The 72,089-nt window shown below is 45.6% G+C and overlaps 1 protein-coding gene and 1 long non-coding RNA gene across 2 annotated transcripts; one reads left to right on the plus strand and one right to left on the minus strand.

Annotated features, from left to right (window-relative positions):
- Positions 1 to 4,923: 4,923 nt before the first annotated feature.
- Positions 4,924 to 9,544, minus strand: DPH3 (diphthamide biosynthesis 3). The gene is made up of 3 exons (XM_073550666.1): positions 9,332 to 9,544; positions 6,247 to 6,321; positions 4,924 to 5,362 (listed from the first exon to the last, which is right to left on the minus strand). Exons 1-3 carry the CDS (start codon positions 9,437 to 9,439, stop codon positions 5,294 to 5,296), a joined length of 252 nt encoding a protein of 83 aa, XP_073406767.1. The 5' UTR covers positions 9,440 to 9,544; the 3' UTR covers positions 4,924 to 5,293.
- Positions 9,545 to 9,647: 103 nt separating this feature from the next.
- Positions 9,648 to 55,961, plus strand: LOC141053651 (uncharacterized). Its single transcript, XR_012221248.1, has 2 exons — positions 9,648 to 9,937; positions 55,515 to 55,961. It is a non-coding gene; the product is annotated as an uncharacterized lncRNA (long non-coding RNA).
- The last annotated feature ends 16,128 nt before the right edge of the window (positions 55,962 to 72,089 follow it).

Below are 72,089 nucleotides of genomic sequence, written 5' to 3' on the forward strand. Positions count from 1 at the left end.
ATCGCAGCATGCTGCGATTTTCTCAGCCTGAAAAAAAAAAAAAAAAAAAAAAAAAAAAAAATCGGATGATGGGAGCTTCCCCATAGATTAACATTGGGACAAGTGCAATGCGATTTTTTATCGCATAGCAATCGTTCGTTTTTCTCGCTAGTGTGACTCCGGCCGAAGGGAAAGATGCTGGTTCTCAGGGAGGCTGTTATACCAGAAGGAGGGTCCCTAGGGGCAGCAAGAACAGTTGGGCTAGGGACAAGTCGGGCAGAATGGAGACGAAGTCTGACAGGCCTGGACACAAAGGGAACACCACTAAAATTGGACTCTGCCTTATTCTGTATGCTGCAGCCGTGTGTAATTGAATTGCACAGTAAAGCTGAACCTGTTCATCTGGACCCAAAGTCTCCTGTCCTTTCTGAAGAAACAACCGGACCCGATCCCATAGACGGGGAGGAAGACAGAACTCCTGAAGGAACATTGAGTAAAGAACATACTCCACAGAACACCCCACACCTGTCCAGTTCTGGCCCACAGCAAATCGGCCCTGTGCCCCCCTTCATGTACAGTACAGACCAAAAGTTTGGACACACCTTCTCATTCAAAGAGTTTTCTTTATTTTCATGACTATGAAAATTGTAGATTCACTCTGAAGGCATCAAAACAATGAATTAACACATGTGGAATCATATAATTAACAAAAAAGTGTGAAACAACTGAAAATGTCATATTCTAGGTTCTTCAAAGTAGCCACCTTTTGCTTTGATTACTGCTTTGGACACTCTTGGCATTCTCTTGATGAGCTTCAAGAGGTAGTCACCAGAAATGGTCTTCCAACAGTCTTGAAGGAGTTCCCAGAGATGCTTAGCACTTGTTGGCCCTTTTGCCTTCACTCTGCGGTCCAGCTCACCCCAAACCATCTCGATTGGGTTCAGGTCTGGTGACTGTGGAGGCCAGGTCATCTGGCGTAGCACCCCATCACTCTCCTTCTTGGTCAAATAGCCCATACACAGCCTGGAGGTGTGTTTGGGGTCATTGTTCTGTTGAAAAATAAAACATGGTCCAACTAAACGCAAACCGGATGGAATAGCATGCCGCTGCAAGATGCTGTGGTAGCCATGCTGGTTCAGTATGCCTTCAATTTTGAATAAATCCCCAACACTGTCACCAGAAAAGCACCCCCACACCTCTTCCTCCATGCTTCATGGTTTGAACCAGGCATGTAGAGTCCATCCGTTCACCTTTTCTGCGTCGCACAAAGACACGGTCGTTGGAACCAAAGATCTCAAATTTGGACTCATCAGACCAAAGCGCAGATTTCCACTGGTCTAATGTCCATTCCTTGGGTTCTTTAGCCCAAAAAAGTCTCTTCTGCTTGTTGCCTGTCATTAGCAGTGGTTTCCTAGCAGTTATTTTACCATGAAGGCCTGCTGCACAAAGTCTCCTCTTAACAGTTGTTGTAGAGATATGTCTGCTGCTAGAACTCTGTGTGGCATTGACCTGGTCTCTAATCTGAGCTGCTGTTAACCTGCGATTTCTGAGGCTGGTGACTCGGATGAACTTATCCTCCACAGCAGAGGTGACTCTTGGTCTTCCTTTCCTGGGGCGGTCCTCATGTGAGCCAGTTTCTTTGTAGCGCTTGATGGTTTTTTGGCCACTGCACTTGGGGACACTTTTAAAGTTTTCCCAATTTTTCAGACTGGCTGACCTTCATTTCTTAAAGTAATGATGGACACTCGTTTTTCTTTACTTAGAATTTGTATTATGGCAAGAAAAAAAGCAGCTAACAGTCTATTCAGTAGTACTATCAGCTGTGTGTCCACCAGACTTCTGCACAACACAACTGATGGTCCCAACTCCATTTATAAGGCAAGAAATCCCACATATTAAACCTGACAGGGCACACCTGTGAAGTGAGAACCATTTCCGGTGACTACCTGTTGAAGCTCATCAAGAGAATGCCAAGAGTGTGCAAAGCAGAAATCAAAGCATAAGGTGGCTACTTTGAAGAATGTAGAATATGACATTTTCAGTTGTTTCACACATTTTTGTTAATTATATAATACCACATGTGTTAATTCATAGTTTTGATGCCTTCAGAGTGAATCTACAATTTTCATAGTCATGAAAATAAAGAAAACTCTGAATGAGGTGTGTCCAAACTTTTGGTCTGTACTGTACATCAGAGAGGACTGGTTAAACTTAACAGGCCCCTGAACTGTGGTTAACGCATCACTGACTTTCTCATGGTGCTGATGTCACAACAACTCAGTTAGGCTGGGAACGCAGCCTCAGTGACCCATGGTAACCTCGAAGCGGTCACATGTCTTCAACAGGGTGGAAGAAAAACCTCCAGTGCAGTCATAATCTCTTTAACAACATGAAACTTTAATAAATTGAGGTAAAAAACACCCCCCTAGTGCCATAACACAATTAAACTATATACAATAACCTACGATAGCCCTACACTAGCCTGCTATCCCTTCCTGACAGTGGAGGTTGGCACTCTAAAAGATACGATTTGGCGCCCCCTCCTCCGCGGCGGCTGCAGAAAACAGATTCCATATGCATTATCAAATAAGGCCCCCCCCCAAAAAAAAAAATCTCTGCAGTAAAATCAAACAAGCGGTAAAAAAAATAGCGTGGTTCAATAAAGGAACATCAGAATTACATCCATATTGGTTCCCATGGAAGGCAATGGATTTGCCTCTTTCTGGACACCTCACATGAATGGGCTGGTTCCTTATTGTGCCTCCTGATGAACCGTGTGGACGGGGAAAACGCGTTGAGGCTGGAAGCTAAGTTTGGGTTAACCCCCAGCTGCTTTGATTTTTTTTCTGGCAATAGAGCTCATCCATTGCCTTCTATGGGATCCAATATGGATGCAATTCTGATGTTCCTTTATTGAACCACGTTATTTTTTTACTTCTTGTCTGTGCTTGTCTGATTTTACTGCAGAGAGATTTTTTTTAGGGGGCTTTATTTGATAATGCATATGGAATCTGTGTTTTCTCTAGTCTATTAATACCCAAAAAGACAAGATTGCCACTATCTACCGGTAGCTTATGGAATCTTTATTTTCTGTGCTCTATTAATACCCAAAAAGACAAGACTTGCTACTATCTATTGGTTATACAAGAGGTTTCTCTATGTTTACATGCAATAGCCCGTATTTTATATATTTTACATTAATAGCCTGTGTATTATATTTAGCACTCTCTTTCATCTCTTATTTGCTTATTGTTTTCCCACCCGTAGTTTATAAGGGTCATTTAGGGCGAGTCTGGGACAGCCGCCGTGGAGTGGGGCGCCAAATCGCATCTTTTAGGGTGCCAACCTCCACTGTCAGGATGGGATAGCAGGCTAGTGTAGGGCTGTCGTAGGTTATTATATAGAGTTTGTTAATTGTGTTGTTGCACTGGTGGTGGTGGTGTTTTTTTACCTCAATTTATTAAAGTTTCATGTTTTTAAAGGGATTATATGATTGCACTTTTGATATTTCTTCCCTGGTCCTGTGGATATTTTTTTGATGGAAGAAAACCTCCAATGGAGAGAGGTACAATAGTAAAGCTGGATTACTAATGCTCCATACATGTAACACATTTAAGGATAACACTGATGGAAAAAACCTACTGCAGAGCTAAGTGAGCAGATGGGTGCAGTCAATAATGGTACATATGAGGGCTAGGAACACTGTCTCTATCTTAGTATAGTGAATTGCTTAGCGCCTACGTAATGAAGCAGTTTCCACCTGTACCTTTGTATCAAAATTTATCACAAACTGACTGGAAGAAGGGTGAGCAAAACGGCGTAGGGTCGGGAAGGTATGGCTGTCCATCTGACCATTGACACCAACCATTTGAGGTGATATACTTTTCTAACACTTTGACTACCGATATAGTAGTCCCTGAACAATTCTGGCAGGTATTGCCTTAAAGATCTATGCACATGGCACTTTATAGTTAATTCCTTTTCTTTACCTACATTTACTTTCAGGGGCTGTATACTTACTATGCTACTGTGGGCATTTACTGTCAGCTTATGATAAATTTTGATGCAAAGATATGGGTTAAAACTGCTTTATTACCTGTGGACTATGCACTTCACTATACTAAGATAGAGGCAGTGTTCCTAGCCCTCATATGTACCATTATTGACAGCACCTATCTGCTCAGTTAGCTCTGCACTGTTTTTCTTCCGTCAGTGTTATCCCTTAGGGTGTGTGCACGTTGCGGATTCTGCTGTGGATCCGCAGCAGATTTGGCCCTGCAGATCCACAGCAGTTTCTGCTGCGTTGTACAGTACCATTTTAGTCTATGTAAAAAGAAAAACGCTGTGAACAAGTTGTGGATTTGCTGTGGATTTAAATCCACAGCATGTCACTTCTTTGTGCGGATTCTGCAGTGGTTTGGCACCTGCTCCATGACAGGTGTCAAACCGCAGGTCATTTGACCTACGGATTTAGACAAATACGCGAGGAAAAATCCGCAGCAGAATCCACAACGTGTGCACACACCCCAAGTGTGTTACATGTACAGACCATAGGTAATCCAGCTTTACTATTGTACCTCTCCCCATTGGAGGTTTTCTCGCACTCTGTTGTGTATATTATGTGTACTATTAAATGTATTAATAAAAAAACATGGTTTTATCTAAGCTAGAATCTCTTATCCTGCGGCATTATTCGGAGCTGATAGGGATTGTGTATGTGTATAAATTAGAGAAATGCGCTTTTCTGTTCAGGAAATTTCTTTCTTGGGGTTTATCTGGTCAGTGGAAGGGTTTAAGATGCACTCAATAATGGATGGATGGATTTATGGTGGACCCGTTCAGATGAATAGGACAAGAAGAAATCTCTACATCAGATCTGTGGCATTGACAGTAAAGAAACGTAATATTTGTGCATCGTGGAAAACACAATTCAAGCCTCATGCATGCCAATAAAAAATATATTTTTTATTCAAATAAATAGTTGCATCTAATATTACAGTTTGTGCTCTATGTAAATCCAGACAAAGCAGAAGCAGCATTAAATGACGTCCCCGTATAGTGTACCATTCTGTAGGCATTCAACAAAAGGTAGAACCGACCTCTTATGTAAAGCATTGAAGCATTTCCATAATCACCCTCAAATGCAGTTAAAAGTTCAATTTTGTTTAAAAAAAAAAATCCCCACAAAACATCTTAGTAAAAAGTTGGAAAGAAATAAAGGAAGTCTCTGGAGTTGCGATCTGACTTTAAGCAGAAAGTGACGATATCGCCAAACAGTTAACATGGTTTCTGTAGAAATTGGCCTATGATGGGGTCAGCACTTTAAGAGCTCATTTGTGCTGGATGCAGGTTCTGGGACCACCTCTCCCTTCATAAATTCATCCTGGAATAAAAGAAATGGCCTTTAAAAAAATGATACCAGAAGAAAATTCTTATGTTGTTGTCAAATGGGTAGCATGTAACTAAACAAGAACAAGTTGTAAGTGGTCAGACATGGCTGCATTTATACCAATGCATACTGTGCAGAGGTTGTGCTTTGTGCTGCAGCTTGGCACTGTTCACACAGCTGTATTACCACACAAAACCCATGGACAATAGTAGTGCCAACTCAGGAAGAAAAGCAGCTAGGTTTTTTTCTAATCCTGGACAACCCCTTCCAAAATAAAGCACTAGGCTTGTCCATGGGTGGTGTGAGAAATTGCAGGTTACCCAATTAACCCATTCTTGCTTTGTGATACAATTATGCCCAGGCCTAAGGGCATTAAGAGCCAGCAGCAGTGGGTAAGTGGTTTGACAGAGGGAGAGGGCGCCTAATGATAAGTATTCTCTTACGAGCAGTTAATGTCATTCACAATTCTGGTATGTTGGTACATCAATCACACATTGGAAGGAAACAAATCCACAATAGATCAAAGGCAAGAATATATATGGCACTTCAGAATGCATTTATCTATATAGAAGACTCGGCTCAGACTTCAATTGTACATTGTATGGGGAAAGCAAAACGAACGTTTCAGCACGTCCCAGGCTTTGGTCACTTAAATGGGAATGACAACAGAGGTAGAAAGAAATGGCAGCAGGTGCATGTTCCTGTGAAGTCTCGCCATTTTACTGCCCTCCAGATACAGGTGCCAAGGCACAAGCTGGACTGAAGCATCTGCTATAATTATCCCTCAACAAAAATGTACAGTTGGTGTCTGAGACGCAAGAGATCACTCCACCGAGGATAGAGGGTCCCACCTCACTGCAGAAAGTGACCGAACTCACCTTGTCATAGATAACTCTCACAAGTAGCGAACAGCTCGGACAAGTTGCAACTTCTTCTCCATTTTCCAGATCTTCCTAAAATACCCAAAATAATAGACTCAAATGTCACCAATACATGCAGAAAAGGCACACGTTATACATGAAGTAACAAGCAGATAAACCACACAATCGCAGGATACCAAACATCACAGGTAACCAGGGGCCACAGATCAACAGCAGGGGTCAATTGAGGTCCCCAGCAAATAAAAAAAAAAAAGCCAAGGCACCTGCATGGAAATCCAGCAGCGGGCACTGGGTGGCTGATATTTCTTTCTTTGTTTTAATACCACCATAGGACCATTTTTATTATTAAAGAATAAAACAGATAAAGAGTACAGTGGACAATCTGTGTAAAAGAACCTCTCAGCAGCCCTAGCCCCCGTAAACCAACACCTTTTCCCTGCAGTCTAAAGCCCCCGTTACACACTGCGATATCGCTAGCAATATCGCTGTAAAGTCACTGATTTTGTGACGTAGCAGCGATATTGCTAGTGATATCGCTACATGTGATACCTCCGACCAGCTCCCCCGCTGGTCGCACGAGAAGGTCCTGGACCATTTCTCGTCGTCAGCTTCCTGCTGTGACGACAAGCGACGCGTGCGGGCGGATGTCAGGATCGCCTCGTCTGACAGGTAAGTAGCGACCCCGACCCCTACGATGTCGCTGGTGAGATCTGCCTGTGTGACAGCTCACTACCGACCACTTAGCGATGCACCAGCGATCCATATCGCCGTCGGGATCGCTGGTGCATCGCTATGTGTAACGGTACCCTAAGAGGCCCCTTTTTTGCTTCTTAGTGATTGCTGAATAAATATAAAAGTTAGCTGCAAACCCAGCAGGCGTGCTATGTAAATCAGAGTGACTAGTCAGGTGTGGGGCGTTTATTTTCCCAGACTAACTCCTACCTCTCATCATGTAAGCATGGGTGACGTGATAGAGCAATGTCACCATCAGCTCTTTGCAGATCTCACATCATGCCGAAATCCGCATCACTGCTGCCTACATGTGCAGTGGGGTGATGAAGCTGGGGAGCGTACATAGGACCCCATTACCCATTCCCAGGGAGGAGGGAGAGATTTACAAAGAACCAGCAGCAATGTTGCCCATGCCCATACGGTTGCGCATACTTGATGAGGGAAGATTAGGCCATGGAAAAAAAAAACAAAAAAAAAAAAAACCCTCACCTCTCCCTCCAACCCAACTAGTAGTTTACATAGAGCAAACTCAGGGTTTGCAGTTAGTTTTACACTTAGTCAGCAATTGCAGAGCAGCAAAAAGGAACTTGTTAGAATGCAAGAGAAGGGTGCAATAAAGGCTTGGTGGAGGTTTAGGGGTGTTCAGACAGCTGAAAGTGTCCCTTTAAAGTGATTGTCTTAGCTCCCCTGCCTTCTAGATTCAGGTCTACCTGGGTGGTGTGCTCCACAGTTCAGTGGCATGGTTGCACCGCTGTCCCACACTCTGCAGTTACACAGAAGCTGGCTGGAATGGGGAGCTAGCTGTGCACTCAGGCAATCCAGACACCTTCACAGCAGTGCTTACAAACTCTACAGGAAAGAGCTTGTAAGGGTATGTGCACACAGTCAGTAAACACTGCGGGTTGGGCGCTATGCACTTGTGCAGCGGTCAACCCGCAGCGTCCAGATATTACAGCATAGTGGATGGGATTTCAAGAGATCCCATGCCCGCTATGCGTCCAGAGACTCCCGCGGCTCACCCGCAGAGACGGACAAGCGGCACGTCTCTCCAGATGAGAGTCTCTGCAACATAAATTTCACCCACAGAATGTATTGGACGTGGTGAATCTGCACGTTCAGTGAACACATGCGGATCCACCTGCGTTCAGCAGACAGCAGCGGTTTGGAGGCAGCGAAAATGCCCAAAGCGCTGCCACTTCCGGATTGTGTGCACCCAGCCTAAGCACTACACTCCCAGCCTGAGAAAGCAGACACCTCTAGTAGACTGCAACAATAGCCGAGAACAAAAAAAAATTCCGCCATTTTTGATTATCAGAAGGATTACACTGTAAGTTGCTTGTTTTTACAACACTTCCCATTTAAGAGCTTGAGATTAACCCTTTAATATCTGTACTTTTTAGCTGGTTAAAATCAATATAATTTTTAATTTGCTATTGAAGGGATTTGGGACTTTTACCAGCGTTGCACACAATACTGCACAAGTATTTAAGGGTGTCAGTCTGTCCCAAAATACTTCTTAAACCTATAGGGCGTTTAAAGATCGAGCCCTTATACCAACCAGACTAGTACAGTGTTACCAGTACCTGAGAAGATTACTTCATATCTTACGCCAATGAGGCCGCTTTGGTGCCCTGTCTTGCCTCATTTGCATACTGGACCCTCACTCCCTTCCCAGAGTGGGCACTGGCTGAATGCTGCTGGCATGTGTGCGGTCGCCCCCGTTCTCGCTGTCTTCATTGGCATTTTCCCAGTGACAGGTTCAATGCTCATCTGGTTGTTATAGGGGCCAAGTCCCCTACTACACTGTCTAGCCCATTTAAATTGTGTTTTGGGCGGGGTGGGGGTGACAGACACCCTTTATTACACCATATTTCTGGAGCTAAAATGGCGCAGTGGTACAATGGTCTGTGGCAGCAGCGGCCACACACGCACGCTCCAGCTTCCATACGAGGTAGCCCAGCACCCCCACTCCATTCACATTGGAGGGAAACACAAGACCCCCTTTCTCCAAGTCAGTGGGGTCCCAGAAGCCCCCAGCATTTATACATTTCTCTCATCTAGATAAACGTCATCGGTGGGATCGCCCCTTTTCCCATTGTGAGTCGCTGGGCAGATAATCTATCCATAGTAGTCAGCACCGCGCCCTGGGATGCCATGGCTTATTGCCAGTATGGCGGACAGGCATGCCGCTGTCACACTGGGAAGATGGCACACGGAGGAGGAACCAGGTCACAGAGGAATGAGGAACACAACATGGCATAAGAGCAGCCCTGCACATGGAGGAGCCACTCACACGTTCCTATAGGGCTCTCCCACCATGCCATGTGGCCACACAGCGGCGCCACCGTACCTTAGTGATGGCGAACCTGTCACCACACGGACAAGGGTAGTAATAGGTCTCAGTGTCCTCGTCATACTCGAAGTCCTCGATCTCCACCTCGTCGTGGTACACCGCCATCCCTGCACTAGTCACACCAGGCACAAGCCTGTTCCCTGAATTCCCGCGTCACCGCCCGTCCCCGAATTAATACGTCTTCCCCTCATTTCCGACATAAGCGGTCAGCCATTTTTGATCCTGGCGTCTAAGCGCTATCTATACACCTTCCCTACCACTAGGTGGCGCTGACAGATCAGTAAGCTCCAGCTCCCTAATACAGGCCGCCCTAACAGCAGGGAACGAAAGACAAGACAGCGTGAGTGAAATCACGTGATCACGTTTCCTTCAAGGCCTTCTCACATTGGTAACACTATTTATTTTTTTCAGAAATGGTCTTGCTGGGAAAATGTAAGTTACAAGCAGACCAAGGAAATGATTGGCTGCCTGTGTGAGCGAGGCCTGAGTTGTGGAGCCCTGTATGCTCTGCTTCTATGGAGCAGGGTGGTCGTGTTACTAATGCTCGGGGTAATCTGGAGGACCCCATTACTGTCGGTGTGATGAGCTCTTCTTCGGTAACAGGTGGGCTGCTGACATCCCCTTGTACCCGTATCCTGTAGTATAGGCTGTGAGGGGATGTGTGCTATTCATGGGGAAATATAGGTTTCTTATAAAGATCTGTTTATTGACCCGAGTCATGGAGCAAGATCGCTCATACAAGTGTGTGGGTCTGTGAGAATCCCGGACAGCGGTGCCGTCACTTTGTGTGGGATCCATGTATACTGGAATGCAGCTATGAAAAAACAACTGATAAGTCTCCCGAGCAAATGCATAGGACTGAAGGGGTTCCGTCAGAATAAGGCTAGTTTCACACTTGTGTTAGGAGGCGCAGGGCACGGACGCCGTGAAGCTCCGTCCCCTGCCGCACCCCCTCTGGTCAGCTTCTCCTATGGGCGCATGCGACCTGCGTACCCTATCGTTAGCATTGGGTACGCAGGCCGTGCACTGGTATGGTTTTGGCAGTGCATGCACCCTTTTGACGGTGTGCAGAGCGCACCAAAATGCAACACGGTGCGTTTGGCGCACGGCGCACCGTCAAAAGGGTGCATGCACCGTCAAAAGCATACCAGCGCACGGCCTGCGTACCCAACGCTAACGATAGGGTACGCAGGTCGCATGCAGCGTAATGCGCCCATAGGAGGAGCTGATCGGAGGGGGCGTGGCCGGGGAGGAGCTGCACGGCGGCCGTGCCCTGCGCTTCCTAACGCAAGTGTGAAACTAGCCTAATGATGTCTGGGAGGCTTCAATATCCCTCCCCCGTGTATGTGAAATAAGAGGCTGATTTTCATGTGTTTGGATCAGTTATCACCATCAGCAATTTTCTATTTTGTTTAAAAAATATAAATAAAAAAAATCACTGGTGGTGAAAACTCTTCCAAAACACTGAAATCAGTTCTTTTTTTTTGTTTCATACATGAGGGATGGGGGTGATGTCTTAATGAGGCCTTACAGGCGCTGGCGCTATTATTCTGTTCTGACCTCTATATTCTTAAGGCAGGGGTGCACACAGACAGCTTGGGGCCCCTGTGTAAGAAATGTATCTGGGCCCCCCTCATTTTATGGCGACCAAGCTACAGATATATATAGATAGATGAAGAGCCCGGCGCTGCCCGGGCATAGTAACTAAATGTGGTTAGTTATAGCAAATTATAATTATCCTCCATCCCATAGTCCCGTGCCCATATACCCATCATACATATCCACGATCCCATAGGCCCGTGCCCATATACCCATCATACATATCCTCCATCCCATAGTCGAGTGCCCATATACCCATCACACATCCTCCATCCCATAGTCCCATGCCCATATACCCATCATACATATTCTCCATCCCATAGTCCCATGCCCAAATACCCGTCATACATATCCTCCATCCCATAGTCCAGTGCCCATATACCCATCACACATCCTCCATCCCATAGTCCCGTGCCCATATACATATCCGCCATCCCATAGTCCCGTGCCCATATACCCATCATACATATCCGCCATCCCATAGTCCCGTGCCCATATACCCATCATACATATCCGCCATCCCATAGTCCCGTGCCCATATACCCATCATACATATCCTCCTTCCCATAGGCCCGTGCCCATATACCCATCACATATCCTCCATCCTATAGGCCCGGGCCCATATTCCCATCATACATATCCTCCATCCCATAGTCCCGTGCCCATATACCCATCATACATATCCTCCATCCCATAGTCCCGTGTGTTACGAATGAGTCACCGGAGGAGGAGAAAACAAAAATACAAGCTAAGTCCAGAAAACCGGAGAGGTTGGTAGCTATCGGATTGCAGACCCCTGATCCTATACACCACAACTAACAGTAGCCGTGGGGGGTTCCTGCGGTGCCCTAGACCCCTCGTCACAGCCGGAGAACTACATAAGCCTAAAGAAGGAAAGGGGAAATCTAAACTGCCCCAGAGCAGACCCCAAAGCAATAGACAGCCCCCAACATGTATTGTCGGTGAAAAACAGATGAAAACACAAATACAAACAGAAAGACAGGCTGAGCAAACGATGGGGCCCAACTAACTAGATAGGACAGGACAGAAAAGATGCTGGCTGCAATCCGCAAAAAACCCTACCAAAAATGTCCCAACTGTCTGATAGGGAAAAAGGCCCTGAAGTCGCTAGACTTTAAAATCAATATATCAGCACTCAGGTATATTCTGAAAACAGAGCAAAGAGATCAACTGATCAGAGACAAAAATGGAATTCAGCCAGTCCCAACCAGGACTGGCTGAACACAAACACTAAGCAAACCAGACAAAATGTCATGGAACAACAGCAGGGCAAAAACTTAGCTTTTAGTAGACAGTAACCAAGCTGGATGCAAGAGCTCAGAGTAGAAAGGATCACCAGCAGCCCTGCAGGGCGTCGGCTGCCTTATATCCACTCAGAAATTCCAGATGTCCAATCACACTTCGCCTGTTCGGATGACAGGTTCTTCCCATCCCAATCAATTTCACTACCTCTCTTCACCAGCAGAGGGAGTTCATCAGACATCAAAGGTGAAGGGGAGAATGAACTCGCAACAGTACCTCCCCCTTGAGGAGGGGTCACCGAACCCTCATCCATGCCACCAGGGCGATCAGGATGGGCCCGATGAAAAGCACGAACCAATCTTTTGGCATGAATGTCGGATGCAGGGACCCAAGAATTATCCTCCTGGCCATAACCCTTCCATTTAACCAAATACTGGAGTCTCCGTCTAGCCAGACGAGAATCCAGTATCTTCTCAACCTCATATTCCACATTACCGTCAGCCAATACAGGGTCAGGAGGTGCCACCACAGGAACTACTGGCTCAACAAACCTCTTTAACAGAGACTTATGAAACACGTTATGGATCTTGAATGTAACAGGAAGAGCCAATCGAAAAGAGACTGGATTAAGAATCTCCAAAATCTTGTAAGGTCCAATAAATCTAGGTTTAAACTTTGGAGAAGCCACCTTCATAGAGATATTCTTTGATGACAACCAAACCATATCACCCACCTTAAACCGGGGACCAATGGTCCTATGCCGGTTGGAAAACCGCTGGGCCTTTTCCTGGGAGAGAGACAACTTATCCACCACTTGGTCCCAGAGCTGGTGCATTCTCTCCACCACAGTGTCAACACCTGGGCAGGCAGAAGACTCCACCTGCCCTGAAGAGAATCGAGGATGAAACCCAAAGTTACAAAAAAAAGGTGACATCAAAGTGGCAGAACTAGCTCTATTATTTAAAGCAAATTCGGCCAAGGGCAAAAATGAAACCCAATCATCCTGATCAGCAGAAATAAAACATCTCCAAAGTCTGGTTTGTTCTCTCCGTCTGCCCATTGGTCTGAGGGTGAAACGCAGAGGAGAAGGACAACTGAATTCCCAGCTTGGAACAGAAAGTCCTCCAAAATCTAGAAACAAACTGAACTCTTCTGTCAGATACAATGTTCTCAGGAATCCCGTGCAAGCGAACCACCTGTTGCAAAAACAAGGGCACTAACTCTGAGGAAGATGGCAACTTAGGGAGTGGTACAAGATGGACCATCTTAGAGAATCTATCACAAATCACCCAAATAACAGCCATTCTCTGAGAGACAGGCATATCAGAGATAAAATCCATTGAAATATGGGTCCATGGCCTCCTGGGCACCGGCAAAGGCATCAACAACCCACTAGAGCGAGAACAAGGTTTAGACCGGGAGCAAGTCCCACAGGACTGCACAAAATTCCTGACATCACGAGACAAGGCGGGCCACCAAAAAGACCGACTCACCAAATCTCTAGTACCAGAAATACCTGGATAACCAGCCAATGCGGAGCAATGAACCTCAGACATCACTCTCTTCCTCCACTGGTCAGGAACATACAATTTTCCAATGGGACAACGCTCAGGTTTGTCCTCCTGAAACTCTTCCAGAACACGTCTCAAATCGGGCGAAATGGCAGAAAGAACTACCCCCTCACCTAAGATGGTAGCAGGCTTAGTCACAATAGGAGAATCAGCAAAGAAACTCCTAGAGAGGGCGTCTGCCTTGACATTCTTAGTGCCCGGAAGAAAAGAGACCACAAAATCAAAACGTGTGAAAAACAAGGCCCACCTAGCCTGTCTAGGATTCAAGCGTTTGGCCGACTCCAGGTAAATCAAATTCTTGTGGTCAGTAAGGACCACGACTTGATGTTTAGCTCCCTCCAACCAATGTCTCCACTCCTCAAATGCCCATTTCATGGCTAACCGTTCCCAATTCCCCACATCATAGTTACGTTCGGATGGGGAGAACTTCCGGGAAAAGAAAGCACAGGGATTCATTTTAGATGTTACAGGATCCTTTTGGGACAAAACAGCTCCTGCACCAATCTCAGAAGCGTCCACCTCTACCTGAAACAGGAGTGAGACGTCAGGTTGCCGCAAAACCGGAGCAGAAGTGAACCTTCGCTTCAGCTCCTGAAAAGAAGAAACAGCCTCCGGAGACCAATTCAGCACATCAGCCCCCTTCTTAGTCAAATCAGTCAATGGTTTGGCAATACCAGAAAAATTAGCTATAAATTTCCGATAAAAATTAGCAAAACCCAAAAACTTCTGGAGGGCCTTCAAAGAAGTGGGCTGAACCCAATCATAAATGGCCTGTACCTTGGCCGGGTCCATTTCAATAGTTGACGGAGAAAAAATCCCAAAAATGAAATCCTCTGTACACCAAAAAGGCATTTCGATCCCTTGACATACAGGGAATTCTCCCTCAAAATCCGGAACACAGTCCGAACATGTTCCACATGAGAGTCCCAATCCTTGGAAAAGATCAAAATATCATCCAGATAAATGATCAAAAATTTATCCACAGAGTCTCGGAAAATATCATTCATGAAGCACTGGAAGACAGAAGGGGCATTAGTGAGCCCAAAAGGCATCACCAGGTACTCAAAATTTCCCTCCGGAGTATTAAACGCCGTCTTCCATTCATCCCCCTGCTTAATGCGAATAAGATTATACGCCCCCTGAGGTCAAGCTTGGTAAACCAGCAAGCACCTTTAACTCTGGAGAATAGATCAGACATCAGGGGTAACGGATACTGATATTTAACAGTAATTTTGTTGAGGGAACGATAGTCAATACAAGGCCTTCATGAACCATCTTTCTTGGCCACAAAAAAAAAAACAGCACATAAGGGTGAAGAGGATGGTCTAATATGACCCTTCTCCAATGACTCCTTAATATAGGATCGCATAGCCTCGTGCTCGGGTACAGATAAATTGAAAAGTCGACCCTTGGGAAATTTACACCCAGGGCTCAGCTGAATTGCACAGACATAACTCCTATGAGGAGGCAAAGACGCAGACTCATTCTCACTAAATACATCTGTGACGGACTCAGCTCCTGCTGAGCCCATTTTTTGAGTGGACCCTCTGGGTCATGGCACCCACCCGCCGAGGGCGAGCTTACCTTGTGAGAATCCACCCCCTGTACAGGGAGTGTCAGGGGCAAGACCAAGGGGGTGAGCCACCACGACTGCTGGGACCAGACGGCCGGCTCAGGGGACACTGGACGAGTGTCTGACGACAAGGACGAGCAGGAAGCAAGACGAGACAAGACGTAGGTGCAAGGTAACTTCATTAGGATAACATACAGTGTAAACAAGCAAACGTGCAAGGTGCGCGCGTGGGCACGCCAAGGTCCATAGAATGGTACGTGCCAGGTGGCACACCTAGGTACAGGTATCGGCACGATGGCATCGGACTCCGGACTGCTGGCAACGATCGACATCATCAAGGCATCAGGCTGCGGACATCAGCTCCGGACGTCAGGCCGCCGTCATCCAGCTCATGATCTCTGGCAGCGATCGGCAGGTTCCGGGCATCCGGCAGGCCAACCAGGTTCCAGGCAAGGAGGCACAACAGATATCCGGGCATGGTGCGTGATAGGGAACACTCCGAGGTCCAAGGCTAGATGCAAGGCAAGGTGCGTGTGTAGGGGACACGCCAGGGTTCAAAGCTAGGTGCAAGGCAAGGTGCGTGTGTAGGGGACACGCCAGGGTTCACAGACGAGACAGGGTGCGTGTGTGGAGACACGCCAAGGCATGAGACAGAGCGCGAGTGTAGACACACGCCAAGGCACAAGGCATGAGACAGAGTGCGTGTGTAGAGACACGCCAAGGCACAAGGTACGAGACAGAGTCCTGAGCGTGCAAAGGGCACGCCAGGGTCAGGCGAGGCAGAGTCCTGCGCGTGCAGAGAGGCACGCCAGGAACAGGGTTCAAGGACCAGTGCGTGCAAGAGGGCACGACAGGGTACATGGCCAAACCTGCGCGTACAATTATGGAAGCACGGGGAGGTATGCCATGGGCAAGCGAGGGCCTGCGCGTGCTTTAGAGAGCACGCAGAGCACAGTGCGGAAACAGCGTGAAGTGCAAGGGAGCACAGAGGGCACGGCTGGGGCACTGGCTAGCTGATCGGGCTGCGGCACAGACAGCCTGGCAAGACTCCAGCGAACCCGGCTGAGGCATGGCAGGCGACACAGCTGTCACTGACCGACGAGCACGGCTGAGGCACAAGCAGGCGGGCACGGCTAGGGCGCGCACGGCTGAGGCACAAACAGGAGGCTAGGAAGGCCAGGCGCATGCAAAGAGCATACGAAAAAACAGAGCAGGAGAAGACAAGACGAGAAACAAGGCAGGGCTTAAGCAGAGTACAGAACCAGGAACGGAAGCAGATCAGAGCAAGAACAGAGCTAGCAGCGGAGCGTAGGCCGAAGCCCAGAGCCGGGCCAAGGGAGAACCTTGGGACTAGCCTAGAAACGTGCAAGAGAGCATAATAGGAAAGAGTCTAGCAGCGGAGCGTAGGCGAAGCCCAGAGCCGGGCCAAGGGAGAACCTTGGGACTAGACATGGAAAAGAGAGGAGGAAGGGTGCGTGTGCCAGGGAGCATAACAGAGCACCATAGGAGAGAGCGAGGCAGAGCAAGCAAAGACCATAGGGAGGAACAAGGCAGAGCAAGGCAAGGTACGGAACAAGGCATAGCGAAAACAGGCAAGGCAGAGAAACAGAAGGACTACAAGTCCAAGCAGGACAAAGACGAACATGGCACAAGAGACTAACATAAGACAAGGCACGGGACAAGAGATGGAGTACGAGCACGGAGCGTGTGCAGAGAGGCACGACAGAGCAGAGTGCAAGGGCACAGAATAGAGGGAGCGCCCCACAGACCAAGCAGCCATGCAGGGACACCACACAATACTCAGGCCCTGAGCAAAGGAAGGGGCGGCCTGATATAGGGCATAGCACCTCCTCTTCCAGGTCAGGACCAGGGGAGCACTTCCGGGTTCAGATCCACAGGATAACAGAGCACAGTCACATGATCAGAGTTCCAGACATGATGAGACGACTGCAGATCCAATGCTGAAACCTAGACAGGTCACATGATCATAGTTCTAGACATGGCGAGATGATTACCGAACCAGACAGTGCAGGATCCAGGCAGGGACACATGATCAGGGACTCTAGACAAGACGAGAAGATCACAGAAGGCAGAGCAGAAATGCAGGCATCCTGCATCTCAGACATGAGGTGAGTGTGCACACTGCTCTAGTGAACATGCAGGACAGCAGAAAAGATATGTGCATGCACATCGCTCCAGGAGTTCTTGAGACAAAACAGACATGGCAGACATGACAAACATGGCGGACATGACAACATCATAAAAATCAGCCAAATAGTCAGGAACATCATGCGACTGGGGAGAGGTGGAGAAAATAGGAGCGTCACTAAGGGCACACCGACAACCCCAACTCACCACAGACACAGATTTCCAATCCAAAACTGGATTATGGATTTGCAACCAGGGAAACCCCAGAACGATGGTATCTTGCAAATTATGCAACACCAAAAATCTGCAATTTTCTTGATGGTCTGGGGCGACCTGCATTACCACCTGGGTCCAAAACTGAGGTTTATTCTTCGCCAAAGGAGTAGCATCAATACCCCTCAAAGGGATAGGCGTCCGCAGAGGTGTCATAGGAAACCCACAACGTTTAGCAAAATCCAAGTCCATCAGGTTCAGAACTGCTCCCGAATCCACAAAAGCCTTAGCGGAAAATGTGGACAGGGAGCAGATCAGAGTAATTGCCAGAAGAAACTTAGGTTGAACACGACCCACAGGAAATGTGTGTGCAAAACGTTTCTCTCGTTTAGGGCAGACAGAAATAATATGAGAGGCATCTCCACAGAAAAAACACAGCTTATTACGCCTTCTGAACTCCTGACGTTGCGCCCTAGACAAAACTCTTATCATATTGCATAGGTTCAGACATTTGTTCAACAGGTGGCAACACCTCTCGTGCAGTTTTGCGTTCACGCAGACGCCGATCAACCTGAATGGCTAAAGACATAGAATCGTCAAGACCAGAGGGAACAGGAAATCCCACCATAGTATCTTTTACGGTTTCTGACAAACCCTTCCGAAAGAGAGCTGCCAAGGCACCATCATTCCAGGTAGTAAGGACTGCCCACTTTCGGAATTTTTGACAGTACAACTCTACAGAATCCTGACCCTGGCTCAATGCCAACAGGGCCTTTTCAGCCTGATCAATAGCATTAGGTTCATCATACAACAACCCCAAGGCCTGAAAAAATGCGTTCACATCAGTCAGAATAGGATCATCAGGTTTCAAAGAAAACGCCCAATCCTGGGGATCGCCGCGCAGCAAAGAGATGACAATTTTAACCTGCTGAGCGTAGCTCCCCGATGAGTTAGGCTTCTAGGCAAAAAATAATTTACAATCTAATATATAAAGCTCAAAGTGTGTATGTATGTGTGTGTGTGTGTGTGTGTATGTGTGTATGTCCGGGATAGGCATCCGCACCGTCGCAGCTACAGCCACAAAATTTGGCACAGTCGCACATCTGGACCCCGAGAGCGTCCTAAGCTATGTTGTGAGGCGAAATTTTAACCCCGCGCGTTCCAATTCAAACAATTTTGCCCCTATCTACATACTGGGGGGAAAAGTGTGTGCGCGTCAAGCCCCGCCCCTCATTGTGATGTCATAATCCCCCTATTTGCATACTGGGGAAGCAGTGTGTGCGCGTCAAGCCCCGCCCCTCATTATGATGTCACAATGGTTGTCATGGCGACGCTGATGTCATCATAGGTTGCAAGCCCTGCCGCCGCTCATTATGATGTCATAATGGTTGACTATGGAATGGAGGATACTGGACTATGGAGGGCACTGGACTATGGGATGGAGGATATGTATGACGGGTATATGGGCACAGGACTATGGGATGGTGGATATGTATATGGGCACGGGACTATGGGATGGAGGATGTGTAATGGGTATATGGGCACTGGACTATGGGATGGAGGATATGTATGAAGGGTATATGGGCACAGGACTATGGGATGGAGGATGTGTGATGGGTATATGGACACTGGACTATGGGATGGAGGATATGTATGATGGGTATATGGGCACAGGACTATGGGATGGAGGATGTGTGATGGGTATATGGGCATGGGACTATGAGATGAAGGATGTGTGATGGGTATATGGGCACTCGACTATGGGATGGCGAATATGTATGATGGGTATATGGGCATGGGACTATGGGATGGAGGATGTGTGATGGGTATATGGGCACTCGACTATGGGATGGAGGATATGTATGATGGGTATATGGGCATGGGACTATGGGATGGAGGATGTGTGATGGGTATATGGGCACTCGACTATGGGATGGAGGATATGTATGATGGGTATATGGGCACGGGCCTATGGGATCGTGGATATGTTTGATGGGTATATGGGCACGGGACTATGGGATGGAGGATAATTATAATTTGTTATAACTAACCACAGTTAGTTACTATGCCCGGGCAGCGCCGGGCTCTTCAGCTAGTTATTCTTAAAATTCAGAAATTTAGACCGATCCCCAAAAAACACATCAGGAGTAGGGATCTTTGGTTCAGCAGCATGTGAATGAGCAAGATAGGTGGAAATTCCCCGCACTTCAGCAGTAAGCTGCTCCACACGATCAGACAATTGCTTAATCTCCATTGAGAAAAAATTCCCCCTACGGCCTCAGAGAAATAGAGGAAAAAATATACACAAAAAAAAAAATTCTGACACTTTTTTCTTTCTTTCTTTTTCTTTTTTCTTACAATTCTCTCCTGCTATTGAGCACCCTAGAATCTGCGGTATGGCTGGTGATTCTGTTATAAATGAGTCACCGGAGGAGGAGAAAACAAAAATACAAGCTAAGTCCAGAAAACCGGAGAGGTTGGTAGCTATCGGATTGCAGACCCCTGATCCTATACACCACAACTAACAGTAGCCGTGGGGGGTTCCTACGGTGCCCTAGACCCCTCGTCACAGCCGGAGAACTACATAAGCCTAAAGAAGGAAAGGGGAAATCTAAACTGCCCCAGAGCAGACCCCAAAGCAATAGACAGCCCCCAACATGTATTGTCGGTGAAAAACAGATGAAAACACAAATACAGACAGAAAGACAGGCTGAGCAAACGATGGGGCCCAACTAACTTGATAGGACAGGACAGAAAAGATGCTGGCTGCAATCCGCAAAAAACCCTACCAAAAATGTCCCAACTGTCTGATAGGGAAAAAGGCCCTGAAGTCGCTAGACTTTAAAATCAATATATCAGCACTCAGGTATATTCTGAAAACAGAGGAAAGAGATCAACTGATCAGAGACAAAAATGGAATTCAGCCAGTCCCAACCAGGACTGGCTGAACACAAACACTAAGCAAACCAGACAAAATCTCATGGAACAACAGCAGGGCAAAAACTTAGCTTTTAGTAGACAGTAACCAAGCTGGATGCAAGAGCTCAGAGTAGAAAGGATCACCAGCAGCCCTGCAGGGCGTCGGCTGCCTTATATCCACTCAGAAATTCCAGATGTCCAATCACACTTCGCCTGTTCGGATGACAGGTTCTTCCCATCCCAATCAATTTCACTACCTCTCTTCACCAGCAGAGGGAGTTCATCAGACATCAAAGGTGAAGGGGAGAATGAACTCACAACACCCGTGCCCATATACCCATCACACATACTCCATCCCATAGGCCCGTGCCCAAATACCCATCATACATATTCTCCATCCCATAGTCCCATGCCCATATACCCATCATATATATTCTCCATCCCATAGTCCCATGCCCATATACCCATCATACATATTCGCCATCCCATAGTCGAGTGCCCATATACCCATCAAACATCCTTCATCTCATAGTCCCATGCCCATATACCCATCATACATATTCTCCATCCCATAGTCCCATGCCCATATACCCATCATACATATTCTCCATCCCATAGGCCCGTGCCCATATACCCATCATAAATATCCTCCATCCCATAGGCCCGTGCCCATATACCCATCACACATCCTCCATCCCATAGGCCCGTGCCCATATACCCATCATACATATCCTCCATCCCATAGTCGAGTGCCCATATACCCATCATACATATTCTCCATCCCATAGTCCCATGCCCATATACCCATCACACATCCTCCATCCCATAGTCCCATGCACATATACCCATCATACATATTCGCCATCCCATAGTCGAGTGCCCTTATACCCATCACACATCCTCCATCCCATAGTCCCATGCCCATATACCCATCATACAAATCCTCCATCCCATAGTCCAGTGCCCATATACCCATCACACATCCTCCATCCCATAGTCCCATGCCCATATACCCATCACACATCCTCCATCCCATAGTCCCATGCCCATACACCCATCATACATATTCGCCATCCCATAGTCGAGTGCCCATATACCCATCATACATATCCTCCATCCCATAGGCCCATGCCCATATATAGAATCATAGAATCGTAGAGTTGGAAGGGACCTCCTGGGCCATCTGGTCCAACCCCCTGCTCAAAGCAGGATTCGCTAAATCATCCCAGTCAGATGTCTGTCCAGCCTCTGTTTGAAAACTTCCATTGAAGGAGAACTCACCACTTCTCGTGGCAGCCTGTTCCACTCATTGATCACTCTAACTGTCAAAAAGTTTTTTCTAATATCTAATCTGTGTCTCCTCCCATTCAGTTTCATCCCATTGCTTCTAGTCTTTCCTTGTGCAAATGAGAATAAAGTTGATCCTTCTACAATGTGACAGCCCGTTAGATATTTGTAGACAGCTATTAAGTCTCCTGTCAGTCTTCTCTTTTGAAAACTAAACATTCCCAAATCCTGCAACCTTTCCTCATAAGACAGGGTTTGCAGACCGATCACCATTCTGGTCGCTCTTTTCTGAACTTGCTCCAGTTTGTTGATGTCTTTTTTAAAATGTGGTGCCCAAAACTGGACACAATATTCCAGATGAGGTCTGACCAAAGAGGAGTAGAGGGAAATAATGACTTCACGTGATCTAGACTGTATGCTTCTGTTAATACATCCTAGAATTGCATTTGCCTTTTTTGCTGCTCTATCACACTGTTGACTCATATTCAGTCTGTGATCTATTAGTATACCCAAGTCTTTTTCACATGTGCTGTCACTTAGCCCTATTCCTCCCATTCTGTATATGCTTTTTTCATTTTTATTGCCCAGATGTAGTACTTTGCATTTCTCCCTGTTAAAAACCATTCTGTTAGTTGCTGCCCACTTCTCCAGTTTATTTAAATCTTTTTGAATCCTCTCTCTCTCTTCTCTAGTATTAGCTATCCCTCCTAGCTTTGTGTCATCAGCAAATTTAATCAGTTTACCCTCAATTCCTTCATCTAAATCGTTGATAAAGATGTTGAACAATACAGGGCCCAGGACAGAGCCCTGTGGTACCCCACTTGAGACATTCTTCAAACTGGATGTGCAGCCATTTACGACCACTCTTTGGGTCCGATCACTAAGCCAGTTATGAATCCACCTAACAGTTGCCTTGTCCATTCCATACTTAGTCATTTTTTCAATAAGGATTGTATGAGAGACTTTGTCAAATGCTTTGCTGAAGTCAAGATATACTATATCTACAGCATTTCCTTGATCCACCCAATCAGTAATACCATCATAGAAGGAAATTAAATTAGTCTGACATGACTTATTAGTTACAAACCCATGCTGACTCTGTTTAATCACTTCATTCTTATCCAGGTATTGACATACATGTTGTTTAATAATTTGTTCAAAGATCTTTCCTGGTATAGAAGTCAGACTCACCGGCCTATAGTTGCCTGGGTCCACCTTCTTCCCCTTTTTGAAGATAGGAACAACATTTGCTCTTCTCCAGTCTTCTGGCACTTCTCCTGTTCGCCAAGAATTTTCAAAGATTATGGAGAGGGGTTCAAAAATTTCTTCTGCTATCTCCTTCAGTACTCTGGGGTGTAATTCATCTGGACCTGGAGACTTGAATTAATTTAGGTTAGCTATGTGTTTCCTCACTATCTTTCTGTTTATAGATATCCTGGATTCTTCTATTCCCTTAATAGGACAGTGAAGAACAGTTGATGTTACATTTCCTTTCTGAGAGAAAACAGATGCAAAATAGGAATTTAAAAGTTCAGCCTTCTCAACATCCTGTCTTACCATTTCATCATTTTCATCCTGTAAAAATCCTATAGCATCTTTGACTTTTCTTTTACTTTTGACATATCCCCAAAATCCTTTATTATTGCTTTTGACATCTCTTGCAAGCCTCAATTCATTTTCAGCTTTAGATAATCTGATTTGTGCCCTGCAGGTTCTGCAGACAGCATTATATTCTTCTTTGGATATGCCTCCCTCTTTCCATTTTATAAACATTTTTTTCTTCCTTTTTAGCATGTGCTTAAGTTCTGTGTTCATCCATCCTGGTTTCCTTAAATGCTTCCTATTCTTCCCTCTTTTCGGAATTGTCAACAACTGTGCTTTGAGAATTTCATTTTTCAAGATTTCCCATCCTTCCTGGACATTTTTGTCTTTAAGGATATCCAGCCATTGGATCCCTCCAATTCTCTTTCTGAATCCCTTAAAATCTGCCTTTCTGAAATCTAACCTTGACGTCTGAGTCTTCACAGGTCTTCCGCCTCTAGTTATCCAAAATTCTAAAATAGCATGGTCGCTACCTCCTAGGGTCCCAGCCACTTTTACCTCCTCAACCATTTCCTCCCTGTTTATAAGGATTAGATCCAAGGTAGCAGTTCCCCTTGTTTTCTCCCTTACCTTTTGGAAGATAAAGTTGTCAGCAAGAGAGGATAAGAATTTCCTTGACCTGTTAGTTTTGCCTGAGAGAGATTCCCAACAAATGTCTGGATAGTTGAAATCTCCCATGACAACTATGCAGTGGCGTAGCAACTGTTTGTGGCGCCCGGGGCGGTCGAAAAATTTGCCGCCCCTTTGGTCGTTGAAAATCCGGAAGCATCCGAAGAGCCCACACTACACTCAAAGATCTCTGCTGTTATTATTTCTAAATTTCTAGACTTTCATCTTCTTGCAGTTCTCTATATATATGTATGTATTAGCTTGATGATGCTGGATGAAGACCTAATGGCTTTTTTTATAATAATTTTTAATAATGTGACAGAAAAAAAACAAAGTACAAATTATTTTCGAAACTTGGGTATAGTTGTTTTATTTCTAACAGTCACGTAACACTCACTAACAATTGTGATTCATTATTCAGGCCATGTTCAAAATAGCTAATTCGACTACAAAAAGAACTGCTGCAATGTATGAACTCAATGCAAAATTTACAAACAAACTCTTCGTGCTTTCCTTTCGGCAAAGTTTTTGATAACAGTATCAAAATTGAGACCATCAGCAAGCTCCCTCTCTATGGAGAGGATTGCCAAGTCTGTAAGCCTTGTTTGACTCATTGTAGATCGAAGATAGTTCTTTATGAGCTTCAATTTGGAAAAGGAGCGCTCGCAGCTGGCAACGCTAATAGCTCGGGTAAGGAAGATGCGCAGCAAGATAACAATATTAGGGACAGAATCTCCAAGGCGATATCTCTGTATGAAGCTCAAAACTTCTAAAGGTCCGTCGATTCCGTCGTTTCCTGAAGCTTCCACAAAATACTTCAATCTTCTCCTTTCGACCAAGAATTCCTCTTTTTCCACCTCGTCATCAACTTCGCTGAGCTGGCAATCGTAATTATCATCAAGCAGATTTGAGGGTGCAAGGACAGCGTATTTCTTTGCAAGATCATGAACTTGTTGAAATCTGCTGTATATTTCTTCAGTCAGCATGTCTATGACAGACAGCATTTCCCGTCTCAACTCAGCATCAAATGTCATCACTGCATCAGTCGATCCGTCACCATCCATTCGTTTCTTTTTCCGAATTCTACGCTCCATGCTTATCCCCATTTCAGAGCAGAGCTTCTTGGATTTGTGCATTGCACTGTCCACCATTGCTTCCCTATTCTGAAGGAGGTAATCTCTCAACGCTGTGAGCTTGACAGAACTTTGGTGCAGATCCAGCCCTTTTGTTTGAAGATACTTCTGCGCATCATTGATTTCTGGCAGAACAGATTTCCAAAGGCTCAGAAACGACAGAAACGGAAATGACAGTAATAAGGTGAGCATTAAAGATGCATCTGTTCTTGTCGTCACATTTTCTCCTTCTTCTGTGAGCTGTTCTAGGGCCGTGACGACTTCTGATAATTTGTTCGCCACAACATTTACAGCATCTGCTCGACTGCTCCATCTAGTCTCCACAAGCCGTTTGATGCTTAGACCAGTCACCTGAATCAAAACATCCCAGCGATGCGTAGATGCAGAAAAGAACGAAAACAACCGGTCCAGTGTGCCAAAACATGTCACAGAGTAAATCGACACAGAAGCTGCATGTACACAAGCCAGATTCAGGGAATGGTTTGAGCATGGCACAAACAGAGCTTTCGGGTTGATTTCGGAGATGCGCTTCTGGACACCTGATCGATGGCCTGCCATAACAGCAGCATTGTCATAAGCCTGGCCACGGCAATCATCTATCGGAAGCCCATCGTTCTCCAGTTCTGCCAATATCAGTCTGGAAATTTCCTCTGCGCTTTTACCCTTTGTCTCAATGAAGCGGAGAAATGATTCCTGCACCTTCACTTCATTTCCGTCCAGTTTCACGTAGCGCAACACCTCGCTCATCTGGTCCTTGTGAGATATATCCGGAGTGCTGTCAAAAATTATGCAAAAATACTTGCTTTCCTTTATCTGTGCGATGATTTTCTTTCTCACATGCTCTGCCAAAATGCTCACAAATTCATTTTGAACTTCTGGTGACAGATAAGAAGTAACGATTTTCTTTCCCAGCTTAACTTTTACCAAATGTTCGCGGAGCACAGGGTCATACTTGGCCAACAAATGAACCAATTCCAAAAAATTGCCTCTATTTTCCTGGCCTTCTTCATCTTTGTGGATGTCTTCCCGGTGACCCCGTAGTGCCAAATTCTGCTTGGAGAGAAATCTGACGATATCCAGTAATCTAGCTAGAATTTCTCGCCACTTCTTAGTCTCCTTCTCAATAACACCTTCCATAGCTTTGTTAATTGTCTTTCCTTCAGCAAGCCGGATCTCTAGCTCCTTCCAGTTGAGGAATGCCTGAGCATGTGATGTGCTAACTTCGTGTTCATGTACTTTAGGATTTAATTTCCACCAGTTCCTGAAGCCCTCAGCAGCAGAAAAACTGGACAGCCCAGTTGAAAAAAGTCTGCAGCAAAAGCAGAACAGGGCCTCTTTCAAAGGAGAATACACCATCTATGTTCTCAAACTTTTCTCTCCGTTCCGCAAATCACGAAAAAACCATGTCTTTGTAAGTTTCCTCGTGTCACCTTTTGTTTTAGTTCCTGGTCGCGTTACTTCCTTGAATTCACATTCGAGGTGCTGCACAGCAGCATATCCCTGCCGGACAATCATAGCGCGAATTTCATGGTCAATCTTAACAGGCCACATACCAACATCAGTAAAATCAGTTGGTATGTCCGTTTTCAGACCGACTAGTGGTTGCCCTTCCAGTGCTTCAACTTCACGCGCACCATCTTCCGCATCACCGACTGTTTCCGCATCATCGACATGCTCAATGGCGCCTTCGGCAGTATCAACGTTAGCAATATCAACTTCATCTTCAGTCTCAGCATGAATGTCGTCTTTTGCTTCCACCACTTCGGCTGTAGGCGTAGATGTCTTTTGTTTGGATGAACTTTAATAGCGTGCCTTTATTCTTTGCTGCCTCCTCTTCTTTGGCTTTTTTCTTTTTACGGAATGCCGCACCGCTCTCTTTTACTCTCTTCATTATGATGCCTTCACTTACAATTCACGCAAAGATTCTTGAAAATTCACGCATAGGCCAAACTAATTTGGCAGGATGTGCATCAACGTTGCCGCAGGGCCGGCTGTGTTTCAACGTTCTGTAATGGCCAGCATGTAAAAAAAACACAAAGAGAAGGGGCGCAATGAGGAGTATGTATAGGGCCAAATGGTCACTCACATATTGGGGTTGTGCTGTGCACCTCTGCTTCTCCCCAGCATTGTGAGTGTACGGCGGTGTAATTAGAGCACTAGGAGAGCACACCTGGTCACAGAGATTAAGGTCTGTCACTAGATTTGCAGAACTAACTTTTGTTCAGTTCAACATGATATTAATGACATCTGAATTTAATACTGCCCCTATGTACAAGAATATAACTACTATAATACTGCTCCTATGTACAAGAATATAACTACTATAATACTGCTCCTATGTACAAGAATATAACTACTATAGTACTGCCCCTATGTACAGGAATATAACTACTATAATACTGCTCCCTATATACAAGAATATAACTACTATAATACTGCTCCTATGTACAAGAATATAACTACTATAGTACTGCCCCTATGTATAGGAATATAAATACTATAATACTGCTCCCTATATACAAGAATATAACTACTATAATACTGCTCCCTATGTACAAGAATATAACTACTATAATACTGCCCCCTATGTACAAGAATATAACTACTATAATACTGCTCCTATGTACAAGAATATAACTACTATAATACTGCTCCTATGTACAAGAATATAACTACTATAATACTGCTCCTATGTACAAGAATATAACTACTATAGTACTGCCCCTATGTACAGGAATATAACTACTATAATACTGCTCCCTATATACAAGAATATAACTACTATAATACTGCTCCTATGTACAAGAATATAACTACTATAGTACTGCCCCTATGTACAGGAATATAACTACTATAATACTGCTCCCTATATACAAGAATATAACTACTATAATACTGCTCCCTATGTACAAGAATATAACTACTATAATACTGCTCCCTATGTACAAGAATATAACTACTATAATACTGCCCCCTATGTACAAGAATATAACTACTATAATACTGCCCCTATGTACAAGAATATAACTACTATAATATTGTTCCTATGTACAAGAATATAACTACTATAATATTGTTCCTATGTACAGGAATATAACTACTATAATACTGCTCCCTATGTATAGAGAATAATATATTTTCTTCAGATGAGCACATTACAGGTAAGTATATATTATATAATGGAATATAACAGGGTTTATATACAGAAATAGAACATGATGTGAGGAGTATATAGGTAGAGGTGTGCGTACACTGGTATATACCACATCTTCTGTATAATACCATGAGTGTTATATAGTGAGATGAATCACACTTTGCCATGTGCATATCCTTTCTATAGGTGGATCTCACATCCCCGGTTGTTTATAGGGGTATATAGCTTCTATAGCTGACTCCCAAGTGTGTATACGGGTATATAGCTTTTGTAGACTACTGCCAGGTGTGTATATAGCTTCTATAGGTGGCTCCCAGGTGAGTATATAGGGGTATATAGGTGTTCCCAGGGGTGTATACTTGTATATAGCTTCGATAGGTGGCTTCCAGAGGTGTATACAGGTGTACATAGCTTCTATATAAGGCTCACTGGTGCCCCCATGACTGGCTTACATGACTGGCATAAAAGATTGGCGTACATGACTGTCTTACATGACTGTGTTACATGACTGGTGTAAATGACTGCCCTCCATGACTTGCATACATGACTGGGTAACATAACTGGCATACATGACTGGCTTACAAGACTGACATAAATGATTTGCAGACATGACTGGCGTAAATGACTGGCATACATATCTGTCTTTCATGACTGTCTTTCATGATGGGCCTACATGACTGGCGTACTTCTGGCATACATGATTGTCTTACATGACTGTTGTACATTACATGACTGGCGTATATTACATGACTGGCGTACATTACATGACTGGCATACATTACATGACTGGCATACATGACTGGCTTACATTACATGACTGGCGTACATTGCATTACTGGCATACATTACATGACTGGCAAACATGACTGGCTTACATTACATGACTGGCGTACATGACTGGCTTACATTACATGACTGGTGTACATGACTGGCGTATATTACATGACTGGCGTACATTACATTACATGACTGGCATACATTGCATGACTGGCTTACATTACATGACTGGCGTACATGACTGGCGTATATTACATGACTGGCGTACATTACATGACTGGCTTACATTACATGACTGGCGTACATTGCATTACTGGCATACATTACATGACTGGCAAACATGACTGGCTTACATTACATGACTGGCGTACATGACTGGCTTACATTACATGACTGGTGTACATGACTGGCGTATATTACATGACTGGCGTACATTACATTACATGACTGGCGTACATTGCATGACTGGCTTACATTACATGACTGGCGTACATGACTGGCGTATATTACATGACTGGCGTACATTACATGACTGGCTTACATTACATGACTGGCGTACATGACTGGCATACATTACATGACTGGCGTACATTACATGACTGGCTTACATTACATGACTGGCGTACATGACTGGCTTACATTACATGACTGGCGTACATGACTGGCGTATATTACATGACTGGCGTACATTACATGACTGGCTTACATTACATGACTGGCGTATATTACATGACTGGCGTACATTACATGACTGGCTTACATTACATGACTGGCGTACATGACTGGCATATATTACATGACTGGCTTACATTACATGACTGGCGTACATGACTGGCGTATATTACATGACTGGCGTACATGACTGGCGTACATTACATGACTGGCGTACATGACTGGCGTATATTACATGACTGGCGTATATTACATGACTGGCGTACATGACTGGCGTACATTACATGACTGGCGTACATTACATGACTGGCACACATTTACATGACTGGCATACATTACATGACTGGCGTATATTACATGACTGGCGTACATGACTGACATTGACATATATGATGGCTTACATGACTGGCGAATATGACAGCTGTGCCGGCCGGCCCGCCGCCGCGTACATGACTGGTGGAGGCCAGAGAGCAGTTGAAAAGTTGTGGCATTTTTTTAGGCGTTAGGACGCTGATATCTGCTCTTGATGGAGGCGTTTGTATCCAGCACTGACTACATTACAGGCAGCTGGAGTTATAGAAGACGCCAATCTCCAGGCAGTGTGTGTGGCAGCACTACAATTAGACAGAATGTACCTTAGACTAGTCCTAAGCCTGTACAGTGTGCAGCACAGTGTTTGGCTCTGTGTTCCTTCACTCGCGTTTCGTCCAGCTTCTTCAAGGGTGTTGTCCCCTAACTAACTGAATTTGCGCACCCACAGAGAAATAATGCTCATAGCGAATCCTCTTCATGTTCCCACCCAGTATATCCCTTTCATGGACCTCATACCTCCCCCCCATGCAGTATGACTACTTCACCACTCTTCTCTACACAAATGAATGCCCCCCCCGGGCCCCCCCCCGACCCTGCAGTAATCCTCCACACGCAATAATGCTTTCTGTACACTGTCTCCACATACAAGCAGCCCACTTCTTGCCTTTCTAAATGGAACACAAAACACCCATGGGTCTCCTCTCCAATATCCTGATGTAAATAATTCCCCTCTCATTCTTTCCATGGCTATATACCTGTCAGAATTGAGAATTGCCTGTCACATCATGATCCTTACTCTGAATGTTTATCTGCAGGCCAGTGTCTCCCTCCCTCCCCTCACAGATATCAGGGGCAGCGCTTCCCGCCGTCCCCCTCACTCACCGGCTCCTGTGTCCCCACGAGGATCTGCTCCTGCGTCACCTCAGCCTCTCAGCGCCGCCTCCACGTGTTCTTCGGGCAGCTCCGACCAACGACCAACCCGCCCTGAGCGGCCAACACCTCCTCCAGGAGTGGACGGGTCTCTCTCTGAGTGCGCCCACCGCCCAGCACCGGCTCAGGAGCGGACAGCAGCCGGGGCTCCAGCCTCCAAGTAGGAGTCTGTCCACAGTCCAGCAGGCAGCAGCAAGGTAGAAAGCGCAGCTGCCTGTACTGTGCCTCCGCCCTCCGCGGAGTCCTCACAGAGCAGAGCAGAGGAATTGAATTGCTGGCTGGTGCCGCGCCGCCCCCACACACGTGCCGCCTGGGGCGGGCCGCCCCCCCCACGCTACGCCAGTGCAACTATGTCATATTTTTTGGAGAACTTGGCCATTTGATGCGTAAAGAGTTCATCAATATCTTCAGCTTGCACAGGCGGCCTGTAGTAAATGCCTACAATGGTGTCCTTTCCATTGTTCTGTCCTTGTATTCTTACCCAAACAGTCTCCACAGATCTCACAGTCTCTGAAGCTTCAATCTCTGTGCAGATATACGCGTTTCTAACATACAATGCGACACCCCCTCCTCGTTTATCATGTCTGTTTCATGCAAATAAGTTGTATCCTTCTAGTCTTCTATTCCAATCATGTGTATTGTCCCACCAAGTTTCAGTGATTCCAATGACATCATATTTCTTTTCCTGTGTTAGTAGTTCCAATTCTCCTTGTTTGTTGCCCATGCTTTGTGCATTAGTATAGAAGCATTTTAGTTTGTGATTGGTTTCTCTTTCTCCAATATTTTTATTAATTAGATTCTTTCGTCTTTGTTCTTCCTTTCCACTTCTAATAGCAGTGTTCTCAATAGCATTTGTCAGGTGTATGGCTTTTTCTGGTCTTTTGCTTCCCTTCCCATGTTGTTCTAGTTTAAAGCTCTCCTTACAAGTGTAGCAAGGCGACTTCCAAATACATGCTTTCCAGTCTTCGTAAGGTGCACCCCATCTCTAGCAAGTAGTCCATCGTATAAGTAGTTCACTCCGTGATCCAGAAATCCAAATCATTGCTGACGGCACCATCGACGTAGCCAGTTGTTCACCTGCAGAATCTTATTCCACCTCCTTGTTCCATGGCCATCCACTGGGAGGATGGAAGAGAAGACCACCTTTGCTCCCAGTTCTTTCACTTTCTTGCCTAAGTCTTCAAAGTCTCTGCAGATGGTTTCCAGGTCGTTTCTTGCGGTGTCATTTGTCCCCACATGTAGTAGCAGGAATGGGTAGTCATCTGTAGGTCTGAAGAGTCCTGATATCCTGTCAGACACATCTTTAATTTTTGCACCTGGAAGACAGCACATTTCTCTTGAAGTTATATCCGGTCTGCAGATAGTGGCCTCTGTTCCTCTCAACAGGGAATCCCCCATGACCTCCACTCTCCGTTTCTTCTTCACAACATTTTTCTTTCTCCATCCAGGAGGACTCTGAAGGCGTACAAGGTTGCTGTTTGTTGGCAAAGTCTTATCCTGATGTATTTCTTCATCGTTTTCCTGCGTGAGAGCCTGGTACTGGTTTCTGAGCAGTATGGGTGCTGACTGCCTCCTGATCCTCCTGCTTCTCTGGGTCACATGTCTCCATTCCTCTGTTTCTTCAGGTGCACTTCGAATTTCTTCTCTTTCTGTAACATGAAGAGATAATTCTGCTCTGTCCAAGAACTCTTCACCTTCCTTAATGATCTTCAACGTAGCTAACCTCTCTTCGAGATTTTGCAACTTTACCTCCAACAGGGACACAAGCTTGCATTTGTGGCATGTGAAGTTTGGCTTTTCCACTGGTAAATCTGTGAACATGTAGCAAGAAATGCAGCTCACCAAATGGCTCCTGGCCTCTTCCATCTTGAGATTTCTTAAAAACGATGAAAGATGAACCAAAATTCCCCTGGTTTTCCGATTTCATCATACAAATCATCATACAAATTTCATCATACAAATCCATCATACAAATCCTCCATCCCATAGTCCAGTACCCATATACCCATCACACATCCTCCATCCCATAGTCCCATGCCCATATACCCATCATACATATTCTCCATCCCATAGTCCCATGCCCATATACCCATCATACATATTCGCCATCCCATAGTCGAGTGCCCATATACCCATCACACATCCTGCATCTCATAGTCCCATGCCCATATACCCATCATACATATCCTCCATCCCATAGTCCCGTGCCCATATACCCATCATACATATCCGCCATCCCATAGTCCCATGCCCATATACCCATCACACATCCTCCATCCCATAGTCCCATGCCCATACACACATCATACATATTCGCCATCCAATAGTCGAGTGCCCATATACCCATCATACATATCCTCCATCCCATAGTCCAGTGCCCATATACCCATCACACATCCTCCATCCCATAGTCCCATGCCCATATACCCATCATACATATTCTACATCCCATAGTCCCTTGCCCATATACCCATCATACATATTCTCCATCCCATAGTCCCATGCCCATATACCCATCATACATATTCGCCATCCCATAGTCGAGTGCCCATATACCCATCACACATCCTTCATCTCATAGTCCCATGCCCATATACCCATCATACATATCCTCCATCCCATAGTCCCGTGTCGATATACCCATCATACATATCCGCCATCTCATAGTCCCGTGCCCATATACCATACCCATATATGCCCATATACCCGTCATACATATCCTCCATCCTCCATATCCTCCATCCCATAGTCCAATGCCCATATACCCATCACACATCCTCCAACCTATAGTCTCGTGCCCATATACATATCCGCCATCCCATAGTCCCGTGCCCATATACCCGTCAAACATATCCTCCATCCCATAGTCAATTGCCCATATACCCATCACACATCCTCCATCCCATAGTCCCGTGCCCATATACATATCCGCCATCCCATAGTCCCGTGTCCATATACCCGTCATACATATCCTCCATCCCATAGTCCAGTGCCCAGATACCCATCACACATCCTACATCCCATAGTCCCATGCCCATATACCCTTCATACATATTCTCCATCCCATAGTCCCATGCCCATATACTCATCATACATATTTTCCATCCCATAGTTCCATGCCCATATACCCATCATACATATTAGCCATCCCATAGTCGAGTGCCCATATACCCATCACACATCCTGCATCTCATAGTCCCATGCCCATATGCCCATCATACTTATCCTCCATCCCATAGTCCCGTGCCCATATACCAATCATACAAATCCTCCATCCCATAGTCCAGTGCCCATATACCATCACACATCCTCCATCCCATAGTCCCATGCCCATATACCCATCATACATATTCTCCATCCCATAGTCCCTTGCCCATATACCCATCATACATATTCTCCATCCCATAGTCCCATGCCCATATACCCATCATACATATTCGCCATCCCATAGTCGAGTGCCCATATACCCATCACACATCCTTCATCTCATAGTCCCATGCCCATATACCCGTCATACTTATCCTCTATCCCATAGTCCAATGCCCATATACCCATCACACATCCTCCAACCTATAGTCCCGTGCCCATATACATATCCGCCATCCCATAGTCCCGTGCCCATATACCCGTCAAACATATCCTCCATCCCATAGTCAATTGCCCATATACCCATCACACATCCTCCATCCCATAGTCCCGTGTCCATATACCCGTCATACATATCCTCCATCCCATAGTCCAGTGCCCACATACCCATCATACATATTCTCCATCCCATAGTCCCATGCCCATATACCCATCATACATATTCGCCATCCCTTAATCGAGTGCCCATATACCCATCACACATCCTTCATCTCATAGTCCCATGCCCATATACCCATCATACATATCCTCCATCCCATAGTCCCGTGTCCATATACCCATCATACATATCCGCCATCTCATAGTCCCGTGCCCATATACCCGTCATACTTATCCTCCATCCCATAGTCCAATGCCCATATACCCATCACACATCCTCCAAGCTATAGTCCCGTGCCCATATACATATCCGCCATCCCATAGTCCCGTGCCCATATACCCGTCAAACATATCCTCCATCCCATAGTCAATTGCCCATATACCCATCACACATCCTCCATCCCATAGTCCCGTGCCCATATACATATCCGCCATCCCATAGTCCCGTGCCCGTATACCCGTCATACATATCCTCCATCCCATAGTCCAGTGCCCATATACCCATCACACAACCTCCATCCCATAGTCAACCATTATGACATCATAATGAGCGGCGGCGGGGCTTGCGACCTATGATGACATCAGCGTCGCCATGGCAACCGTTGTGACATCATAATGAGGGGCGGGGCTTGATACGCACACACTGCTTCCCCAGTATGCAAATTGGGGCATTATGACATCACAAAGAGGGGCGGGGCTTGACACGAGCACACGTTTTCCCCTAGTATGTAGATAGGGGCAAAATTGTTTGGTGAATTGGAACGCGCGGGGTTAAAATTTCGCCTCACAACATAGCTTACGACGCTCTCGGGGTACAGATGTGTGACTGTGTTAAATTTTGTGACTGTAGCTACGACAGTGCGGATGCCTATCCCGGACATACACATACACACACACACACACACATACATACACACTTTGAGCTTTATATATTAGATATATTTTTTTTTTACTATCTTCTCCGAGATATATATTGTCACCCCTTATTACACAGTGCCCTCTCTTTATGTATAGCGCCGTCCCTTGTCACTTAGTTCCCTCTTGTTATGTACAGCACCATCCCTTACGTATCGGATTCTCGTTATTTTTGTTATTCATAGCTCCCTGCTCTTTATTACATACTAGCTGAAGAGCCCGGCGCTGCCCGGGCATAGTAACTAGCTGTGGTTAGTTGTAGCAAATTATAATTATCCTCCATCCCATAGTCCCGTGCCCATATACCCATCACACATCCTCCATCCCATAGTCCCATGCCCATATACCCATCACACATCCTCCATCCCATAGTCCCATGCCCATACACCCATCATACATATTCGCCATCCCATAGTCGAGTGCACATATACCCATCATACATATCCGCCATCCCATAGGCCTGTGCCCATATACCCATCATACATATCCTCCATCCCATAGTCCAGTGCCCATATACCTACCACACATCCTCCATCCCATAGTCCCATGCCCATATACCCATCATACATATCCTCCATCCCATAGTCCCGTGCCAATATACCCATCATACATATCCTACATCCCATAGTCCCGTGCCCATATATCCGTCATACATATCCTCCATCCCATAGTCGAGTGCTCATATACCCATCATACATATTCTCCATCCCATAGTCCCATGCCCATATACCCATCATACATATTCGCCATCCCATAGTCGAGTGCCCATATACCCATCACACATCCTTCATCTCATAGTCCCATGCCCATATACCCATCATACATATCCTCCATCCCATAGTCCCGTGCCAATATACCCGTCATACATATCCTCCATCCCATAGTCCCATGCCCATATACCCATCATACATATCCGCCATCCCATAGTCACGTGCCCATATACCCATCATACATATTCTCCATCTCATAGTCGAGTGCCCATATACCCATCATACATCCTTCATCTCATAGTCCCATGCCCATATACCCATCATACATATCCTCCATCCCATAGTCCCGTGCCTATATACCTATCATACATATCCTCCATCCCATAGTCCCGTGCCCATTACCCATCATACATATCCGCCATCTCATAGTGTCGTGCCCATATACCCGTCATGCATATCTTCCATCCCATAGTCGATTGTCCATATACCCATCATACATCCTTCATCTCATAGTCCCATGCCCATATACCCATCATACATATCCTCCATCCCATAGTCCCGTGCCTATATACCCATCATACATATCCTCCATCCCATAGTCCCGTGCCCATATACCCATCATACATATCCGCCAGCCCATAGTCCCGTGCCCATATACCCATCCTACATATCCTCCATCTCATAGTCGAGTGCCCACATATACCCATCATACATCCTTCATCTCATAGTCCCATGCCCATATACCCATCATACATATCCTCCATCCCATAGTCCCGTGCCTATATACCCATCATACATATCCTCCATCCCATAGTCCCGTGCCTATATACCCATCATACATATCCGCCATCCCATAGTCCCGTGCCCATATACCCATCATACATATTCTCCATCTCATAGTCGAGTGCCCATATACCCATCATACATCCTTCATCTCATAGTCCCATGCCCATATACCCATCATACATATCCTCCATCCCATAGTCCCGTGCCTATATACCCATCATACAGATCCTCCATCCCATAGTCCCCTGCCCATATACCCAACATACATATCCGCCATCCCATAGTGTCGTGCCCATATACCCGTCATGCATATCTTCCATCCCATAGTAGAGTGTCCATATACCCATCATACATCCTTCATCTCATAGTCCCATGCCCATATACCCATCATACATATCCTCCATCCCATAGTCCCGTGCCTATATACCCATCATACATATCCTCCATCCCATAGTCCCGTGCCCATATACCCATCATACATATCCGCCAGCCCATAGTCCCGTGCCCATATACCGTCATACATATCCTCCATCCCATAGTCCCGTTCCCATATACCCATCATACATATCCGCCATACCATAGTCCCGTGCCCATATACCCGTCATACATATCCTCCATCCCATAGTCCAGTGCCCATATACCCATCACACATCCTCCATCCCATAGTCAACCATTATGACATCATAATGAGCGGCGGCGGGGCTTGCAACCTTTGATGACATCAGCGTCGCCATGGCAACCATTTTGACATCATAATGAGGGGCGCTGCTTGATACGCAGACACTGCTTCCCCAGTATGCAAATAGGGGCATAGTGACATCACAATGAGGGGCGGGGCTTGACGCGCACACACTTTTTCCCCCAGTATGTAAATAGGGGCAAAATTGTTTGGTGAATTGGAACGCGCGGGGTTAAAATTTCGCCTCACAACATAGCTTAGGATGCTCTCGGGGTCCAGACGTGTGACTGTGCCAAATTTTGTGGCTGTAGCTGCGACGGTGCGGATGCCTATCCCGGACATACAAACATACACACATACATACACACTTTGAGCTTTATATATTAGACTAGCTGAAGAGCCCGGCGCTGCCCGGGCATAGTAACTAACTGTGGTTAGTTATAGAAAATTGTAATTATCCTCCATCCCATAGTCCCGTGCCCATATACCCATCATACATATCCACGATCCCATAGGCCCGTGCCCATATATCTATCATACATATCCTCCAACCCATAGTCGAGTGCCCATATACCCATCATACATCCTCCATCCCATAGTCCCATGCCCATATACCCATCAAACATATCCATGATCCCATAGGCCCGTACCCATATACCCATCATACATATCCTCTATCCCATAGTCGAGTGCCCAAACACCCATCACACATCCTCCATCCCATAGTCCCATGCCCATATACCCGTCATACATATTCTCCATCCCATAGTCCCATGCCCATATACCCATCATACATATTTTCCATCCCATAGTTCCATGCCCATATACCCATCATACATATTAGCCATCCCATAGTCGAGTGCCCATATACCCATCAGACATCCTCCATCCCATAGTCCCATGCCCATTTACCCATCATACATATCTACCGGCTCTGCCGGTCAACCTAAAGAAAACCAACATCATGGTGTTCCAGAAGAGAAAGAGAAAATCAGACCAGCACCCTTCATTTATCCTCAACAACTGCGCCCTTACAGGAACGGACAAATATACCTATCTGGGCCTAGAGATTCACCGATCAGGGAGCTTCAAACAAGCCATAGAGACCCTGAAAGACAAGGCATGCAAAACCTTCTATGCCATCCGAAGGAAACTCTACCATCTAAAGCCACCAGTGAGGGTCTGGTTAAAAATCTTCGACTCTATCACCATTTTGACATCATATTGAGGGGCGGGGCTTGATACGCACACACTGCTTCCCCAGTATGCAAATAGGGGCATTGTTACATCACAATGAGGGGCGGGGCTTGACGCGCACACACTTTTTTCCCCCAGTATGTAGATAGGGGCAAAATTGTTTGGTGAATTGGAACGCGCGGGGTTAAAATTTCGCCTCACAACATAGCTTAGGACGCTCTCGGGGTCCAGACGTGTGACTGTGCCAAATTTTGTGGCTGTAGCTGCGACGGTGCGGATGTTTATCCCGGACATACAAACATACACACACACATACACACATACACACTTTGAGCTTTATGTATTAGATTGTTCACTCGTCAGATATAAACTGAAATGACAGCTGATGGAGCATGTGAAACCTTTTGTTATGAATGCAGCTGATGGACTGGTCTTTTGGTCCGATGCTGCTCCATCAGCTGTCATTTTACAAGAGAGTAGTCTATGTAATAAAGAGAGGGCCCTGTGAATAACAAAAATAATGAGATTACTCATAGTAAGGGATGGTTCTGTAGATGATAAGAGATGATACCATGTAATAATGTACGGCACTCCACATAACATATATAATAAGGGACGACACCATACATAAATACAGAGGATGTTACGTAATAAAGGACAGCAGGGTACCGGTACCACAGACGCGATTTCTGGATACGGACACCTCCGAAGCAGTCACAGGAAGCGAGCACTAATAACAGGACACATGGTATGGAATACTATATCAGACTAGGGATGGGGGTCCTGCCAACATATAGTTGCATACACATCTAACATAACATCGTCATTAGTCACTCACATAACTATGAGCATTGCTCAGGCACCTTCCTAGTGGGGATGGTGCCGTTTGTACAAGATGTTTCCCAGCTATTGGCTGCGAGACACCTTGCAAGTTAACATACATTTAATTAAATGCCTCCCAGCTGTTGCTGGGAGCATTTAACCCCTTTCTGCCATGTGACGTACTATCCCGTCCATGTGCCCTGGGACTTAATTCCCAAGGACGGGATAGTACGTCACAGCGATCAGCGGGCTCACTCTGTGAGCACAATGTGTCAGGGGTGGTCACGGCCCGCCCCCGACACGTTAACCCCTGGCACACAGCGATCAAACATGATCGCGGTGTACCGGGGGTTGAAGGAAGCATCGGCAGGGAGGGGGCTCCCTCCGTGCTTCCCAGAGACCCCCAGAGCAGCGCGATGTGCAGCGCTGCTTCGGGGGCCTCCTTCCCTGCAGGTCCCCGGATCCAAAATGGCGACGGGGGCCTGCAGGGAGCTGGTTTCCTCACTGCCTGCAAGGCGCAGGCATGAGGAAAGCCTGTGCAGTGCCTGTGACAGATCGCTGAAAGTGTAAATATAATTTTTAAAAAATCGCTAAATTAAAAAAAAAAAAAAAAATATTCCCTAATAAATTCATTTTTTGGAAATACAAACAATAAAAGTACACATATTTGGTATCGCCATGTCCGTAACGACCTGCCCTATAAAACTGTCACATTAGTTAACCCCTTTAGCGAACCCATTAAAAAATAAAAAAGCAAAAAATAATGATTTATCATCATACCGCCGAACAAAAAGTGCAATAACGCGTGATCAAAAAGACGCATGTAAATATCCATGGTACCGCTGAAAACGTCATCTTGTCCCGAAAAAACGATCCGCCACACAGCGTCATCACCAAAAAAATAAAAAAGTTATAGCTCGCAGAATAAAGCGATGCAAAAATAATTATTTTTTATATAAAATTGTTTTCATTGCATAAAAGCGCCAAAACATAAAAAAGATATAAATGAGGTATCACTGTAACCGTACTGACCCGAAGAATAAAACCGCCTTATCAATTTTACCGCACGTGGAACGGTGTAAACGCACCCCCCAAAAGAAATTCATGAAACTCTGTTTTTTGTTCATTCTGCGTCCCAAAAATCGGAATAAAAAGCGATCAAAAAATGTCACGTGCCCGAAAATAGTATCGATAAATACGTCAGCTCGTCCTGCAAAAAATAAGACCTCACATGACTCGGTGGGTCAAAATGTGGAAAAATTACAGCTCTCAATATGTGGTGATGCAAAAACTATTTTTACAGTAAAAAGCGTCTTTTAGCGTGTGACAGCTGCCAAACATAAAAACCCGCAATAAATAGTAAAGCAAACCCCCCTTTATCACCCCCTTAGTTAGGGAAAAATAATAAAATATAAAAAAATGTATTTATTTCCATTTTCCCATTAGGGTTAGGGCTGAGATTAAATTCCTATTTTGCATATGTTTTCTCTCAGAAAGGAAATGTAGCATCAACTGTTCTTCACTGTCCTATTAAGGGAATAGAAGAATCCAGGATATCTATAAACAGAAAGATAGTGAGGAAACACTTAGCTAACCTAAATGAATTCAAGTCTCCAGGTCCAGATGAATTACACCCCAGAGTACTGAAGGAGATAGCAGAAGAAATTTTTGAACCCCTCTCCATAATCTTTGAAAATTCTTGGAGAACAGGAGAAGTCCCAGAAGACTGGAGAAGAGCAAATGTTGTTCTTAGCTTCAAAAAGGGAAAGAAGGTGGACCCAGGCAACTATAGGCCGGTGAGTCTGAATTCTATACCAGGAAAGATCTTTGAACAAATTATTAAACAACATGTATGTCAGAACCTGGATAAGAATGAAGTGATTAAACAGAGTCAGCATGGGTTTGTTACTAATAAGTTATGTCAGACTAACTTAATTTCCTTCTACGACGGAATCACTGATTGGTTGGATCAAGGAAATGCTGTATAGTATATCTTCAGCCAAGCATTTGACAAAGTATCTCATACAATCCTTATTGAAAAAATGACTAAGTATGGAGTGGACAAGGCAACTGTTAGGTGGATTCATAACTGGCTTAGTGATCGGACCAAAAGAGTGGTCGTAAATGGCTGCACATCCAGTTGGAAGAATGTCTCAAGTGGGGTACCACAGGGCTCTGTCCTGGGCCCTGTATTGTTCAACATCTTTATCAACGATTTAGATGAAGGAATTGAGGGTAAACTGATTAAATTTGCTGATGACACAAAGCTAGGAGGGATAGCTAATACTAGAGAAGAGAGAGGATTCAAAAAGATATAAATAAACTGGAGAAGTGGGCAGCAACTAACAAAATGGTTTTTAACAGGGAAAAATGCAAAGTACTACATCTGGGCAATAAAAATGAAAAAAGCATATACAGAATGGGAGGAATAGGGCTAAGCAACAGCACATGTGAAAAAGACTTGGGTATGCTAATAGATCACAGACTGAATATGAGTCAACAGTGTGATGCAGCAGCAAAAAAGGCAAATGCAATTCTAGGATGTATTAACAGAAGCATACAGTCTAGATCACGTGAAGTCATTATTTCCCTCTACTCCTCTTTGGTCAGACCTCATCTGGAATATTGTGTCCAGTGTTGGGCACCACATTTTAAAAAAGACATCAACAAACTGGAGCAAGTTCAGAAAAGAGCGACCAGAATGGTGACCGGTCTGCAAACCCTGTCTTATGAGGAAAGGTTGCAGGATTTGGGAATGTTTAGTTTGCAAAAGAGAAGACTGAGAGGAGACTTAATAGCTGTCTACAAATATCTAAAGGGCTGTCACATTGTAGAAGGATCAACTTTATTCTCATTTGCACAAGGAAAGACTAGAAGCAATGGGATGAAACTGAATGGGAGGAGACACAGATTAGATATTAGAAAAAACTTTTTGACAGTTAGAGTGATCAATGAGTGGAACAGGCTGCCACGAGAAGTGGTGAGTTCTCCTTCAATGGAAGTTTTCAAACAGAGGCTGGACAGACATCTGACTGGGATGATTTAGCGAATCCTGCTTTGAGCAGGGGGTTGGACCAGATGGCCCAGGAGGTCCCTTCCAACGCTGCGATTCTATGATTAGGGTTAGGGGTGTGTTGGGGTTAGGGTTGGAGTTAGAATTGGGGGGTTTCCACTGTTTGAGCACATCAGGGGCTCTCCAAATGCAACATGGCGTCTGATCTCAATTCCAGCCAATTCTGCTTTGAAAAAGTCAAATGGTGCTCCTTCCCTTCCAAGCTCTGCCATGCGACCAAACAGTGTTTTACCCCCACATATGGGGTATCCACCTTCTCAGGACAAATTGCAAAACAACTTTTGGGGTCCAATTTCTCCTGTTACCCTTAGGAAAATAAAAAATTGGGGGCAAAAATATCATTTTTGTGGAAAAAAATATGATTTTTTTTTATTTTCACGCCAGGGCGTTATAAACTTCTGTGAAGCACTTGGGGGGTTCAAAGTGCTCACCACACATCTAGATAAGTTCCTTAGGGTGTCTAGTTTGCAAATTGGGGTCACTTGTGGGGGGTTTCCACTGTTTAGGTACATCAGGGGCTCTCCAAAGGCAACATGACACCCGCAGACCATTCCATCAAAGTCTGCATTCCAAAACGTCACTACTTCCCTTCCGAGCCCCGACGTGTGCCCATACAGTAGCTTTCTCCCACATATGGGGTATCAGCGTACTCAGGACAAATTGGACAACAACTTTTGGGGTCCAATTTCTCCTGGTACCCTTGGGAAAATAAAAAAAAATTGGGGACTAAAAGATCGTGTATGTGGAAAAAATACGATTTTTTTTATTTTCACACTCGGGTATTATAAACTTCCGTGAAGATCATTTTTGTGGAAAAAATATGATTTTTTTAATTGTACGGCACTATGTTATAAACTTCTGTGAAGCCCTTGGGGGTTCAAAGTTCTCACCACACATCTAGATAAGTTCCTTGGGGGGTCTAGTTTCCAAAATGGTGTCATTTGTGGGGGTTTCCACTGTTTTGGTACATCAGGGGCTTTCCAAACGCGACATGGTGTCCGATCTCAATTCCAGCCAAAAAGTCAAATGGCGCTTCTTCCCTTCCAAGCTCTGCCATGCACCCAAATAGTCATTTACACCCACATATGGGGTATCAGCGTACTCAGGACAAGTTGCACAATAACTTTTAGGGTCCCGTTACCCTTTAGGAAAATAATTGGGGGTGAAAAGATTTTTGTGGAAAAAATATGATTTTTTAATTGTACGGCTGTACGTTATAAACTTCTGTGAAGCCCTTGTGGGTTCAAAGTTCTCACCACATATCTAGATAAGTTCCTTGGGGGGGTCTAGTTTCCAAAATGGGGTCACTTGTGGGGGGTTTCCACTGTTTAGGCACATCAGGGGCTCTCCAAACATGACATGGCGTCCGATCTGAATTCCAGCCAATTTTGCATTGAAAAAGTCAAAAGGCGCTCCTTCCCTTCTGAGCTCTGCCATGCGCCGAAACAGTGGTCCCCCCACATATCAGGTATCAGCGTACTCAGGACAAATTGCACAATAACGTTTGCAGTCCAATTTCTCCTTTTACCCTTGGTAAAATAAAAAAAATTGGACCTGAATTATTTTTTTTGTGAAAATAAGTTAAATGTTAATTTTTTTTTAAATATTCAAAAAATTCCTGTGAAGCCCCTGAAGGGTTAATAAACTTCTTGAATGTGGTTTTGAGCACCTTAAGGGGTGCAGTTTTTAGAATGGTGTCACTTTTGGGTATTTTCTATCATATAGACCCCTCAAAATGTCTTCAAATGTGATGTGGTCCATAAAACTAAAGTGGTGTTGCAAAAATGAGAAATCGCTGGTCAACTTTTAACCCTTATAACTTCCTAACAAAAACAATTTTGGTTTCAAAATTGTGCTGATGTAAAGTAAACATATGTGAAATGTTACTTATTAAGTTTTTTGTGTGCCGTATCTCTGTGATTTAAGGGCATAAAATTCAAAGATGGAAAATTGCGAAATTTTCAAAATTTTCGCCAAATTTCTGTTTTTTTCACAAATAAACGCAAGTTATTTGAATTAAATTTTACCACTAACATGAAGTACAATATGTCACGAGAAAACAGTGTCAGAATCACCGGGATCCATGGATGTGTTCAAGAGTTATTACCTCATAAAGGGACAGTGGTCAGAATTGTAAAAATTGGCCTGGTCATGAATGTGCCAACCACCCTTGGGGGTTAAGGGGTTAACAATGTGCGCGTGCTGCCCCTTTTAGAACGGGAGTGCCTGCATGTATCCGCGGCATGCCACCGGGACACAGTGCACAAGGATGCTGATGGGTAAGCTGGCATCTCTGCATAGAGGGAGGAGGGGACACCATTCCCCTTTCTCTAATAATTTGTCCTGTTCTTCTGCAGCCCATGAAAAAACCCGATTCTACTCGCCTTTCTCCACTGCCAGCTGACTTTGGTGTCACTGCCATATATCCCCCAGTCATGGGCACACTGAGGTCAGCTGCTGGATGCACATTGACCAGCGGCGCGTACTGCAACGGAACTGGCGGATCCCCTGCACTGCAATATATTTCATCTGAATGTGCATCCTTGGACGCACATCTAGCTAAAATATTAGCTGGTGCCAGCGGGCCTCACTCCACCTCTGGGCCCAATGCAGCTGCATCGGCGATTTCTCTTCCCCCGGGAATCCCCCGATAAGCGATATTTACCTTTACACATACTGTCTATAGTGTCTCAGGTACTAATAAATATATGTGCATACATATTTGTGTATTTACAGTGTGTGTGTGTATATATATATATATATATATATATATATGTATATATATACTAGCTGAAGAGATCATAGTAACTAACTGTGGTTAGTGCTCAGTCAGAAAGTAAATTAATACAAATTTCAAAAACTGACTGTCACATCCAAGAATGCCACTTCCCCTCCACAGAGATATAGACTTCAGTCTAAACAGAGGATTTTTCATTTACTTTCTGACTGAGCACTCCACCTGTTAGCCGCAAATTAATCAAAGCAGGGCCACTTCCCCTCCACAGAGATATAGACTTCAGTCTAAACAGAGGATTTTTCATAGGTTCCCATTCAGATGGAGACTTCAGTCTTAGTGAGGATTGGCATAGACAGGGACCTGGAAAACAAGAAATGCCTCAACGTGGCTTCCAGGTACACATAACTTGGCCATTTTATGCGCTAAACTTTCTCAATTTTTCATATTTCCAATGCAGTAATGCAATTCATTTTTCATATTTGCATGTTATGGCGCACAGTGTGCTTCCTTTTTTGCTTGAATGTGTATGAGTTGGTGACTCTAGGTTAAGCACCTGTTCACACAATGTTTATGCTTGGATGTGACGGTCAGTTTTTGAAATTTGTATTCATTTACTTTGACTGAGCACTCCACCTGTTAGCTGCAGGCGTTTTTAATCAAAGCAGGGCCACTTCCCCTTCACAGAGATATAGACTTTAGTCTAAACAGAGGATTTTTCATAGGTTCCCATTCAGATGGAGACTTCAGTCTTAGTGAGCATTGGCATAGACAGGGACCTGGAAAATGAGAAATGCCTTAGCGTGGCTTCCAGGTACACATAACTTGGCCATTTTATGCGCTAAACTTTCTCAATTTTTCATATTTCTAATGCAGTAATGCAATTCACTTTTCATATTTGCATGTTATGGCGCTACAGTGCGCTTCCTTTTTTGCTTGAATGTATATGTATACTAACCGCCAAGAGCAAGCGACACTACTCTGTCCTCCTTCTCCTGGACCTGTCCTCTGCCTTCGACACCGTAGACCATTCCCTCCTGCTACAGATTCTCTCATCTCTTGGCATCACAGACTTGGCCCTATCCTGGATCTCATCATACCTAACGGACTGTACATTCACTGTCTCCCTCTCACACACCACCTCCTCACCTCGCCCCCTGTCTGTCGGTGTTCCCCAAGGCTCTGTCCTAGGACCCCTACTATTCTCCATCTATACCTTCGGCTTGGGACAGCTCATAGAAACCCACGGTTTGCAGTATCACCTCTATGCCGATGACACGCAGATCTACCTATCTGGACCCGACCTCGCCTCCTTACTGACTGACATCCCACAATGTCTGTCTGCTATCTCAGCCTTCTCTGCTCGCTTTCTCAAACTGAACATGGACAAAACAGAATTCATCACCTTTCCCCCATCTCACTCTACCCCTCCACCAGACCTATCCATCAATGTCAACGGCTGCTCTCTTTCCCCAGTCCCGCATGCCCGGTGCCTTGGGGTGATCCTCGACTCTGCGCTCTCATTCAAACCACATATCCAAGCCCTCGCCTCCTCCTGCCTCCTCAAACTCAAAAATATTTCCCGGATCCGCTCATTCCTCAACCACGAAACCACAAAAACACTAGTGTACGCTCTTATCATCTCCCGCCTCGACTACTGCAACCTCCTACTCTCTGGCCTCCCCTCTAGCACTCTAGCACTGCTCCATTCCATCCTACACTCTGCTGCCCGACTAATCCACCTGTCTCCCCGCTATTCCCCAGCCTCCCCCCTATGCCAGGCCCTTCACTGGCTTCCTATTGCCCAGAGGATCCAATTCAAAATCCTAACCATGACATACAAAGCCATCCACAACCTGTGTCCTCCATACATCTGTGACATGGTCTCTAGGTACCTACCCGCACGCAACCTTCGATCGTCCCAAGGTCTCCTTCTCTACTCCCCCCTTATCTCTTCTTCCCACAACCGCATACAAGACTTCTCCCGTGCTTCCCCCATACTCTGGAACTCCCTACCGCAACACATCAGACTCTCACCATCAACGGAAACCTTCAAGAAGAACCTGAAGACCCACCTGTTCCGACAAGCCTACAGCCTGCAATGATCCTCGGTCTACTGAACCACCGCACGACCTGCTCTACCCTCTCCTACTGTATCCTCACCCATCCCTGTAGACTGTGAGCACTCGCGGGCAGGGTCCCCTCTCCTTATGTACTTGTGTGTCCCTTGTCTTACACTTATATATTACTCTTGTATATATTACACTTGTCTATATTTCCCCTTTTCACATGTAAAGCGCCATGGAATAAATGGCGCTATATAAATGCATGATAATAATTTATATGATTTGGTGACTCTAGGTTAAGCACCTGTTCACACAATGTTTATGATTGGATGTGACGGTCATTTTTTGAAATTTGTATTCAATTGTGATTAAATCCCCAACAGTGTCACCAGCAATGCACCCCCACACCATCACACCTCCTCCTCCATGCTTCACGGTGGGAACCAGGCATGTAGAGTCCATCCGTCCACCTTTTCTGCGTCCCACAAAGACACAGTCGTTGGAACCAAAGATCTCAAATTTGGACTCATCAGACCAAAGCACAGATTTCCACTGGTCTAATGTTCATTCCTTGTGTTCTTTAGCCCAAACAAGTCTCTTCTGCTTGTTGCCTGTCCTTAGCAGTGGTTTCCTAGCAGTTATTTTACCATGAAGGCCTGCTGCACAAAGTCTCCTCTTAACAGTTGTTGTAGAGATGTGTCTGCTGCTAGAACTCTGTGTGGCATTGACCTTGTCTCTAATCTGAGCTGCTGATAACCTGCGATTTCTGAGGCTGGTGACTCGGATGAACTTATCCTCCGCAGCAGAGGTGACTCTTGGTCTTCCTTTCCTGGGGCGGGCCTCGTGAGCCAGTTTCTTTGTAGCGCTTGATGGTTTTTGCCACTGCACTTGGGGACACTTTCAAAGTTTTCCCAATTTTTCGGACTGACTGACCTTCATTTCTTAAAGTAATGATGGTCACTCGTTTTTCTTTACTTAGGCTACTTTCACACTTGCGTTTTTTTGCTGCGCGTTTTTTGCGCACACAAACGCATGAAAAGAAGCATCATGCGTTTGTGTGCGTTTTTTGCGGGTTTTGGTGCATTTTTGTAAAAAACCGCATGCGTTTTTTGCGCATGCGTGCGCATTACAATGCGCACCCATAGACTTTAATGGGTGTTTTGCTGTAAAAAAACGCATTGCGTGCGCATGCTTTTTTGGGGGCAAGTCGGACGCACAAAAAATGCAACGATGCATTTTGTGCGCCCGAGCGCACACTGCAAAAAAACACATGCACATACAAACGCGTACGTGCGCATATGTATGCGCACATATGCGCACCCATGTTAAAGTATACGGGAAAAAACACGTTTTTTTGCGCTAAAAAGCAGCGCAAAAAAAACGCAAGTGTGAAACCAGTCTTAGCTGCTTTTTTCTTGCCATAATAAAAATTCTAACAGTATTCAGTAGGACTATCAGCTGTGTATCCACCAGACTTCTGCACAACACAACTGATGGTCCCAACCCCATTTATAAGGCAAGAAATCCCACTTATTAAACCTGACAGGGCACACCTGTGAAGTGAAAACCATTTCCGGTGACTACCTCTTGAAGCTCATCAAGAGAATGCAAAGCAGTAATCATAGCAAAAGGCTACTTTGAAGAACCTAGAATATAAGACATATTTTCACTTGTTTCACATTTTTTTGTTAATTATATAATTCCACATGTGTTAATTCATAGTTTTGATGCCTTCAGAGTGAATCTACAATTTTCATAGTCATGAAAATAAAGATAACTCTTTGAATGAGAAGGTGTGTTAAAACTTTAGGTCTGTACTGTATATATAGTGCCTTGCGAAAGTATTCAGGTCCCTGGAACTTTTCAACCTGTTCCCACATATCATGCTTCAAACATAAAGATACCAAATGTTAATGTTTGGTAAAGAATCAACAACAAGTGGGACACAATTGTGAAGTTGGAACGAAATTTATTGGAAGACCAAGGAACAACAGGCAGGTCCGTGATACTGTTGTGAAGAAGTTTAAAGCCAGATTTGGATACAAAATGATTTCCAAAACTTTAATCATCCCAAGGAGCACTGTGCAAGCCATCATATTGAAATGGAAGGAATATCATACAACTGCAAATCTACCAAGACCCGGCCGACCCTCTAAACTTTTATCTCAAACAAGGAGAAGACTGATCTGAGATGCAGCCAAGAGGCCCATGATCACTCTGGATGAACTGCAGAGATCTACAACTGAGGTGGGACAGTCTGTCCATAGGACAGCACTCAGTTGTACACTGCACAAATCTGGCCTTTATGGAAGAGTGGCAAGAAGAAAGCCATTTCTCAAAGACATCCATAAAAAGTTGTTTAAAGTTTGCAACAAGCCACCTGGGAGACACACCAAATGTGGAAGAAGGTTCTCTGGTCAGATGAAACCAAAATCTACCGTTTTGGCAACAATGGCAAACTATATGTTTGGGGTAAAGGCAACACAGCTCATCACCCTGAACACACCATCCCCACTGTCAAACATGGTGGTGGCAGCATCATGGTTTGGGCCTGGTTTTCTTCAACAGAGACAGGGAAGATGGTTAAAATTGATGGGAAGATGAATGGAGCCAAATACAGGACCATACTTGAAGAAAGCCTGTTGGGAGTCCACAAAAGACCTGAGACTGGGACGGAGATTTGTCTTCCAACAAGACAATGATCCTAAACATAATGCAAAATCTACAATGGAATGGTTCACAAATAAACGTTTCCAGGTGTTAGAATGGCCAAGTCAAAGTCCAGACCTGAATTAAATCGAGAATTTGTAGAAAGGGCTGAAAACTGCTGTTCACAAACAATTTCCATCAAACCTCACTGAGCTCGAGCTGTTTGCCAAGGAAGAATGGGCAAGAATTTCAGTCTCTCGATGTATAAAACTGATAGAGACATACCCCAAGTGACTTGCAGCTGTAATCGCAGCAAAAGGTGGCGCAACAAAGTATTAAGTTAAAGGGGCTGAATAATATTGCACGCCCCACTTTTTTTATTTCCACAAAAATTTAAAACAACCAATAAATTTCTTTCAACTTCACAATTGTGTCCCACTTGTTGATTCTTCACCAAAAATTAACACTTGGTATCTTTATATTTGAAGCATGATATGTGGGAAAAGGTTGAAAAGTTCTAGGGGGCCGAATACTTTGCAAGGCACTGTGTGTATATATATATATACTAGCTGAAGAGCCCGGCGCTGCCCGGGCATAGTTTTCCTCCGTCCCATCCAAGTCCCGTGCCCATATACCCATCATACATATTCTCCATCCTATAGTCCCATGCCCATATACCCATCATACATATTCTCCATTCCATAGTCCCATGCCCATATACCCATCATACATATCCGCCATCTCATAGTCCCGTGCCCATATACCCGTCATACATATCCTCCATCCCAATGTCCAGTGCCCACATACCCATCACACATCCTCCATCCCATAGTCCCGTGCCCATATACATATCCGCCATCCCATAGTCCCGTGCCCATATACCATCATACATATCCTCCATCCCACAGGCCCGTGCCCATATACCCATCATACATATCCTCCATCCCATAGGCCCGTGCCCATATACCCATCACACATCCTCCATCCCATAGGCCCGTGCCCATATACCCATCATACATATTCTCCATCCCATAGTCCCATGCCCATATACCCATCATACATATTCGCCATCCCATAGTCGAGTGCCCATATACCCATCACACATCCTTCATCTCATAGTCCCATGCCCATATACCCATCATACATATTCTCCATCCCATAGTCCCGTGCCCATATACCCATCATTCATATCCTCCATCCCATAGGCCCGTGCCCATATACCCATCACACATCCTCCATCCCATAGGCCCGTGCCCATATACCCATCATACATATCCTCCATCCCATAGTCGAGTGCCCATACACCATCATACATATTCTCCATCCCATAGTCCCATGCCCATATACCCATCACACATCCTCCATCCCATAGTCCCATGCCCATATACCCATCATACATATTCACCATTCCATAGTCGAGTGCCCATATACCCATCACACATCCTTCATCTCCTAGTCCCATGCCCATATACCCATCATACATATCCTCCATCCCATAGTCCTGTGCCCATATACCCATCACACATCCTCCATCCCATAGTCCCATGCCCATATACCCATCATACATATTCGCCATCCCATAGTCGAGTGCCCATATACCCATCAAACATCCTTCATCTCCTAGTCCCATGCCCATATACCCATCATACATATCCTCCATCCCATAGTCCCGTGCCCATATACATGTCCGCCATCCCATAGTCCCGTGCCCATATACTCGTCATACATATCCTCCATCCCATAGTCAACCATTATGACATCATAATGATCGACGGCGGGGCTTGCAATGGACTATGGGATGGAGGATATGTATGATGGGTATATGGGCACGGGCCTATGGGATCGTGGATATGTATGATGGGTATATGGGCACGGGACTATGGGATGGAGGATAATTAGAATTTGTTATAACTAGCCACAGTTAGTTACTATGCCCGGGCAGCGCCGGGCTCTTCAGCTAGTTAGATATATAAAGCTCAAAGTGTGTATGTATGTATGTTTGTATGTCCGGGATAGGCATCCGCACTGTCGCAGCTACAGCCACAAAATTTGGCACAGTCACACGTCTGGACCCCGAGAGCGTCCTAAGCTATGTTGTGAGGTGAAATTTTAACCCCGCACGTTCCAATTCACCAAACAATTTTGCCCCTATCTACATAATGGGGGAAAAGTGTGTGCGCGTCAAGCCCCGCCCCTCTTTGTGATGTCATAATGCCCCTATTTGCATACTGGGGAAATTGTGCGCGTATCAAGCCCCGCCCCTCATTATGATGTCACAATGGTTGCCATGGCGACGTTGATGTCATCATAGGTTGCAAGCCCTGCCGCCGCTCATTATGATGTAATAATGGTTGACTATGAGATGGAGGATGTGTGATGAGTATATGGGCACCGGACTATGGGATGGAGGATATGTATGACGGGTATATGGGAACGGGACTATGAGATGGGGGATGTGTGATGGGTATATGGGCACTGGACTATGGGATGGAGGATATGTTTGACGGGTGTATGGGCACGGGACTATGGGATGGCGGATATGTATATGGGCACAGGACTATGAGATGGAGGATGTGTGATGGGTATATGGGCACTGGACTATAGGATGGAGGATATGTATGACGGTATATGGGCGTGGGACTATGAGATAGCGGATATGTATGATGGGTATATGGGCACGGGACTATGGGATGGAGGATATGTATGATGGGTATATGGGCATGGGACTATGAGATGAAGGATGTGTGATGGGTATATGGGCACTCGACTATGGGATGGCGAATATGTATGATGGGTATATGGGCATGGGACTATGGGATGGAGAATATGTATGATCGGTATATGGGCATGGGACAATGGGATGGAGAATATGTATGATGGGTATATGGGCATGGAACTATGGGATTGAGGATGTGTGATGGGTATATGGGCACTCGACTATGGGATGGAGGATATGTATGATGGGTATATGGGCACGGGCCTATGGGATCAAGGATATGTATGATGGGTATATGGGCACGGGACTATGGGATGGAGGATAATTATAATTTTCTATAACTTACCACAGTTAGTTACTATGCCCGGGCAGCGCCGGGTTCTTCAGCTAGTTAGATACATAAAGCTCAAGTGTGTGTATGTATGTGTGTGTATGTCCTGGATTGGCATCCGCACCGTCGCAGCTACAGCCACAAAATTTGGCACAGTCACATGTCTGGACCCCGAGAGTGTCCTAGGCTATGTTGTGAGGCGAAATTTTAACCAAGCGCGTTCCAATTCACCAAACAATTTTGCCCCTATCTACATAATGGGGAAAAAGTGTGTGTTTCAAGCCCCGCCCCTCATTATGATGTCATAATGGTTGCCATGGCGACGCTGATGTCATCATAGGTTGCAAGCCCCACCGCTCACTATGATGTCATAATGGTGGGCTATGGGGTGGAGGATGTGTGATGGGTATATGGGCACTGGACTATGGGATGGAGGATATGTATGACGGGTATATGGGCACGGGACTATGGGATGGCGGATATGGATATGGGCACAGGACTATGGGATGGTGGATATGTATGATGGGTATATGGGAACGGGACTATGGGATGGAGGATATGTGTGATGGGTATATGGGCACTCGACTATGGGATGGCGAATATGTATGATGGGTATATGGGCATGGAACTATGGGATGGAGGATGTGTGATGGGTATATGAGCACTCGACTATGGGATGGAGGATATGTATGATGGGTATATGGGCACGGGCCTATGGGATCGTGGCTATGTATGATGGGTATATGGGCATGGGATTATGGGATGGAGGCTAATTATAATTTGCTATAATTAACCACAGTTACTATGCCCGGGCAGCGCCGGGCTCTTCAGCTAGTTAGATATATACACAGTACAGACCAAAAGTGTGGACACACCTCATTCAAAGAGTTTTCTTTATTTTCATGACTATGAAAATTGTAGATTCACTCTGAAGGCATCAAAACTGAATTAACACATGTGGAATTATATAATTAACAAAAAAGTGTGAAACAACTGAAAATATGTCTTATATTCTAGGTTCTTCAAAGTAGCCACCTTTTTGCTTTGATTACTGCTTTGCACACTCTTGGCATTCTCTTGATGAGCTTCAAGAGGTAGTCACCGGAAAAGGTTTTCACTTCACGGGTGTGCCCTGTCAGGTTTAATAAGTGGGATTTCTTGCCTTACAAATGGGGTTGGGACCCTCAGTTGTGTTGTGCAGAAGTCTGGTGGATTCACAGCTGATAGTCCTACTGAATAGACTGTTAGCTGCTTTTTTCTTGCCATAATACAAATTCTAAGTAAAGAAAAATGAGTGACCATCATTACTTTAAAAAATGAAGGTCAGTCAGTCCGAAAAATTGGGAAAACTTTTTAAGTGTCCCCAAGTGCAGTGGCAAAAATCATCAAGCGCTACAAAGAAACTGGCTCACATGAGGACCGCCCCAGGAAAGGAAGACCAAGAGTCACCTCTGCTGCGGAGGATAAGTTCATCCGAGTCACCAACCTCAGAAATTGCAGGTTAACAGCAGCTCAGATTAGAGACCAGGTCAATGCCACACAGAGTTCTAGCAGCAGACACATCTCTACAACAACTGTTAAGAGGAGACTTTGTGCAGCAGGCCTTCATGGTAAAATAACTGCTAGGAAACCACTGCTAAGGACAGGCAACAAGCAGAAGAGACTTGTTTGGGCTAAAGAACACACGGAATGGACGTTAGACCAGTGGAAATCTGTGCTTTGGTCTGATGAGTCCAAATTTGAGATCTTTGGTTCCAACGACCGTGTCTTTGTGGGACGCAGAAAAGGTGAACGGATGGACTCTACATGCCTGGTTCCCACCATGAATCATGGAGGAGGAGATGTGATGGTGTGGGGGTGCTTTGCTGGTGACACTGTTGGGGATTTATTCAAAAGTGAAGGCATACTGAACCAGCATGGCTACCACAGCATCTTCCAGCGGCATGCTATTCCATCCGATTTGCATTTAGTTGGACCATCATTTATTTTTCAACAGGACAATGACCCCAAACACACCTCCAGGCTGTGTAAGGGCTATTTGACCAAGAAGGAGAGTGATGGTATGCTACGCCAGATGACCTGGCCTCTACAGTCACCAGACCTGAACCCAATCGAGATGGTTTGGGGTGAGCTGGACCGCAGAGTGAAGGCAAAAGGGCCAACAAGTGCTAAGCATCTCTGGGAACTCTTTCAAGACTGTTCTAAGACCATTTCCGGTGACTACCTCTTGAAGCTCATCAAGAGAATGCCAAGAGTGTGCAAAGCAGTAATCAAAGCAAAAGGTGGCTACTTTGAAGAGCCTAAATATAGGACATATTTTCAGTTGTTTCACACTTTTTTGTTAATTATATAATTCCACATGTGTTAATTCATAGTTTTGATGCCTTCAGAGTGAATCAACAATTTTCATAGTCATGAAAATAAAGAAAACTCTTTGAATGGGGTGTGTCCCAACTTTTGGTCTGTAATGTATATACACACACACACATATATATATAGTGTACTGTGGTTATCTTTGTGTGTATAAACACTGCATAGGTGTGTATAATATAGGCAGGTGCAGCCCTCCATCTTCAGCTGCTCCATCCTGGTGGTCTTTCCATCCATCAGCACTACTGGCCAGATCTCCAGCTGTCACCAGTCCTGTCTCCTGCCTATTCACTACCTCTAATAACTGCAGAGAACCGCCTCCGATCAGTCAGTGAATCTAACACTTCTCTTCCTCTCTCCTAAGAAGTTCTAACAGTTGCCTGACTCATGTGAACATCAACCATCACAACACCCTCCCCCCGTAGTCACTTACCACCCTCTGTAATGAAGGGGCTTTATTGGGGAACGAATGCACTGTCCCACTCAGGCAACATTCACACTGCAGTTACTGCTTCTGAATGGGCCAGTGCAGTGGTTTTCCATTAACGCCTCCTCAGTACAGGGGGTGGAGGTAGCTACAGGGGGCAGGAGGGATTGATGTGATAGCTCATGTGAACATTAGGGTCCCGTTACACATAGCAATGCAACAGCGATGCCGACAACGATATGACCTGGTCAGGATCGCTGGTGTGTCGCTACATGATCGCTGGTGAGCTGTCAAACAGGCACTCACCAGAGATCAGGACCAGCGAGGATGTGGGTAACTAGACGCTTAGTTACCCACTGTTTACCTTGGATACCAGCTCCCAGCATCTGCTTACAGCGCTGGGAGCTCGCTGATCAATGGTCTCCCGCTGCCACACGGAGCGATGCATGCTGGCCAGCGGGAGACCAACGATCAAAAAAAGGCCCAGGACACTCCTGCACGATCAGTGATACCCGGCGGGGGGGCGGTCGCTGATAGGTGTCACACACAGCGAGATCGCTGAGGTCACCGTTGCATCACAAAACTTGTGACTCAGCAGCAATCTCGCTAGCGATCTCTCTTAGTGTGATGGGGGCTTTAGTCACGCAGTTCTGTTGTCCAAACTGCTCATAAGGAAGAAGAGTTGTCAGATGTACTGACTGCTTGGAGGCTGAAAAGCCAGGGGGCTTGTGCAGGAATCCTGGGCTCCTGCATCATAGAATCAGCGGCAGCATCAACTAAGAGGAGGAAGGGGCCCTTCTAAGGTATTCTGCAGATTGCACTCCCCTCTCTGACTGCAAAAGTCTCAGGTACGGGCCCCCTTCCTCTCCTCTTAGTGGAGATGCTGCCACCGGTTCTATGAGAGAACAAGACATTTCAGCAGCGGATAGGGCCCCCTCTCCTTCGGGGCCCCTGTGCAACTGCACAGGCGGTGTGTCCGCCCCTGCCTTAAGCATTTGCTGTGCTCTAATTACATCAGAGAGACGTTATTATTTGTTTTGTTATATTTAGTTTTGTTTTTCACTGATGGTGTGATTTGTAGACGTAAGCCTCCAAGGGCAGGGTCTTCTCCCCTCTGTACCAGTCTGTCACATTGTCAGTTTGTTTGCTGTAAGTGATATCTGTATCTTATATGTAACCTCTCATGTACAGCACCATGGTTTCAATGGTGCTATTCTATGTGTAAAAAAATAATTTGCCCAAGTTTTTAAAACTGTTGCACGTTGTGTAATTTGCACAGTTTTAAGGCCCTTGATAAGTAGCAATTACTGCACGCGATGGAGTAATTGATTTTTCCACTACATATGTAATAGGTAGTATCAAACTTACAATCTTTACAGGATACTCCATCTGAACTGGGCCCATTTAGTCTTACAATATTAAAATAATAGAAAAAGGAGGAACCAACTCCAAACCAATCATAAACACAGGAAAATACAGAGTATATAGGTTAAAATAGTAATTTTTATTATACAAATTATGATAAGTCACAAAAAGAGTGAACACAGAACAAACACAGAACAGAACAAACAATAGCCAGCCTACAGCATATGAACACGCACATAAATATAATGACATGTGTAGGTTGTGCTCCAGGTAAGAACATCCAAATACCAGGCCTTAGATCTATATAAAGATTAAGCCAAGTGGCAGTCGATACAGAGTAAGAGGAGGCATTGCTTACCACAAGTGAAGGGAGCTGAGGCAGTCCAAAGGTGCCAGATGGCGCGTTTCGATGACAAATGCCGCTTTCTCAAGGGGAATATGGTTGTGGTAGCAGCAAGGACCTTTTTATCTCCATAGCGACAGGTCAGATGACCGATCACATGGTCCATACTGGACAAATGGAGTAGTTTCTGTGGCGCGTGCTCACCTGGCTGTCAAGCATCACTGCACAAGGGTGAGCGAATAAGTCGCGTCCCTCTGTCATGCGCAGGAGGCATAGCTCCCTTCACTTGTGGTGAGCGATGCTTCCTCTAACCCTGTATCTACTGCCACTTGGCCTAATCTTTATATAGATCTATGGGCTGTTATTTGGCTGTTCTTACCTGGAGCACAACCTACACATGTCATTGTAATTTATGTGCCTGTTCATATGCTGTAGGCTGGCTATTGTTTGTTCATTGTTTGATGCACTCCGTTCACTCTTTTTGTGACTTATCATAATTTGTATAATAAAATGAACTATTTTAACCTATCTACTCTGTATTCTCCTTTGTTTATTATTATTATTATTAAAATAATGTCCGTGGCACACAAGCAATATAAATATTCTGCGAATTGAGAATTATAGAAATGATAAAAAAACCTATCAATATACACCTTTTGGTTATCGAAATGGGATCCTCATAATTCTCTTATCAGCTAGGTTCCTAGGGATATATGTAGGACCTGTCATGACGAAGGTGGTAATGAAAACTGCAATGCTTCGTTTGTCCTGCAGGGGTGCTACAGTTGGAGTGAACATACAAGTTGGAATTACCTCCCTCCCCAATTTTTAAAGCTGATTGCTCAAGGTTGTTATACTAAAGTGGGAACTGTTTCAGTTACTATATGTGTTATAGGTGTTCTATATGGACTGGTCAGTGTAGGGAACTACTCCGATAGCCTTAATCAGGCCCCCCCGAGGAAGCTACCTCGAAACGCGCGTAGGGGTACGCGCTCGCTGATGGATACCAGCACGGGTAATGACTGACTTCTATTAATTTTCCTCACCTACTTTTACTTTTCCCTCTGTCCTCCCTTCCTTTTCTATGGCCATATTTTGGCAGGATATAAGTATTGATATTGATACTGATAGATCATGGCACTTTTTGAGGAATAGGACTTGACTTTCACCATTTTCCCCCCATGTATTTGGGTTTATACAATTTGGGATATATGTGTGGGGTCTTTTGGGTATTGTACTGACGTTATCCTGTGCTTCGGTGCTCACCATGCAGCATGTTTTATTCTAATTATGGTGTACTCTGACCGGTGTCAAAAGGCTCTATAATTGTTTGACTAACTGTATATGTATGTTCTTAAACTTTTGTATCATTAAAAGCAAGGTTTATACTGAGATCTTGTGTTATCTTTATGGGTTGCATGCTCCATTTACTTTGTGTGCTCATGTTGCAGGAGAGCTCCATAGGGTATATACTCATTGTTAAAGCACAGAATAACAAATGTGCAAAAATACCCTGCAGTAAAAAATATGGCAATAATCAGCAAGAAGGCTATAAATAACGTGATCCCAAGTACAGAATACATACTATGTGGCAAAACCCTAGTATCAGACTAGGATAACAATGGATTAAAAACACATGTGACATGCACAAATGTGAACAAGTCGGTCGGACAGTGTTCACACCACCCACTGACTGAAACACAAAAAGAAAGCACAGAATAACAAATGTGCAAAAATACCCTGCAGTAAAAAATATGACAATAATCAGCAAGTGCTGGTAAAAAGATGACAACAAATACAGGATATTTAGTCAATACTTTTTTTGCACAAAAGTGTATACCCAGCCACTCCACCTCGTCAAGGTAACCCTTAATGGAGCATTCCCTTTACCAGCACTAGCTGATTATTGTCATATTTTTTACTGCAGGGTATTTTTGCACATTTGTTATTCTGTGCTTTCTTTTTGTGTTTCAGTCAGTGGGTGGTGTGAACACTGTCCGACCGACTTGTTCACATTTGTGCATGTCACATGTGTTTTTCATCCATTTTTTTCCTTGCTTTTGCATGGTTTGAGAGACCCCACCCCTCTCTTGTGTGACATGCACATAAAGAGCCGTCTTACACCACGTGCCCATACTAGGAAGCGCCTGTCTTAATCCTGTTCATTTAAACACTGTTCATATGTTCAGGTTTTAAATACATTAGATAGGGACTGCTCCATTAAGGGTTACCTTGACGAGGTGGAGTGGCTTGGTATACACTTTTTTGCAAAAAGACGTATCGACTAAATACCCTGTATTTGTTGTCATCTTTTTACCAGCACTTGCTGATTATTGTCATATTTTTTACTGCAGGGTATTTTTGCACATTTGTTATTCTGTGCTTTCTTTTTGTGTTTCAGTCAGTGGGTGGCGTGAACACTGTCCAACCGACTTGTTCACATTTGTGCATGTCACATGTGTTTTTAATCCATTGTTATCCTAGTCTGATACTAGGGTTTTGCCACATAGTATGTATTCTGTACTTGGGATCACGTTATTTATAGCCTTCTAAGGCTGCTGTAACTTCTTCGCATCTTCCTATTTATCGGTCTAAAAGCAAGCTACTTGGCATTTTACCTTTTTATTAAAATTCCTCTCCATTAAAAACAGAAGGCTTTTTAATTGCATAGTTTGCAGCAGGGCTGTGGAGTCGGTAAAAAATGGACCGACTCCTAAAATATATAATAATTTGGGTACAGTAGTTCAATGCAGTTTGTGGGGAATATTTTTTTCATAAGAATTTGGGAAAGTTATGAAATGTCCTATAAATGTCTGTCCTATTCCTGATCTACGGTATAGACTTTTAGCTGAGCTGAATCTGTGCTGCAGTTTATGTTCGTGATAAGTAGTGAAGCCTCCTCTACAGATAAGGGGAAAAAAATAACAAACACCCAGGGAAGGAAAGCCTGCATTAAGGGTCCCGTTTCACTTAGCGACGCACCAGCAATCCTGACGACGATACGACCTGGTAAGGATCGCTGGTGCGTCGCTAAATGGTTGCTAGTAAGCTGTCAAACAGGCAGATCTCTTCAGCAATGCAGCAACGATTCAGCGATCCATATAACGACCTCGCCGGTCATTGGCTTTTCAAACAAATCCCGCCTGCGTCTCTGAGTTCTGCGTCTCCAACGAGGTCGCTCGTCGGGGTCAAACACAGCGATGCACGATGGCCAGCGGGACACCAGCGATCAAAAAATGGCCCAGGACATTTGTGCACGATCAGCGATATCCAGCGGGGGGGCCGGTCGGCGCTGCGTGTCATATGTAGCGAGATCGCTGATGCGTCACAAAATCGGTGACGCTTCAGCGATCTCGCTAGCGATCTCGCTATGTGAGAAGGGGGCTTTAATCACAGAACTTCTGGAGTGAACAGGTACTCAGGATTAAGGCAAGTACTAATTAATGCATATGTAAACTTTCAATAAACTGCATAAATCAATAGTCCAGTGTATGTCTCTGTATGCTTGCTATTTTAGTTTGTTTTTCCTCTTAGCTACTGTTTGGAGAAATTAGCTGCTCTGATGACTTACCGTATATACTTGTGTATAAGCCGACCCCCCTAATTTTGTCACAAAAAACTGGGAAAACTTATCGACTCGCGTATAAGCCTAGGGTGGGAAATGACGAAGCTATTGGTAAATTTCAAAAATAAAAATACATGCTCCATAATAACATACCGTATGCCCCATATAAAGCTGCAAAGGCCCCATAACATGCTCCATAATAACATATGCCCCAAATAATGCTGCACAGTGAGTGGCCCCTTATAATGATGCACTGTGAGTGGCCCCTTATAATGTTGCACAGTGAATAGTGGCCCCTTATAATGTTGCACAGTGAATAGTGGCCCCTTATTATGCTGCACAGTGAGTGGCCCATTGTAATGCTGCACAGTGAGTGGCTCCTTATAATGCTGCACAGTGAGTGGCCCCTTGTAATGCTGCACAGTGAGTGGCCCCTTGTAATGCTGCACAGTGAGTGGCCCCTTGTAATGCTGCACAGTGAGTGGCTCCTTATAATCCTGCACAGTGAGTGGCCCCTTGTAATGCTGCACAGTGAGTGGCCCCTTGTAATGCTGCACAGTGAGTGGCCCCTTATAATGCTGCACAGTGAGTGGCTCCTTGTAATGCTGCACAGTGAGTGGCCCCTTGTAATGCTGCACAGTGAGTGGCCCCTTGTAATGCTGCACAGTGAAGAGTGGCCCCTTGTAATGCTGCACAGTGAATCGAGGCCCCATATAATGCCGCACAGTGAGTGGCCCCTTATAATGCTGCACAGTGAGTGGCTCCTTGTAATGCTGCACAGTGAGTGGCCCCTTGTAATGCTGCACAGTGAGTGGCCCCTTGTAATGCTGCACAGTGAAGAGTGGCCCCTTGTAATGCTGCACAGTGAATCGAGGCCCCATATAATGCCGCACAGTGAAGAGTGGCCCAATATAATGCTGCATAGTGAGTGGCCCCTTGTAATGCTGCCCAGTGAGTGGCCCCAATTTTGCAGGTAGCATAAGGTAATCCAATACTGTTTGCTGCTGCTGCCGCTACCTCAATAAAAAAAAAGAAAAAAAACTACTCACCTCCATTGCTGCCGCTGCTCATCAGCGTTGCCGGCTCTGCAGTGACTGTTCAGGCAGAGGGCGGTACTAACTTCGTCATAGCGTCCTGTGACCTGAATGTCACTGCAGAGGATGCAAGACAGCAGACCGGAGCGCAGTGGTGGAACAAGAGACAGGTGAATATGGCTCCCCCGTCATACTCGCCCCTCCTGGTCTCTGCAGAACTCCTGCCTGTTCCGTGTTCTCGGCGCCGCACTGCTCTAGCCTCTTCCTGCTTTCAGCGGTCACGTGGTACCGCTCATTAAACTCATGTATATGCGCATATTCATGAGTTTAAAGAGCGGTACCACGTGACCGCTGAAAGCAGGAAGAGCAGGGGCTCCGAGAGCATGGAACGGGCAGGAGGGTTGCAGAGGCCACGTCAGGGGAGGTGAGTATGATTTCTGACACCCCCGCTCCCCCTCCCCGGCCGACCCCCGGTATATGACTCGCGTATAAGCCGAGGGGGGGGGGGGGACTTTCAGCCTAAAAATGGGCTGAAAATCTCGGCTTATACGGTATATACACTATCCATAGACTATAAGGGGAAAAACTGTTTTCTAACATCTCAAATTCGGAAATACAGTAACAGGATCGATGAGGACATATATATTTATGTATGTGTGTTCTGGAATTTGATTCAGCACAAACATACTCCCTCCCTCCTCCCCTCTTCATAGACTGTGAAGAAATATGATGTGAAGCACTTAGTGAGCTGTACTCTGAGACAAGTGTGACATTGAGGCTATGTACCCACGCTGAGAAACACAAGAACGACAACAATGGAGCCTACAACCCATAATGACAAGTCTGTATAATTTCATTAAATATAAAAATATTTTTATTAAATTACATACAGAACGACGGACTACAATTATTTAATTCATGTGATAACCAAACTAGAGAACAGATGGTATAGATCAAGTTGCACCGGTTAAAAATACAGCGTACTGTTACATGATCCAGCAAAAAGCACCACCCTAAAATACATACACATCATGATGAGAGACCGTGTTGATAAAACTAGATAGTCATATATAATACCAGTGCCATCTCAAACATGACAAAAATCTGTCCACAAAGTAGCGAGCATAAGGGGGATAGCAAAATCAAATGGTCAATTACCTATGCTGGAGTCCATGAACCAGTACGCGCCCCTACGCGCGTTTCGCGTTAGCTTCTTCGGGGGAAAGGAAAAACCGGGTATGCTGAATGTCCCTCTCATGCCTCATTATGGAAAATGCATGCATCGAAGCATCGCTTGGAATGTGATTGACAGGTTGGTCACACTTGTCAAACATAGTGTTTGACTAGTGTGACCAACTTTTTACTATTGATAAGAGAAAAGAAACTGGGTCTGAGCAGAAAAAGTAAATTAATGTGCATGCAAAATGTAATTGCATATGAACACATGACCTTTACACAGAGAAAACCAAAAGCAAAACGGGATGGCTTCTACATTATTTTGATCAAAATTATGTTAACTAAATACCCTTATTATTACTATTATTACTACCTTCATGCAATTTTTGCAATATATTTTTTTACTTTTTTATTCCAGGATATTTGTTTTGTGTTTTGCTTTTGGTTTTTTCTTTTTTTACTATTGATGCTGTCAGTGCAGCATCAATAGTAAAAGATAGAATGTTAAAAATAATTTAAAAAAATTCGTGATATTCTCACCTTCCGGCATCCCGTGCAGCGTCCCCAGGCCTCAGCGATGCTCCCGTTCCCAGCGATGCCTTGCGACTAAGACCTTGGATGACGTAGTGGTCTCGCGGTACTGTAGCGGTCTCTTGATACTATAGTGGTCTCGCGAGACCGCTACATCATCACAAGTCCATGCCGCAAGGCATTACTGCGAACGGGAGTTGGTGGGAGCATCGGTAAGACTGTGCGGGACGCCGGAAAGTGAGTATAACCCGATATTTTTATTTGAATTCTTTTTTTTTACAGGTATATGGTACCCAGGGCTTGGAGGACAGTCTCCTCTCCACCAGACCGTGGGTACATGCGGAAAGTAAATGGATCAATGTATTCCTATGGGTACGGAATCGCGGCGATTCCGCAAAAATAATGAGCCTGCTGCATTTTTTTCACTATGCGATTCCGCCGCGGAAAAAAACACAGCATTAGCACAGCATGTGCGGAATGCCATAGAATGCATGGGGTGCGTTCTGTATGTGTTTACGCAGCGTTTTTGCGGCAAAAAATGCGGCAAAAACGCATACAATCCGCAACGTGGGTACACAGCCTGAAAGTTCAGAGTAAAGCTATCAACATATTTTACAAACTTTATACTTATCATCTGTCCTATTGATTTATGCAAAGATTGTTATATTTCTATCCTAAATTATAGAGTGCATGATTCCCTATTCTTGCAAGAATATCAATATACCTTATTTTTTTTACAGGACAAAATTATTTTTGAGTGAATTTACATAATTACAAAATGTCTAAGAAGCATCTTATGAAGTCAGCTGTGTTTGAGCATTTCAAAGTGACACAAGATAAAAAAACATTTTGTGTGTCGGTGTATAAGTGACCCAGATGAAAACAAATGCTGTGATGCCAAAATGATTGCATACTCAGGCAGCGATAAAAATGTTCCTTCAAAAGCTTCCAATCCAAAAAGACATTTACAACGCTGCCACCCAGAAGTTTACAAAGCTGTGATTGAAAAAGATCACAGCACCACAAAGAAACCAGAGCCCAGCACTTCCTGCCAGGCAAAGGAGGAGGAAAGAGCATCTCAAACATCAGTTAGAAGATATTTTGTAAGTGACGAAGTTACTGTGAAAATGGCAGCAGATGTGTTTAAAAGACAGCTCATTGAGCTTGTTGTGAAGGACAGTGTACCTGTTACGACTTGGCGAGGCGAGCTTCCTGGAGTGGAACCTCTAGGTCGTGGTACCGAGCCCCCCCGGGTGAGCGAGCCAGGTGGAACCAACTCCTATACAGGGATCATAAAGAGCAGGCCCAGGGGCTTCAAATACCATGACAGCTGATACCAAGAGGGGCTGGCTTGTAGAGAAGCAGAGAAATACCAACTGGACCGAGACAGCCGGGAAAGGCCGAGCTGACGAGGAGGACTAGATGCAGGGACGGCATTCATGGGAGTCTTAGGAAGGGACAGGCGAGGAAGTTGCTGGACCAAGGATAGAACCATTACAGGAACTGCATAGCCGGGTATGGGACCATGAAGACACCAGGACGGAGCAAACACTGGAGGCAGAGAGAAAACGGCTGAGGGAACACAAGCAGGGAAAAGGATAAATCTCTAAATAGCAGAAAACACAGGCCTAACAACAGGTACAGGGATACACTGAAATCAGGCGCCTCCGCTAAAGGAAAGTGGCCTGATATACCTGGACACAGCAGCCATTGGTCCACCGGTGCTTCCGGGTCAGGGCATCACTGTGGATCAAAGAGATGGCGAGGCGCGTGGCCTACGACGAATGCGCAGGGAGTGCAGTGCCGCTGCCAGCCGCGAACCCCTCAGTGCTGGAGAAACACACTGCGAGCCCCGACCAGCGAGATGCCGCAACACTGGAGCAGGAAGGTGAGTACCCAGGAGCAGACCAGCGGGTGTAATTGTACCTCCGCTTATGCCGCCCCCTTCTGAGATTGACCAAAAATTTACCAAGAATGCGAGGTGCGTCAATATTCTTCTATGGCTCTCAAGATCTCTCCTCTGGCCCAAATCCTTTCCAATCAATAAGAAAAATGTTTTCCCTCTAATTTTTTTCATGGCAATAATATCCTTTACCTCAAAGATATTGTCGGTACCAACCGGCTGGGAGGCAGAGAGAGGTGCGGAATGGAATCGGTTTAGTACCACTGGTCTTAGGAGAGAGACATGGAAGGTGTTCGGGATTTGGAGCGAAGCAGGCAACCTCAACCTATAGGCGACATCATTAAGGCTATGTGCACACGTTGCAGAATTTCTGCGGCAATTCCGCAACTCACTGCCGCGGGAAATACGCTAGAACTCCGCATGCGTAATTCCTGCAGATTTCCTGCGTTTTAGCTAGCATTTTGCAATCGTAATTACCTTGCAGAATGCTAGCATTTTCCAAGCAATCTGTAGCATCGCTTGGAAAACTGATTGACAGGTTGGTCACACTTGTCAAACATAGTGTTTAACTAGTGTGACCAACTTTTTACTATTGAGGCTGCCTATGAGCTGTTTTAATGTCCCGTTAAAGCGTTCACACAACCCATTGGTTTGCGGGTGGTACGGGGCGCTTCTAATGGACTTTACGCCGCACAGCTTCCACAGTTGGTTGGTCACCTCTGCTGTAAACTGGGTACCCTGGTCTGAGATAATCTCCTGGGGAAATCCAACCCGTGAGAAAACCTGCAGCAGGGCGGCCGCCACCGTCTCTGCCAGTATGTTAGTTAACGCAACCGCCTCTGGATACCGTGTGGCATAATCTACCACTGTCAATATATACTTTTTCCCGGATGGACTGGGTTTGGCTAACGGTCCTATCACATCGAGCGCTACTCGGCTAAATGGTTCCTCCACAATGGGGAGGGGACGTAATTTGGCCTTGCATCGATCCCCCCTCTTGCCAATGCGCTGACAACTGTCACAGGTCTGGCAGTACTGATGAACATCATAGGTTACCCCCGGCCAAAAGAAGTTTTGTGTCAGACGATGCCTGGTGCGACTGATGCCGAAGTGCCCGGCCAAGGGTATATCATGAGAGATTCGCAGTAGCTCCTGCCTATACTTCTTGGGAACTACCAGCTGTTGTTTTATAGTGGGGCTCGTCCCTGTGTGGTGCTGCTCTGTGATCCGGTAGAGGAGTCCCTGCTTCCATACAAACTGTTCCCCTTCTAGTACTCCTCTCCCCTCCTGTGCCTTCCCATGATATCCCTCCAATGAAGGATCCTCAAGTAACTCCCTCTTAAATTCATCTGGGGTGGCCCAAGAAATGTGTCTGGCTATGGGAATACGTGCAGGGCTGGGATGTCTTACCTGGGCCTCCTCTGAGTATGATTCCGCCTCCGCAGCTCGAGCTTGTCTCCGTGTGGTCACAGGATAGGTCTCAGCCAGAGGAGCCACCGAGAATGCAGACAACATGGGCCCCAAGTCATTTCCCAGCAAGACGTCTGCAGGCAAATCCTCCATCAAGCCAACCTCAACTAGGCCATCCCCGACTCCCCAGTTCAGGTGAATCCTGGCAGTGGGTAGTCGATGTATGGCTCCCCCTGCTACACGGACTGCCACTGTCCGGTCCATCTTCTCTTGGTCCCGGACGAGATGAGGCTTCACAAGGGTCAAAGTTGCTCCGGAATCTCTTAGTCCCTGCATACGTTTCCCATTAACCCACACGACCTGTCGATGCTGTTGTCGATTATCTGCCCGGGCTGCTTGCACGGGGTCTACTTCATGCAGCACTTCCTCCATCTCTTCCACCCCTTGGTTAATCGTAGCCCCCAATGCCGGGTCAGCTTCGCCTTGGTAGCAGTGTACAGCAGCCCGGCTGAAGGTAGCTGTTCCCGCCATTGGCCACTGGGTATGCTGAGTCCGGTTGGGACATTGTCTTTGCAGGTGGCCCAGCTGACGACAGGTGTGGCATCGCGCCCCAGGGGGACTGTTGTAGGCCGGGTTTCTAGCTGGTCCCCCTACAATCTTCGGTGGTTTGGGACCCTCCAGGTTCATGGGCGGGCCCTAGTGACCACCTTTGATCCGGAGAACTGCGGCCTCCTGGCATCATGATGTTCATCGGCCAGACGAGCGGCTTCCTCAAGAGTCGTTGGCCGCGTGTCCCGAAGCCATTCCTGTGTCTCGGGGTTTAGTCCATTAAAGAATTGTTCTGACAGGAAGAGCTGGAGGACGTCCTCCTTAGTGGTTGCTTGGTTCCCTTGTACCCACTGTAGCAGTGACCGCCGTAATTTACAGGCCCATTCAGCGTGGGTATCGGTTACGCGTTTTATAAGTCCACGGAACTTTTGGCGGTAGGCCTCTGGTGTCAGCGCATACCGGGCCAAGATCACTTCTTTGATCCGCTCATAGTCCATGCAGTCCTCATCAGGTACCGTGCGATAGGCGTCCGCTGCCCGGCCTGTCAGCTTGCTGGCCAGAATCTGAACCCGTTCCTCCGGCTTTACTTGATGAAGAGCACACTGCCGCTCAAAGTCCTGCAGAAAGCCATCAATGTCTTCCTCTGCCTCCCCCAACTGTCGGAAGGCATTATACTGGATCTTTTTGTGGCTTACTGTTGAAGGTACCTGGTCGAAGGCCAGAGCTCCCCCTGCTCGCTGACTCTCCTCTCTCCGCTCTGCCATCTCCATCTTGGTCAGCTCCACTTTGGTCCGCTCTGCCATCTCCATCTTGGCTAGCTCTATCCTGGTCCGCTCGGCCATTTTTTCCTTCAGATCAGTACGCACATCAGCCATCACCTCTCGTATGATCTCTACTGCAGGGTTTGGGCCATAGAACGCCAGTCTGTTCTTTACCTCCCACATTCACATTGGGGGGCGCTGCACTGTCGTGTTCCATGATGGCTGCTATCAAATCCGCTTTTGTTTTGCTGCTGGCGATCAACCCTCGGGCTTCCACCAGGTCTTTTAATGTAGTCCTCTTTAACTTCTGGTAATTATTTTCCATTCATTCCTTTCCTCCTGTAGAAGGGGTATCAAATCCCGCTGGCTGCCACCAGTGTAACGAGGTCTTCCAAGCTGGGGTACCTCTTTCAGTACCACCCCGTGTTTTCGGAGGTCCGCTCTGCATTGGCTGGAGTCTGAATGATGGACGCTGGCTGGAATTCCTCTGAGTGCATGGGGACATATAAAATATCACTGCTTCTCCATGTATTTCCAGTCTGAGAACACTTTACTCACAGGACACAGAATATATCACACAGATACAGAGGGCCGACCAATAGACAAGCATCAGGCCAGACATGCATTACAAAAGCAGCAGGTGGCCGGAGCCTGCGTATGTTTACTATGGAAATTACAAAGGTAGGTGGAGGGCGGACACTGCTGATACATTAGGGACATGCATCTCACATGGAACCTATTATATATACATATAACTGCACAACATATTCTGGGTGCTGAGTGGTTCTGTATCAAGTACTATCCCGTATTTTCGGAGGTCCGCTCTGCGTAGGCTGGAGTCTGAATGAATTACGCTGGCTAGAATTCCTCTGAGTGCATGGGCACATATAAAAGATCACTGCTTCTCCATGTATTTCCAGTCTGACCACACTTTACTCACAGGACACAGAATATATCACACAGATACAGAGGGCCGGCCAATAGACAAGCGTCAGGCCAGACATGCATTTCAAAAGCCGCAGGTGGCCGGAGCCTGCGGATAGTTGCTGTGGGAATTACAAAGGTGGGGGGAGGGCGGACACTGCTGATACATTAGGGACATGCATCTCACATGGAACCTATTATATATACATATAACTGCACAACATATTCTGGGTGCTGAGTGGTTCTGTAACACCCGCGATTCCGCACAAAGAATGAGCATGCTGCGTATTTTTCCGCGATGCTATTTTGCCGTGGAAAAATACACAGCATTAGCACAGCATGTGCGGAATGCCATTGAATACAATGGCTTGCTTATTTTATGCGTTTTTGCAGCATTTACGCGGCAAAAACACAATATACGTGGGAATTCCGGATGTGAGCACATAGCCTTACACCTCCAAGGATCTCAAAGGGACCAATGTACCGCGGGCCCAACTTGTACGAAGGGACCTTCAGTCTGATATATTTGGACGAGAGCCAGACCTTTTCGCCCGTAAGGTAGGGTGGAGGATACAGCCGCCTTTTATCAGCTTGACTCTTCATCCGATCACCAGCTCTTTTTTAGTGCTGCCGTGGCCTCACGCCAAATTTTAGAAAACTCCGTGGATAATGAGTCAGCTGCAGGTACCTCGGAGGCAGAGATTACTGGAAGGGGAACACCAGAATGTCATCCAAACACAACAAAAAATGGAGACTTAACTGAGGACTCGCTAGTATGGTTGTTATATGCGAACTCTGCCCAGGGAAGATGGTCGACCAGGTCATCTTGGTGGGCGTTGGGAAAATGACGCAGGTATCCTGTCAATGCCTGATAAGTTCGCTCCACCTGACCGTTGGACTGCGGATGGTAAGCGGAGGAGAAATCTAGCGACACGTCCATGAGTTTGTGCTCTCCAAAACCGGGAGGTGAACTGAACCCCTCGGTCAGACATGACGCGTCGAGGTAATCCATGGAGCCTGAAGATTTGATGGCTGAGTATTTTGACTTACTCTGGGGCTGAGGGTAGTCCAGGCAGAGGGACAAAATGTGCCATTTTGGAGAAGTGGTCCACAACCACCAGGATAACTGTACAACCTGAGGAGCGAGGCACGTCGGTGATAAAAATCCATGGCTATGTGTTCCCAGGGAACCGCAGGTACTGGCAAAGGGAGTAGCAAGTCAGAGGCGGCCGTCATGGGACTTTGTCTTTAGCACGGGAGGGGCAGGAAGCAACGAAGTAACCACGTCTTGGTGAAGAGTAGGCCACCAATAGTATCGGGAGATGAGGGCGAGCGTTTTTTTGTCCCGGCATGACCAGCAAGTTTAGAGGAATGCCCCCAGTGTAACACCCTTCTTCTAACATCCTCAGACACGAGAGTCTTGCCCGGTGGTGGGGAGACAAGATTTACAGGAGCCACAGTGATGATGTTGGCAGGTTCGATAATGTGCAAAGGCTCCTCCTCTGTCTCAGTCAGCTGAAAGAACCTAGATAATGCATCGGCCTTGGAGTCTTTGTTATCAGGCTGAAAGTGGAGCTCGAAATCAAAGCGGGCAAAAAACAGGGACCACCTGGCCTGTTGAGGATTGAGTCTCTGGGCGGACTGAAGATGGGCCAAGTTCATGTGGTCGGTGAAAATGATGAAGGGGTGGACAGCCCCTTCAAGTAGATGACGCCAGTCTTCCAGGGCCAACTTTTTGGCCAATAACTCCCAGTCTCCAATCAAGTAATTACACTCCGATGAGGAAAAGGCTTTGGAGAAGAACTCGCAGGTGACTAGTTGACCAGACGCCAACCTCTGGGAAAGTACTGCCCCGGCTTCTGTGGAGGAGGCGTCCACTTCGAGAATGAAGGGTCTGTTGGCCTCTGGACGGTGAGCGAGCCAGGTGGAATCGACCCCTATACAGGGATCGTAAGACCAGAAGAACGGACATAGTAAGGGGTTGAGAGGAATAACTTGCACCTAGGGAGGCCTTTCTTACCTGACCTAGGTGGATGAGTTTCTCAGTCTCTCTGGACAGGAGCGGAGAAAGTGCGAAGCCCCTCCACAGCAGAAGCATAAACCCTGCACCCTTCTCTCCTTCCGACGCAGCTTAGCCAGCTTGAGTCGATTTACCTGCATGGATTCAGCTGTGGACACGGGAGGTCCCGGCTGGACACGGACTAGGCAGCCTG

Source organism: Dendrobates tinctorius, unplaced genomic scaffold (genome assembly GCF_039654945.1).
Source record: "Dendrobates tinctorius isolate UK_male_01 unplaced genomic scaffold, ASM3965494v1 ptg000166l, whole genome shotgun sequence".
Taxonomy (NCBI): Eukaryota; Metazoa; Chordata; class Amphibia; order Anura; family Dendrobatidae; genus Dendrobates; species Dendrobates tinctorius.

What these genes read in the sequence shown, in the direction of transcription:
- DPH3 (XM_073550666.1), bottom strand. Translation starts at nt 9,439, where the DNA reads ATGGCGGTGTACCACGACGAGGTGGAGATCGAGGACTTCGAGTATGAC. An exon ending in ACAGGTTCGCCATCACTAAG is followed by an intron (nt 6,322 to 9,331) that starts GTACGGTGGCGC and finishes TGGGTATTTTAG; the next exon opens with GAAGATCTGGAAAATGGAGA. An exon ending in TGAGAGTTATCTATGACAAG is followed by an intron (nt 5,363 to 6,246) that starts GTGAGTTCGGTC and finishes CTTTTATTCCAG; the next exon opens with GATGAATTTATGAAGGGAGA.